At 32.0% G+C, this 67,350-nt stretch overlaps 3 protein-coding genes and 1 long non-coding RNA gene across 4 annotated transcripts; 1 reads left to right on the forward strand and 3 right to left on the reverse strand.

Moving 5' to 3' along the window:
* Positions 1–9,575: 9,575 nt before the first annotated feature.
* On the forward strand, positions 9,576–11,025 carry LOC127705567 (uncharacterized). The gene is made up of 4 exons (XM_052209896.1): positions 9,576–9,587; positions 9,904–10,120; positions 10,379–10,566; positions 10,999–11,025. The coding sequence occupies exons 1-4, from the start codon at positions 9,576–9,578 to the stop codon at positions 11,023–11,025; spliced, it is 444 nt and encodes a 147-aa protein (XP_052065856.1).
* Positions 11,026–24,672: 13,647 nt separating this feature from the next.
* LOC127706828 (uncharacterized) lies at positions 24,673–29,919 on the reverse strand. The gene is made up of 2 exons (XM_052211531.1): positions 29,902–29,919; positions 24,673–26,743 (listed from the first exon to the last, which is right to left on the reverse strand). The coding sequence occupies exon 2, from the start codon at positions 26,738–26,740 to the stop codon at positions 25,046–25,048; it is 1,695 nt and encodes a 564-aa protein (XP_052067491.1). The 5' UTR covers positions 26,741–26,743; positions 29,902–29,919; the 3' UTR covers positions 24,673–25,045.
* Positions 29,920–45,985: 16,066 nt separating this feature from the next.
* On the reverse strand, positions 45,986–49,961 carry LOC127706844 (uncharacterized). The gene is made up of 2 exons (XR_007984586.1): positions 49,909–49,961; positions 45,986–47,785 (listed from the first exon to the last, which is right to left on the reverse strand). It is a non-coding gene; the product is annotated as an uncharacterized LOC127706844 (long non-coding RNA).
* Positions 49,962–52,637: 2,676 nt separating this feature from the next.
* On the reverse strand, positions 52,638–65,941 carry LOC127706827 (uncharacterized). The gene is made up of 2 exons (XM_052211530.1): positions 65,837–65,941; positions 52,638–55,534 (listed from the first exon to the last, which is right to left on the reverse strand). Exon 2 carries the CDS (start codon positions 55,529–55,531, stop codon positions 53,837–53,839), a length of 1,695 nt encoding a protein of 564 aa, XP_052067490.1. The 5' UTR covers positions 55,532–55,534; positions 65,837–65,941; the 3' UTR covers positions 52,638–53,836.
* Positions 65,942–67,350: the final 1,409 nt, after the last annotated feature.

Raw genomic sequence — 67,350 nt, forward strand, 5'->3', positions numbered from 1 at the left:
GATAATTGCCCCAAACATGCAGGAATCAGGGGCAAAAAATGGGCCAAAAACAAGCATTTTTATAGTTTCAACAATAACTTGTGTTTAAGTGTATGGATCTCTCTAAAATTGTACTACAAGATTCCATACTACAAAGGGAAGGGTGGGATTGAATTTGGGGTCAAAGGGAGGGTCAATATTTTTTTTGGGGGGGGGGGATTTTTTTCCCACTTTTTTAAGGGGTTCATAATTTTTTTTTTCCAAATTTTTCAAATTTCAAATTTTTTATAAGTTTCAAGATGAAATCTTCAAATGCACAGTATTGCGCAATAGATTTTTAAGATCTTTGATCACATTTATTTTGTGTCAGAAACCTATATTATGTCAAAAATTTGATCACAATCCAAATTCAGACAGTATCAAGCTTGAATATTGTGTCCCAATTTGCCCCAACTGTTCAGGATTCGACCTCAGCGGTCGTATCAGGCTGCGCTCAGCGAAGTATTTTATTTTGATTAATTCCGGGAATGCATCGACTATACCAAATTTTTGAAGACATGAACACGAGAAAAACATGAAAAAAGTACAATACAGTATACATGGTATATAAAAAATATGCACAAATTATTTAGGACAAGTTTAAAACATCACAACTTTTTTTCTTTTAATAGTTATTACAGTTGTGATGATTGGGAGGTGAGTCTGATCGAAACAAACATGATAAAACAATTGTAAACATACAAAAAAAAGTCCGATCTTTTCGTAGTAATTGTATAGATGGTATAAGCTTATGACAATTTTGAAAAATTTTGTTGAAAATACTAGTATATGCAAGTTATTTACTGAAGTTTTTATGAAAATTAGGACACGGGTTGTTAAAAGAGACAACAATAAAACATTAAAAATATTGATAGTAAGTACGCCATGTATCAGAGAAAATTAGTTATCTGTTTAGTGCAGATGACTTAAGACAAAACCCCTACCCCCGAAAAGATCACGATGACCGAATATAATTGATATATTTCGACAACCCCTAATATGTGAAACGGTTATCTATAATTGGATTCTTCTTTCTACTTTTATTATGAGAAAAATATTATGATCTCTCGGAGTTCAGTATTTTTGCTTTTTTTTTTTTACACATAAAAAAAATACAATAAAATGGCACGACGAACATCTTTGTATAGGAAAATTCTTATAAAGATTACTAAAGTTGAAATTTACACAGTTCAAATTCAGTGAAATAAGTTGATTGTGCCAAAGAATATGATATAAAAATATACAACAGCAGTGAATTTATCTTATACGTAGTTAACACTGTATAAAAACGCCTGACCATCTGTTTCATTCGCAACAAGCAAATAATTTAATTTGCTGTTGTAATCTATTGCCCATGGAGAGTCGCATAGGTCTATTTTTGACAAGATTATTTTGTGATCTCTTCCATCAGAATCTATTACAACGATGTTATTTGATCCCCCCCCCCCTTGCGACAAATATATTTCCGTTTTCATCCACTGTGATACATCTGGGTTCTTTTACAACAGTATAGTTTGAAAATGTCCAAAGTATATCACCGTTTCTATTATCACACACGATCGTATCTGTATTTCTTTCTTTATGGTAAATTGTATTTTCTAATGAAGCAACATATTCTGAGTCCATAGTACTGCAAATGTTATTTGTATTGTTATTTTCTAACATGATCTCCTACAATTTTCCCTTTTAGGACAAACTATGAAAGTGGATTTATTATAAGTAATGCCGAAAGAACAGCTAGTAGTATGGATAGTTAAGATACATTTTTTTGTCTGTCCTCGAGAATAAGTCTTAGATTTTCTTTTATTTCTTGGACTGATGTTTTAGCATTAAGAATCACTTCGTCAACAGGGAATGTTGCTTTGCATTCTTTATGTTTCTCAGAAATAGCGCATTTTCAACATAAAACATCATTGTGCTCCTTGCAAAACAACTGGTATTTCTCGTCGTTTTCATTGCAGTGCAGTTTAATGTTTGTAATAAAAGATGGCAACTTATGATATTCGTCAATCAGAACAGTCTTGTGGTTTCTTGTTGCTTTTGACAAGCTATGATGTTCTTACAGTCCTGGCATAGTCCTTCATCGCAGTCTGGGCACCAAACCACTGAGAGCTTAGAAACGTGTCTTGAAGTACAAATACCACAGTGATCAAAAGAGGAAGCCATGACCTGTAAAATAATCTTTACATTATTATAATCTATCAGATATATCAAAATCTAGAATGAAGATAAAACACTAAGATCTCAACAATGAATTATGATTATATGAAATATAAGTACTACCTCATTATTTTTTCCATTGGTATATTTCCATTTTGTACTGTAATCAAATAAATCAAATCTTCGTGTGAATGTTATAATGGTATAAGTCCCAAGTGTTGGGAAATTGAACATGAAGTTTAAAAGTGCGATATTATAATTATTTGCCAGAGATATAGAAAGTTGTGTAGGAATTGAATTTTTCGGACATGAAGGCTAACTATTTGTTCAATTGTCTTTTAAAAATGTAAACCACAGAATAACAACGAACACCTAAAATTAATTACACAAATACAACATAATAGAATTTTTAACTGTGCGTCATACAAATGTACCAACGCCGAAAAAGTGACGTCACAGGTAAATTTCTAATCAAAGAGCTGATAGCTCTGAGGTGGAAGAAGACGCATAAAAGGTAACTTGAATTCCCATGAAAGCAGCCCACACCAACCCAGTCTGTTCTGTCCCATTATTGACTCTGATATATTTTCTCTTTCAAAAGTAATATTCTTTAATAATACTATAGTCTCAACCAAAACTGACAATACTAAACATAATAAAATGCTTCACTGGGCGCGGCCTGATACGACCGTAGAGGTTGGCTGCGTACACACGGACACTATTTAGCAAAAGAGCGAGAGCTTTACTCCCTGTCAGGAAAAGTCCTGGGGTGTCAATTTGTATACCCATTCAACCCTTGGGATCCAAATAAATAAATTATAAGAAATTATAGGACCATCACCAATACAACAAAATGTACATGTACTTTAAACAAAAATTTGTTTGACTGTTGTTTAATGAATGTACGATATAGAACAGAAATATACCGGTATCAGTAAATGGGACCAATACTTAAAATTTTAGTTCTATTTTCTACTGAATTTCTACAATCATTAAATTGGCAGAAAAATTTGACGAATTATCGGAAGGGACGTACACGTAAACAATTGCAATCCCTTTACGTCCATCGTACTTAATCTGTTTTACAAAAATCTTCTCCAACGAAAGCTTTTCTGCTGAATTTATAGTATGTCTAAGTATGAAGTGATTGTGCACTTTGATCAAACAAAATGTAGCTTAAATTAAACCGAATTATCAGACTGTAATTTTGGTTAAAAACAAGAAAATCATAGCAGTTAAAGAAAAGTAATAGCAGAAAAAAGGTAAGCATGACAAATATTGATGAAACATTTGGTGTTTCTTGCCAGTTATGTTGATATTTAGCTATCTTTGACTAAAAGGCCAGTGTTAGCTTTTGTCATCACTTTTCAAAAAGTTAACGAGATCAATTTTCTGGGATCCGTCGTCCGTTAAATATATATTTTTTTAATAAAATTTCACCAAGAAACTTCTGGGCAAAATCGAACCAAATTGGCAACTATCATCCTATGGGTATCTAGTTTTAAAAAAAAAGGAACGTGTTCTGTACTCACGCTTGTCATTAAACAAATCAACGAAGGCTAAAAAAATAAATAGAAGGTCAAATGCAAGCATTGTATATTATCTTGGAATGAAAGAGTTAAAGAAAAACAAATCTGGCAGGAACAGAAATGTTCAAAATATCAGTTTGTTATTGACTTTGAATATCACCCATCTTTCTTTTTTAACATTTGTTTGCAATTCAAGCTATTTCCATTGAACATTTCAAAAACTGGATATAGCAAAAAAAATTAGTAGTACAAGATCTAAAAGTTGGTCAACATGATCGAAATAGCCATTGATACTGACTGAAAATGATGATATTGGTTTACAGTATTGGCGTTACTACGATGGATAACTAATGATCAGGTAGAGACAATTAACGTATTAATGTCATAATATGATTTTCAATCCAAGATGAATGTGCAATCAAAACACCCAATGCTCATTAAATTTTAAAAAATCTGCTAAATTTTAGGACAGGATATTTCAGCTCTCCATAGTAAAACATATTTGTATTGGTGGTCTAAGAATCAAACAGCGTCAACTAATAACACAACATAAACATGGACGCGACTAAGTTGAATGCAAATGCGTCAAAAACGAAAAATCCACTCAATGTCTCTATCATATTACATTGATACTCAATTCCGAACCGGTTATTAATCCAAAAATTGTAGAATGACATAAGTATGATTTTGATCATTTGGATGGTATCATTCTAAACAATTCTTTAATACTTAAATGGAAAAAAATATATATATAATATTAGTTGTTAAACAGGATTGAATAAATTAATGCATGACCGTCAAATACCTTTGTTTAAAACAATAAAACGGTTGCCAATAAAGTTTACTTGTAACTAACAGAATACAAAAATGCTTGACCACCTTTTTCGTTTGCACCAAGCAACAATCTTAAATTACTGTTGTATATCTGTTGCATGTGTCTTTATGCTTTCTATATCTTCTATGCAATCATCGATTTCTTTTTGTTGTTTTGCCACAGACGGAAGGAAGCTCTATATTTGTTGGATTGAATTTTCGACAACTTTGTTTATTTCATATATACAATGGTCTTGTATCTTATCGAGGTGATTATTTATCTGCTCTCGAATCGCTGATATCTCGGACTCTATTTTGTTTTTCGAAGCAGATAATGATAATATATTCGTTTGTCTGTCTTCCAGAATAATTCTTAGGTTTTCCTTCAGTTCTTGGAGCGAGGAATCGATTTATGTTAACTTTACAGATGTTTTAGCATTTTGAATGACATCTTCAAGTGGTGAAAGTTCTTTACATTTCCTGTGCTTTTCAGAAATAACACATTTTCTACACAACACTTCGTTATGGTCCTTGCAAAACAATAAGTACTTCTCGTCATGCTCATCGCAGTACAGCTTAATATCTACAATGAAGGATGGCAAATTGTGGTATTCAGCGATAGGAACAGTCTTGTGGTTTCGTGTTCCCTTAGACAAGCTATGATGTTCTTTGCAGTCTTGGCATAGTCCTTCATCGCAGTCTGGGCACCAAACCACGGATATCTTAGAAACATGTCTTAAATTACAAATACCACAGTGATCAAAAAAGGAAGCCATGACCTGTAAAATAATCTATACATTAATATAAAGAATCACATATGTTTAAATTTAGAGTGTAGATAAAACATTAATTTACAACTTTACAATGATTTATGATAATATAAAAGATAAGTGCTGCTGCATTATATTTTCCATCGTTATATTTCCATAATGTATTGTTGTCAAATAAATCAAATATCATCTGATAACGAAATATATACAGTGTATGCTTTTTACTTCGTATTTGATTTGACTTATATACGGTTATGCTCCTAATATGAAAATAAGATTTGCTATAATTGACATTGAGACAACTCCCCACCACTCTCCACCAGACACCAAAAGACATAGAAGTTATAACTAGATGTAACTGTACCGCCTTAAACAATGAGCAAAACCCACCTAGCATAGTCAGCAACGCCACTGATGATACTTATGTAGTTGGGACTTGATACTTACAGAAACAGAAACACTTATCTTATTCACAGAAAATAGCGTATACATATTAATAAACCATGTAAATGTTGTCAATTCCACATGAACCATTTTAGATGGTCAAGAACGCTTTCCAATAATTCCTTGTATAAAAAAAATGTTGGATGTTACTAATGGTCACTGAAGATATAACAAGATCACGAATAATCAATGAACTATATTAAATTAAGGCCATTATCAGACAAAGAGTAACACCTTTTAATCTGTATGTGTTAGATCTAGGTAACCTATAATCCCTTATAGTATGATAAAACAGAATCATTTTGATTGAGTATTTCAAGATAGTTAAAACTCGAATTATTTCAAACTTGAACAATTGTATTCGTTGTTTAAAACTCATCATGTATCTGTTGAATTTATTGTTGATTGCAGACATGTTATTTTAGAAGTTTAAATTGTTGACGTTTTAATTTTAACTACTTCATATCTATTTGGTTTTGTTGTGATGTGGGGTTTCATCCGCGTATACTACTTGTTTTATTCATATTAATTCAAATTTCAGAGTGAATGCTAAAGACTATGTTGAAGTTGTTTTTAATTCTTGTATTATACTGATAAAAGGTCAAACATTAACACAGTTTAGTCTCTAGTTTCATTTATCTGCATATAAAGTCTTACAGAGGCATTTCAACGTTATATATTATTGCTTGAATCTAGCTTCCATACAATTTTTCTTGTAATTGTTATAAAATAAATCAAATAACATAATTAGAAACCTAATCTTGATTCATATCCAATGTTTAGAAATTTACCTGTGACGTTACTTTTTGTGGCGTTGATACATTCGTGTGACAGATTTTTTTGTGTACTGTCCTAAATTAATTTTTGTTATTCGTTGTTATTCTGTGGTAAACAAGTCGAAACGTACTATTATATTATTTGTTTATGTATTTCTCTGTCTTGGGTGTTCTTGCAACCATTTGTACTGTATTCCCGTCATGTAATGTTGTCATATTTGCGGTATATTTAACATTGCCAGAAAGCGCGAGGTTTGGCTAGCCACAAAACCATGTTCAACCCACCATTTTTGTTTAAAATGTCCTATGCCAAGTCAGAAATATGGCAGGTGCTATCTAATAGTTCGTTTCTCTGTATGTTGCATTGACGTTTGTTTTTTGTTGCACTTGAGTGTTCTGTTGTTTCGTTGTTTTCCTCTTATAGTTGATGTGTTTCCCTCTGTTTTAGTTTTGTAACCCGGATTTGTTTTCTTTCAATAGATTTATGACCTTTGAACAGCGGTATACTACTGTTGCATTTATTAACAAGGGAAACACTATGTAATTTTAGAGTAGACAACTGGAGTCTACTGGTAAACTTTTTGACACATATTTGAATGTTATTATGAGGAAAAGTTTTACCTTAACTTTTCCATTTTCCATTTTCATGAATTTGTTCAGTCAACTTCATGGGTGCACGCTTCACTGTGTCATCAATGTGCTGAATCAATCAGGACATGTTTGAGTTAGAATATTGTGTTGTTTATTTTTTAGTTTCCGCCTATATAACGATTAACTTTGATAGCTCTTGTACATACCTTAAATTCAATAAAACATCAGAACAATAACCCTGTTCCTCAAATTTTTACAAATTCAATTCTGTGTACTGTATAAGGAAGTAAACAATACGTCATAAGCAACAGGTAGGATAACTTTGAAATAAAATCAATAACGTATTTCAAAGTTCAACTTATAAATACCTTACGTTGTTTACATTTTCTATAATTTTGAAATGGTAACTCTTTACAGATAGTTTTATGATAAAATAGACAACAAAAATAGGACGGCCTGCTCCTTTACTTGTATGTTGAGGTGTAAGACTTACTTTGCAAAATTTTACATTGTATAAACTTTAGCAGGCGAGTGTCCGTAAAAGATTGTAAATGGCAGTTCGAGAAATGATATTTCCCTCATAATATTTGCAAATGTTTTTCTTATTAAGGATAAAAAAATTGAAATCAATAATTCTTTATTTGCGAAACAAACAAAAACCAATGTTGGTCATAGCAAATACATAGACAAAACAAACATAAGAATCAATTGAACTTGGTGACAATACTTTTTTAATTTTTTTTATGGAGAAAATGAAATTTTATTTTATTGTACTACATGGATAAAACCAGAGGATTCCGAATATCTGGCAAAAATTCTAAAATAAGTGGAGCGAACATTTTTATCTTAAGGAAGTTCGCTACTCAGTTTCAAAATAACAAGCTTTTCATAAAATTATTATATATTGATAGGAGATTAATAAAGGAGCCAAAAGAGCGAAAAAATATATAGGTCCGTGTGCTTGTTTTGGAGATATTAGCCATTGAAATTTTGGCGGGCAAATGTTCTCTCTTGATTTTTCATAGCTTTATCATTGACAAGTTTAAGTTCTCAAAAACTATTATAAAATAACAAAGATTTTATTAGACTTTTACAGATGGCATATAATGGTTTACAATCACGTAATTTTAAACGCCGGATCCGCCTAGACGTTAGCGGTGGTTTAGCGTGCGTTTTATTTTCAACGAGACGCTTGTAACGAATGTAAACTATGGCGGCGGCAAAATACAGCCTGTGTAACGTCCCAAAATTGAAGGCTGAACTGAGCATTAAGGGTACAGTAATCACAGGAAGAAAGGCAGATCTGATTGATATGTATATGGTGAACTAAATCATGTCAAATGCATACATTGCACAATTTTTTATAGGCTGATCACGACTTTAACGTCTGCTTATGTACAGTGAGTACGTGGAAAAAAACGTCAAAAGTAACTGTCAAATTCTTTATGTTGCATACATTTCATATAAAAAATATTTTGTTGGTATTCATTGTTAGATTTTGATGAACTTGGCACCAAAAGAAGCGGAAATGCTTAAAGTATAATTTTGTATATTTGGTAATGATATTTTGTCAATTGTTTTTCTTTTCTCTTGATCTAAACAATGTACTTTTTTAAACAATTTGATTTAGTTGAAATATAGAACAATCTTATCACAGGCCCTTGTTTCCATCAATGGGAAGGTCTACATTCCATGTCCTTTTATTATACAATAACATGGATAGAAGACCTTCCCAGTGATAGAAACAAGTGCATGTGAAGCTTATGAACAAAACAATAACATGCAAAAAATAATCATTGTCTTTATACTGTATCAATATAATAAAATATTAATTCTTCACAACAAAATTTTAACCAAATAAATAAATGCTTTTAAATGTCCTTATTATTACATAAGAAATAAATTGTTTTAATTTTGAATTCACACACAATAATTATGCTTATAGACTGGTTGCATATGACAAAAATTATAATTTCCAACCACCCATCATAGAAATTCCAGAAGCTAGATAGAACGGCCAAAACATAGATATAAGCAGCTTATAGCAGAACATAGATTGGTATTTTCCAAAGTGACCAGAGAGCAAATTGATGGCTATTTTTTATTTAGATTAGCAGGTTAGTATCTCCATGTTATAGGTGGGGAAGTATTTTAAAGTGAAAGTTACCAAGCAAGAAGTCATCAATCAGCAATTGCTATAATGCTTTGCATGAAGAACCAAAACATGTAGCGGCGCCCATATTAAAAAATTTTTGTAATTTTCACCGTTACGTGTCCTCTAAAAAACCCGAAAATCATTTTTATAATATTATTTATATATATATGTTGTTATTTTAACAGGCGATAAGCAGGTGAATGGCGACATTAAGGCATTTGAGAAAGGCAGAGATTTGCTACAAGCGAAAAAAATCCTTGCCTGTTCTGTACTTATTCTAGTTGATGGTATTTTTTTAAGTGGTATTGTTGGAGCAGCAATGAAAAAACAGGTTTGCATCAATAAACAGTTTGTCCCATCCTTATGATATTTATATAATGTGTATTAGATTGTTATATGTGAAATATTCCATTTGAGTGAATTACCTCGTCTAAGATCAAATAAGTGTTAATGATTTCTGCTTGATATTTTCCAATTTTCATGATTATTCTCTGTTACTTTTCTAATAACTATTATTGTATCTCTTTCAGTTTACTTATATTAGGTGAACGCTCTGCCAAACCAATTTATGCTTTACTTGACATTTTCAAATAAAACCATCTGATTTATTTTTAAAATTAAGCTTCACTTAATTTTTTTATTTGCAGGTATCTTACAACTATCATATCAAACTTGACAAATCTGGCAGCCCAGTGAATTCAAAGTGTGAATGTCTAGCAGGAAAGGGTTCCAATGCCACCTGCAAGCATGTTGCTGCAGTGCTGTTAATGGCTGATATTTTCTCTAATACTGGAGAAATTTCAATACAGAAATCATGTACAGAAGGTTTACAGACTTTTCAACAACCAAAGACATATTACAATGGTAACTTATTTTACCTGAGTGTCCTGTAAAAGCTATTAATTTCAACCAAAGAATTGAGAGAATAAACGAGTTTCATTTCTTTATATGTTTATGCCCCACCATAGACCAACAGTGCATGAGTTTTACGTCGTTATTGTTTTAAAGAGTTAAACATATATGGAAACATATGTCAAAGTTCAGAAACTATATCTCCGACAGGCCTTTAACTAGAGTTTTTGTTTTTTGTTTTCCTTCATTTTCCTTTATTTTATATTTTAGGTGCTCCAGTGAAAATTGAAAAACTTGCTAAAAGGAAACCAACAGAAATATTAGAGGACCCAAGACCACAGAAGTACAGAAATATGGAAGGGTTTACAGACCATGTCAGAAACACCATGATTAATTTTTGCTCTCAATCATCTCAAGACCTTACACTGAGATATATTTTTCCTGCAGCTGATATACAGGTACAATGGAAGTTGATGATTCATAAGAAAAACTTGAAAAAATATTTTTATTTTAAATAAAATTAACAAATTTTAGGTAATACAAAGAATAAAATTAACTTTAAACAACATTAACAATTTATACAGTCATATATTAGTAATAAACCTGTTTGAATCACACACATGATAAAGACAAAAATTTGCATGTTCTTGATTTTTGGAAAATTTACATTGCCTGTCGATTTTTAAACATACCACTTGTCTTGTAAAGTCAAATTTCTGGTGCTCACATAATACAATCTAAAAAACTATATATTAACAAAAGAAAGCAAGTAGCCTTCAGTTTTCATATTGCCAAATTCACTGTTATATGTAGTATATCTATATAAATTTTGTTAGTCAAAGGAAGATAACTCCATGTTTAAAAAATAATTCATATCATGTACATTGTAGTTAGATTTATGCACATGGCTTCTTTAATATTATTTTAAATTTGTATTGCAGACTGCCCATCTTGATCATGACTATCTGTCGTTATCATTTGCTGAATATTGGGTTGACAGAGCTTTAATGGTAAGATGAACAATTCATTTGCAGTATCAATTTATGTGTAAATCAATAAAAGGCAACTCCAAAATATCTTATGTACAATAAATATTAATGTATATAAACTCTTAAATAATTTTTATACTAAAATTTAACAATTCACAAACCCCGAATAAGGAATATTTAGCTAGCATTTAGCATAGAGGGTACCACTAACCAGACAATTTACCGATCTTTGTTGTACTCAAAATAGTTGAGTCTTTAATTATTTCGTTTCATTTTCAAAATGGGATAGTTTTCACACTTTTAAACATGTTTGAATTTATATTCAGTACCAAATAACTAATATTTCAATGTAACACATCTTATGATTGAATGCATGTTTTTGTTTCTTAATAAAGTTAAAAGGATTGAGTGAATTCATGAGATATCCTATAAACTACATAAAATATCTTATATAAAAAATAATCAAATATTTTATCTTATAAATTTTATCTTACATGTCTTATATATAGATTATAAGATATCTCATATAATTATCTTTATAAGATATCTTATAAATTATATGAGATATCTTACAAACTATATGAGATATCTTATATAGTTTATAAGATATATTGTATAGTTTATTAGATATCTAATATAGTTTTTAAGAAATCTTATATAGTTTATAAGATATCTCATAAAATTATATGAGATATCTTACAAACTATATGAGATATATCTAATAAACTATATGTGATATCTTTTAAACTATATAAAATAAAAAAAACTACTTGCTACATTTACATGCTGGAAATATTGATTTCACTGCTATTTTTGGTAACAGTACAACAGGCAAAATTTGCTGAAAAGGAGACAGAAGGGCAATCCAGCAACAAGAAATGGTTTTATTTAAGACAGTGGAGGATAACAGCATCTAGGTTTTGAGAAATTTCAAAGATGACCACAAGGAAAAATGTACAAAAACTATGTCAATCATTGTGCTCTCAAAAGTTCCTAAATGTAAAATCTGTATTGCATGGTAAAATGTACGAGCAGAAGGCAATATCACAGTTTGAACAAAAGTTTTAATTGAAATGTCAACCATGTAGACTGTTTATTTCTGCTGACAAACCATTTCTTGGAGCTTCCCCAGATGCTTTAATTGGAGATGATTGTGTTGTGGAGGTGAAGTGTCCATATACAGGACGAGATGAGAGTATTGTGCCAGGAGTTAATTTTTCTTTTTTGGAATATGGCAAAGATAACAATATATCATTAAGAAAATCATCAAAATATTACAACCAAATTCACGGTCAACTTTTTTTATCACAGATACAACATTGTTATATTATTGTTTATACATTTAAAGACCTCTTTGTTGAGAAAATTGAAATTAATCATGACTACTGTGTTGGTTGTCTGCTTCCAAAGTTGGAATTATTTAACTCCAAACACTTAAGGCCATATATTGCCTAAATGCTATAAAAAATTAATAAATTAATGAGACTTTATATTTTCTATATTGTTATTTTCTTAATTTTTTATCAGTGAGTTTGGGCCGGTCATTTTGAAAGTGACACCTACGTGCATTTTTGAACCACCCTTTGAAATTTATGCAAAATTTGTTATCCTCCTTACTTATTTAGAATCAATTCAGCCCCCCTCTTTTTGTGAATAATTCTCAATTTACGATATTTGACCCCCAGTAAAATAAGTAATTATAATATTTCCATCTGCAAAAATTGATACCCTATTTTGAGTTAATACAAAAGTTGAATCTCCTTTTACATTTACAGAAAAAAACTTGTAAAATCCTCATACATTTTGACCAGCCCTTAACCTAGATAAAAATTATATATAAGTTACATATTACAGATGATTTTTATTCGACTAGATACCAATAATGCTGCACTTGATAAAAAGCACCTTTTCGGATTATCACAATCTTTTCAATATTGATTGATATTGAAACATTGAAATACCAAATAAACATACTAAAGGCAATAAAGAGCATTAGGCACCGAAAATCTCATAAATATGACAAGCCAAAACTAGTTAAAAAGTATAATTAATTAGTGGAAACATCTCAGGAAGTATACTTTGAAACTATAAAAATAAGGTCAATTTTACTTTCTTCGGTTAAATTACAATATTAATATAAAAAAATGGGATCCTTTGAAAATCTCGACAAATTTATCAACAATTGCATTTTTGAAATTTGTCAATGCCTAACAAACAAATACAATTCTGTTACTCAGTGACAGTTTAATGTTTGGTAATTCAGACTTAAGAATTTTGAAACGTTTGGCTAATCCTATTACACATTCTATATTGATACGCTTAGATGCAACACGCCTATCCCTCACAATTTCTTCTGGCTCTAGTTGTGATTTTCCTTTCAGCATTGTAGGCGTATTAACATAAGCATCATTGTTTGCAAAGAGGTCTTGAACCATAATGCGTCGATCCGCCATAATATTATCCCCAGATTCAAACCTTGTTTTATCTAAAAGACTTGAGTCTTCAATAATCTGACTGTTACTGGTAGATCCCCCATAGCAGACTGAAATATACGATATAGTACCTCTTGGGGTACACCCAACCATAGTTTTCACAGTATTTTTGTGTTTGTAGGAAGACCAAGTCACACTCTGAATGTTTACGTCTTGAGATTTCTGGATTGGAATCTCAGTAGCATCAAGGATAACTCGAGTCCTTGGAAATTTTCTTTGACAATCTACTGGCATATGCTTATCCACAATGTCTTTTGATGAGCAAATATTTAATTCCTTCAGTTGAAAATAAAGGAAGTTAATCCAGGTATTAAAAATCCTAGCAATGGTAGAAACAGATAAATTAATTAGCAAGGATAATTCTACATCTTCTTTGGCACATCTGAGTTTAATCAATGTTATAAATAGCTGATCAGATGGATGAAGGCTTGAACATTTATATTTGAGCTCATATGCAGCAGGACCTAGTGCATGGAATAAGAACATGAAATTTTCATAAGATTTAAAACCTGTATAAAATGAAACTGCCTTTGAATTGTCCATGAAATTCTCAATCGAATACCGACCAAGTAACTCACACTGGATCTCCATGTCCTTGGGTACATGTACATGTACCAAGTAACTCACACTGGATCTCCATGTCCTTGGGTACATGTACATGTACCAAGTAACTCACACTGGATCTCCATGTCCTTGGGTACATGTACATGTACGTCAGGCTCTGAAGGTATGGAAATATTGGTACTATTCTGTGTAGACTCAACTTCAACCTCTTGTTGTATTCCTTGGTCAAGAGCTTTGTCCACACACATAGCTTTTCTCGATTGCATTCTCAAAGCTCTAGAGCTTACAATATTTATTTTGGGACGAAAGCTAAACACTGATGGTACTGAATCTATCTTTAGTCTACTTCGATCACCTGGAAACAAAGCATGAAACTGATCTTAAAAATATTACACACATGTGCTTGGAAACAATTTTTTTTATTTGGGCAATAAAACTACCTCATACATTCATTCTGCTTTATTTTTTGTTACCATTGCAGTGGGGATAGTACATGTATAACTTTACATACATTTTATAAATAATAATCAAGGCCAGGCTTATTAAGATTTTTTTTAATAGCGTTTAACAAGAAATCTTTGTTCAACATGCAATCACACTTATTGAGTAAGTTGGTCTATGACAAATAACCAAGTCTCCATGTTGCAGATGTGACCTATAATTGGTTGTATTTACAACTTAAGTAACTTTGTTGTGTGAGTCAAGGCTCCATGTTGAAGGCTGTACTGTAAACTTCATGCATAATTGCTTATGTTTATACTTTATGTATTCAATGGAGGGTACGTAGTCCCATTGGCAATCATAATACCACATCTTCTTAGGTTTAAATTATTTCAATTTGTACTTCATTAACCCTGGAGTGAATATATGCATGTAGTAAAACAACACATCGATAACAAACAGCTAATTTTAAATTATGAGCCACTTAAATTTTTTACATACATTTGTAACTCCCATTTACATCAAGTTAACTGAAAGTAGGAGATGACAGTTAATTTTTTTTTTATTTATCTTTTAAATTCTGAAATTATTTTGACCCCAATTTTCCATTGTTATGATCATATTATTATTAAGAAAAATGAGGAATTCTTTTGTCTATCTATTAACTTATGCCTTACTCAAATTCTCTTTACTTGTAGTCTTCCTGAAAATGTAAAACGAAACCACAAAGCAACACAAACTTTATAACACAAATTCATGCTAAAACAATAACAATCTTTTTCAGAAACAATGTCAGTCAGCTGTGATCATAATGATTGTGCCCAATACATGTGATCCTTGAACATTTACAGGTGTTTAGTAATACAATTTATAAAAAAATACAAACACATTGTTATATTAGAAACGGTAAAACACAAGCTTGAACAGTTGGTATAACTTGATATCAATACAAAGCTACTTACATGTATGCTGCTAGTTTTACAGAAAAAATGATATATTTTTTTTTATTTAATGTTTACCTACCACCCCCTAAAAACCCCCTTTCTGGTCACTAAAAATCCAACTTCTGACATTAATTCATGCCGTAATAGAATACGAATAAACTACACGTAGATCATACAAAATTTACCTAATAATGTCTCCTTGTAATCATTTGCTGTAAAATGTTGATGGCAAACAATGTCGTGTTTTCCCGGTTTTCATAGACCTTTGGTAGGGTCAGATCTATGTCAATCATTGTGCTCTCAAAAGTTCCTAAATGTAAAATCTGTATTGCATGGTAAAATGTACGAGCAGAAGGCAATATCACAGTTTGAACAAAAGTTTTAATTGAAATGTCAACCATGTAGACTGTTTATTTCTGCTGACAAACCATTTCTTGGAGCTTCCCCAGATGCTTTAATTGGAGATGATTGTGTTGTGGAGGTGAAGTGTCCATATACAGGACGAGATGAGAGTATTGTGCCAGGAGTTAATTTTTCTTTTTTGGAATATGGCAAAGATAACAATATATCATTAAGAAAATCATCAAAATATTACAACCAAATTCACGGTCAACTTTTTTTATCACAGATACAACATTGTTATATTATTGTTTATACATTTAAAGACCTCTTTGTTGAGAAAATTGAAATTAATCATGACTACTGTGTTGGTTGTCTGCTTCCAAAGTTGGAATTATTTAACTCCAAACACTTAAGGCCATATATTGCCTAAATGCTATAAAAAATTAATAAATTAATGAGACTTTATATTTTCTATATTGTTATTTTCTTAATTTTTTATCAGTGAGTTTGGGCCGGTCATTTTGAAAGTGACACCTACGTGCATTTTTGAACCACCCTTTGAAATTTATGCAAAATTTGTTATCCTCCTTACTTATTTAGAATCAATTCAGCCCCCCTCTTTTTGTGAATAATTCTCAATTTACGATATTTGACCCCCAGTAAAATAAGTAATTATAATATTTCCATCTGCAAAAATTGATACCCTATTTTGAGTTAATACAAAAGTTGAATCTCCTTTTACATTTACAGAAAAAAACTTGTAAAATCCTCATACATTTTGACCAGCCCTTAACCTAGATAAAAATTATATATAAGTTACATATTACAGATGATTTTTATTCGACTAGATACCAATAATGCTGCACTTGATAAAAAGCACCTTTTCGGATTATCACAATCTTTTCAATATTGATTGATATTGAAACATTGAAATACCAAATAAACATACTAAAGGCAATAAAGAGCATTAGGCACCGAAAATCTCATAAATATGACAAGCCAAAACTAGTTAAAAAGTATAATTAATTAGTGGAAACATCTCAGGAAGTATACTTTGAAACTATAAAAATAAGGTCAATTTTACTTTCTTCGGTTAAATTACAATATTAATATAAAAAAATGGGATCCTTTGAAAATCTCGACAAATTTATCAACAATTGCATTTTTGAAATTTGTCAATGCCTAACAAACAAATACAATTCTGTTACTCAGTGACAGTTTAATGTTTGGTAATTCAGACTTAAGAATTTTGAAACGTTTGGCTAATCCTATTACACATTCTATATTGATACGCTTAGATGCAACACGCCTATCCCTCACAATTTCTTCTGGCTCTAGTTGTGATTTTCCTTTCAGCATTGTAGGCGTATTAACATAAGCATCATTGTTTGCAAAGAGGTCTTGAACCATAATGCGTCGATCCGCCATAATATTATCCCCAGATTCAAACCTTGTTTTATCTAAAAGACTTGAGTCTTCAATAATCTGACTGTTACTGGTAGATCCCCCATAGCAGACTGAAATATACGATATAGTACCTCTTGGGGTACACCCAACCATAGTTTTCACAGTATTTTTGTGTTTGTAGGAAGACCAAGTCACACTCTGAATGTTTACGTCTTGAGATTTCTGGATTGGAATCTCAGTAGCATCAAGGATAACTCGAGTCCTTGGAAATTTTCTTTGACAATCTACTGGCATATGCTTATCCACAATGTCTTTTGATGAGCAAATATTTAATTCCTTCAGTTGAAAATAAAGGAAGTTAATCCAGGTATTAAAAATCCTAGCAATGGTAGAAACAGATAAATTAATTAGCAAGGATAATTCTACATCTTCTTTGGCACATCTGAGTTTAATCAATGTTATAAATAGCTGATCAGATGGATGAAGGCTTGAACATTTATATTTGAGCTCATATGCAGCAGGACCTAGTGCATGGAATAAGAACATGAAATTTTCATAAGATTTAAAACCTGTATAAAATGAAACTGCCTTTGAATTGTCCATGAAATTCTCAATCGAATACCGACCAAGTAACTCACACTGGATCTCCATGTCCTTGGGTACATGTACATGTACCAAGTAACTCACACTGGATCTCCATGTCCTTGGGTACATGTACATGTACCAAGTAACTCACACTGGATCTCCATGTCCTTGGGTACATGTACATGTACGTCAGGCTCTGAAGGTATGGAAATATTGGTACTATTCTGTGTAGACTCAACTTCAACCTCTTGTTGTATTCCTTGGTCAAGAGCTTTGTCCACACACATAGCTTTTCTCGATTGCATTCTCAAAGCTCTAGAGCTTACAATATTTATTTTGGGACGAAAGCTAAACACTGATGGTACTGAATCTATCTTTAGTCTACTTCGATCACCTGGAAACAAAGCATGAAACTGATCTTAAAAATATTACACACATGTGCTTGGAAACAATTTTTTTTATTTGGGCAATAAAACTACCTCATACATTCATTCTGCTTTATTTTTTGTTACCATTGCAGTGGGGATAGTACATGTATAACTTTACATACATTTTATAAATAATAATCAAGGCCAGGCTTATTAAGATTTTTTTTAATAGCGTTTAACAAGAAATCTTTGTTCAACATGCAATCACACTTATTGAGTAAGTTGGTCTATGACAAATAACCAAGTCTCCATGTTGCAGATGTGACCTATAATTGGTTGTATTTACAACTTAAGTAACTTTGTTGTGTGAGTCAAGGCTCCATGTTGAAGGCTGTACTGTAAACTTCATGCATAATTGCTTATGTTTATACTTTATGTATTCAATGGAGGGTACGTAGTCCCATTGGCAATCATAATACCACATCTTCTTAGGTTTAAATTATTTCAATTTGTACTTCATTAACCCTGGAGTGAATATATGCATGTAGTAAAACAACACATCGATAACAAACAGCTAATTTTAAATTATGAGCCACTTAAATTTTTTACATACATTTGTAACTCCCATTTACATCAAGTTAACTGAAAGTAGGAGATGACAGTTAATTTTTTTTTTATTTATCTTTTAAATTCTGAAATTATTTTGACCCCAATTTTCCATTGTTATGATCATATTATTATTAAGAAAAATGAGGAATTCTTTTGTCTATCTATTAACTTATGCCTTACTCAAATTCTCTTTACTTGTAGTCTTCCTGAAAATGTAAAACGAAACCACAAAGCAACACAAACTTTATAACACAAATTCATGCTAAAACAATAACAATCTTTTTCAGAAACAATGTCAGTCAGCTGTGATCATAATGATTGTGCCCAATACATGTGATCCTTGAACATTTACAGGTGTTTAGTAATACAATTTATAAAAAAATACAAACACATTGTTATATTAGAAACGGTAAAACACAAGCTTGAACAGTTGGTATAACTTGATATCAATACAAAGCTACTTACATGTATGCTGCTAGTTTTACAGAAAAAATGATATATTTTTTTTTATTTAATGTTTACCTACCACCCCCTAAAAACCCCCTTTCTGGTCACTAAAAATCCAACTTCTGACATTAATTCATGCCGTAATAGAATACGAATAAACTACACGTAGATCATACAAAATTTACCTAATAATGTCTCCTTGTAATCATTTGCTGTAAAATGTTGATGGCAAACAATGTCGTGTTTTCCCGGTTTTCATAGACCTTTGGTAGGGTCAGATCTTTTTAGGGGCAACCCTCCACTTCAGACACAGCTCAGGATTTGAAGGGAATTTGTGACCCCCACTCACAGAACATCCTGGGACACAACATCTTGTTGGCATCTTGTTATTACGTCAGGACGTTAGGGACCGCCATACATTTTCATAAGATACAAGCGCCTAACTGATAGAAAAAACGCTCAGGTAACCAACGCTAATTTTCCGGATGAAATTGGTGATTGTTAACCATTATATATGTAAAAGATTTATAAAAAGAAAAATGGTGGTTAATGGGCAAAATTTTTTAAGGCATTCAAATGGATAAAACCAGAGGATTCCGAAAATCTGACAGAAATTCCAAAACATGACAAGCGAACATCCTTAAGATAAACGTGCACGTCAGTACTCTTAGATATCTGTTTTGTCATTATGTCAATTGTTTTCTGTGCATCGTGCTGATCTGATGAGTCATGTCATTTTCAAATAAATTTAATACTTATTTTGTGCTGTCACATCACTGTCTCAGGGTACGGGGACGTAGTCTGCAATCACACATATGGCTAACACTGTGTCATCCTGTACGTGCCTTTTGTCAGTAGGGAGCATGTAAAACAAAGCTTGTCGTTAGTTGCTGTCTGTAATATTTGTTTTTCATTTATTGTATTGTTTTTTTTTCATTTTTTGAAGTTTTTGGTTTTGGAGACACAAATGATGACCCCTAAAATGCAAAGTTTTATTTATAAATACACAAAGTTGATCATGGGGGAACATATGCATATGGTTCACTGTAGGAGGAGTTATCTGTAAACGCTATGCACTGTATACTAAAATAATGGCAAAGTTCAACTCTTTCCAAAATCGCAAATTTTGATAAAAATCAAACATGACCCTGATCACTTGCACACCTTAAATATATGTACAAACAGCCAGCAAAGTGAAAACTGCATGCCTAATATTCAAACTGTAGGAGGAGTCATCCGGAAACGCTATGCACCTCTTATCCAAGAAAATACTCCAAAAAAATGACAAAGTTTAACTATCTCCCAATGTCCCAAAAGAGGAAATATTGATAAAAATCAAAACCCTGAGTGACCATAAACACAAACAGCCAGCAAAGTAAAAACTTCCTAGCATTCAAACTGTAAGAAAAGTAACATGGATTAGCTATATACCCATAATGACACGGACGGGCGGACGGAAGGACATACAGACGGGCAGGGGTAAAACAATATATGATGCGGGGGCATAAAAACACAAACTTTTTCTTAATGCCATTTATTGGTCATGATGAAAATTCTATCCCTGTTAATAAAATTCCATACAGTTATTGATATTTGAAAACTTTAACCCAAGACTAAATCTAAATATTAACTTAAAAAGTCATTTATCAGTAAAGTAAGGAAAAATGATACAAATATTTCAAATTTTACTTACTTGAAGAACTTTTTCAAAATATCATTCAATGATGCTTTGACAAAGTTATAGATATCAAAAGAAAACTAAAACCTCAGACTGTATCTAAATAAACTCATCATAGATACCAGGCATCAAATTTTGAACGTTTGACGCAGGGTGAGTCTTCAAAGAATCACCAGTGACGCTTGAATCAAAAAAGTTGTAAGACCTAAAAAAAGTACAAAGTTGAGTATTGGGGACCAAAAATTCTATTCACGAAATTAAAAATCCTTAGTAATTGGAAAAATTTTGTAAACAGTTAATTTACAATAACATTAGTGTAAAAGAAAACTGACAACAGTAAAATATTGAAAAAAATTAAAAAAATAATTCTCTGGATGCTGTCATTATTTAGAATTTTTTTTACGTCTGTCAGTTAAATAAATTCTGTGACGGTTAGAGAAAAATGTTGACGTTTTAAAAACGAAAATAACCAAGGGATGATTCTAAATGTCGATGACACGACTAGAGAAGGATAAGTTTAGTTTCAAAACAAAATTTTATTTTTCAAAAGTGCACACATTACAATCATGCAATAGAAATACAGGGATTGCGAAACAAGAACTTAAATAAATCCGTTCCCCATAGAAGGATTGTTATGTCTAGATTTGGCGATTTTAGTTGCAGGCTAGACAAATAGAAAATTGTAAAACTGGAAATATTAAAAATGTCAAGATTTTTTGGGTGTAAGACATCTTTTTGTAGTGAATTTTGAACTACTTTAATTTTCAAAACTTGTGTTGGATTTTTGACACCATTATTTATAGAAAACATTTTCAAAGTGTGCCTGTGCTACGATAACATTAAATTCAATAGCTTCTCGAGTTTATTTCCAGTATACAAAATTTATTTTACAAAATCAGTCATTTCTTATTCATATTTATATTGCAGATCATTAAATATAAGAATAAAAAACTGAACACAAATACTCTGTTTTCAAATACTTGCATTGCGAAAACTTGAAAAAAAAATAGGGGGGGGGGGGGGGGGGTGTCTTGTGTATATAAAATTCAAAAGTCAGAAGATTTTGCCACTAGCTGATTCTGATAACAATCTATTCGTGTGGAACAACACTTTTACAATAAATAGTACGTAGTAGAGAATTGATAAGAAGTAGTGGATTCGTAAACGATAATCAACGAGCGACTTTAGTCGCAAGTTGATTATCGTTTCCGAATCCACTACTTCTTATCAATTCTCTAGCTTAACTTATTTCTAGTAAAACGACTGTCTGTTTTATGTTTTGACAATGAATCAACGGAATTTCATAAAAATAATTTCGTATTTTGTCTTTTTTATTCTATAATAGCTGGAAATGATTATATCCACACGGTTCACGTCTATATTTAAGTTAACATAAGTTTAATATAACTTAAATGGGTTGCTAGCTCCCCTTTTTATTACCAGATTTCATACTTGTATATTTATATTTCATTTAATGCTTTATCATTACAAAGTATTTAAATTATATAGATTTTGGTATTTATGATTTATTCAAAAAGACATATATAAATATACAGAATTTATTGACCTTTTTTTGAATAGTTAAAAAATTGTAATTACCAAAATTTAGAAACCTTTGAAATTTACATATATAGCTTTTAGCAATCTGTTAATGTTTACAGCTGATTAAATATTGTCTACAATTTAACCGTACTAAGTCAAATACATATATTTAGCGTAGTTGCCATAATACTACAATTTCATGATGTAGTAGAGAATTGATAAGAAGTAGTGGATTCGTAAACGATAATCAACGAGCGACTTTAGTCGCAAGTTGATTATCGTTTCCGAATCCACTACTTCTTATCAATTCTCTAGCTTAACCCATTTCTAGTAAAACGACTGTCTGTTTTATGTTTTGACAATGAATCAACGGAATTTCATAAAAATAATTTCGTATTTTGTCTTTTTTATTTTATAATAGCTGGAAATGATTATATCCACACGGTTCACGTCTATATTTAAGTTAACATACGTTTAATATAACTTAGATGGGTTGTTAGCTCCCCTTTTTATTACCAGATTTCATACTTGTATATTTATATTTCATTTAATGCTTTATCATTACAAAGTATTTAAATTATATAGATTTTGGTATTTATGATTTATTCAAAAAGACATATATAAATATACAGAATTTATTTATCTTTTTTTGAATAGTTAAAAAATTGTAATTACCAAAATTTAGAAACCTTTGAAATTTACATATATAGTATTTAGCAATCTGCTATTGTTGACAGCTGATTAAGGATTGTCTACAATTTAACCGTACTAAGTCAAATACATATATTTAGCGTAGTTGCCATAATACTACAATTTCATGATGCTCCAGTTAATGATGCTTTCCGAAATAAATAAAATAATTGCTTAAGGTCTTTTTTGAACAATTATACATGAATTTTGTTTAAACTGTTTCCCTTTCATTAAGTTTAGATTATTTTTAACGTTATTACATTTGGCATCCATCGTAAACCAGTCAATAAACTAGTATTATCTGTGGTACGCATTCTGAATCTCCAGCAGAATTGCTCTTGCTACAGATGTACAATGTATAATTATGTAAATTTTTTACTTTTACATTCAAGCTGTTCGTAGCCGTGATCGTCTAGTCGTGGTACCGAAAAACATAACTGTGACATTAACAGTGCCAAGTTCAAACCTTGTACCCGAATTGAAATGTTTTCATTGTAATTTTTTTCTCAACAAAACTATTGTTTTAATATTAGAGGTATTATATACTTCATTTTCATTTAAAGGCGATGATTTTGTTTCTGGTTTTACAATCAAAGAAGTAGTTTTACGGTCGTAGCTTATATATCACACTTTATTCAAATTAGAGTCCGTTCAATGTTGACGTGATGTATATTTGGACCATTTATAATCAAACAAAGAAAAAAATATTGATAGTACGATATCATTATAAGACTAAAATCATAAGTAAGTATTTGCTATGTTAAAAAGAAAAAGTCCTTGTACGTTAAAAGTGACAAGTGTAATGGGCATATGAATGTTTATTTTATCAAGGAATTGCACTAATATATACAATTCCTTGATTCTCTAGTGTTTAGAACTAGTGTGTAATAGCCACAATCGTATAAAGACCCATCGGTTCATTATAACGATGTTGAAAATCGACCAATGTTCAAACCTGACATCGTGAATAAACTCTGTTTTAAGATATTTCCATACTGCTATATAACTATAATCAAGAACGTTCAAATGTAGAACATAATACTCCTTAAAAAATAACGCCCAAAATAAAACAATTTAAATAAATTTGAAAAGAACATGAACAAATCCAGACATAGTATATATATTTTATTAGATAACAAAAGCGAATTATCTCTGAGACAGACATACAGTTTATTGACATGTATTGACAGTTGTGCGCTTTATGAGTGTTATTTAAATATTGATTTATGTCAGCACTCGTGGTATAGTGGTATCATGCATAGACTGAAGACTCTACTGATTATGAAGAAAATACGCGCGAGTTCGAACCCTTCATATGCCACTCGTTTTTGAGAGGATACAAATCGTAAGATAAAAGTTTAAAGTTATAAAACAAGTTATCTTAAGTTAACGAAGTGGTCAGTGGATTCTTAAAAAATAATCTACTGTAATAACAATAGACTGACGTCAGAGAAATGGGTTAAATATGTGGTAATTTCTGGTCAGTCAATTACATATTGTGGTAATCAGAAGATTTTCTGCTGTGATGACAAATACATAAGTGTATGAATAAATGAGTTATCAATAATTTGTTATTGGGATAATGTTCTTGCTATTATGCTGAAGAAACTCAAAAGCTTGCGTTTCTCCTATAGCTGTGCTCTGAACTTTTATGAAAAAGAATTGCAGGCATTTCGTATGAAGCACAAATAACAAAGTCTTAAAGCTCTGAAGAAATGAAAGGAAACTTTATTTAAACGGAATGTCACATAATTCCTATAAACTAGAATAGAAAATGAAAAATACAGGTTTGTTTTTCAAAACAACTTTCAATAAAACAAAAAAAGGATGAGGTTAATTTTATGAATAATTAACGCTGTACAGAAATGCTCGACCATCTTTGTCGTTAGAAACAAGCAAATATTTGAATTTGTTGTTGAAGGAAACAGCCCAAGGAGAACCACATAAGTCTGTTTGGGACAGGAGTATTTTGTGCTTTGTGCCATCAGCGGATATCACAATAACGTTGTTTGATTCGACCCCGGCTACGATGGCATTTCCGTGTTCATCTACTGCGATACCTCTTGGTTTTTTTAGAACCTTTTCGTTCGTAAATGTCCATACAATATCCCCGTTTCTTTTATGACAAACAATCGTATTCGTATCTTTCTTTACAGAGTAAAGAGTGTTGTTTAATTCGGTAATACTTCTTGACACCACCGTACTGACAATATCATCTGTCTTGTTATCTTCCAACCGGAATTCTTTCATTTGTCCGTTCTCGAGGCATACTATAAAGGTGCCTTCAGTGTAAATTAAGCAAAGAGCAGGGTCAGACGTACTGATATTTTTGATTGTTTTCCCAGATTTCAGACTAATTAGTTCAATATTTTTCTGTGTATATGATATTACGGCAACAGTTTCATTGTCAACACATGTAACATCAATGATTGTTTGCATGATGCTGCTAATTTTATTCTCTGTTTTTCCGTCAGCTGCAATCAATATCAAATACGAAGGATCATAATTTGACACTATGAAGTTTCCATTTGGCAAAATACAACAGCCTGACACATTGAAAGCATTTGTGTTCATTTTTGTTTTTAATTCCAGTGTCATATGCTCTAAAGAACTTGTAGATTTTGCATTCTCTTTTATCATTTGAGCCTGACCAAGCATCCGTCTTTTTAATGATAATTTACTAGGCATGACATGCACGTCAATTTTTCCAAACTTAGTTCTTTCGTTGATTATATTATGCAATAAAGTGTTCAAATGGTAAGAAACTACAGTTTGAGACAAATGGTTACCGTCAATCCAAGACTGCAAGTCGTTACTTGTTTTATTTAGTTTGGTTTCTAAATTCGTTATCCCTAAAAATGTTTGCATATCTGTTGCATGTTTCTTGATGCTTTCTACATCTTGTATCCATTCCTCGATATCCCTTTGGTTTTTAGTCAAGGCCATAATAAAGCTCTGTATTTCTTTAGTTGAATTTTCTACAGCTTTGGCCAGTTCAGCAATAAAATGGTCTTGTAATTTATCAAGATGGTGATTAATCTGCTGTCGAGTCACAGAAATCTCGGATTCGATTCTCTCTATTGAAGCTGATATTGAATACATATTCATTCGTCTGTCTTCCAGAATAAGAGCAACGTTCCCTTTCATTTCCTGAAGTGAGGACACGATTTCTGTAAAAGCTACAGATGTTTTAACATTTTTAACGACATCTGCAAGGGGGGATATTTCTTTGCATTTTCTGTGCTTTTCTGATATAACACATTTTCTACAAGCACATTCGTTATGTTCTTTGCAAAACAATAAATATTTTTCATCGTGCTCATCGCAGTGCAGTTTTATGTTTTCAATAAAAGCTGGCAGCGTTTCATATTTACCAATAGGAAAAACAGTGTGGTTTCGTGAGGCCTTAGAAAAGCTATGATGTTCTTTGCATTCTTGGCACAATCCTTCGTTACAATCAGAGCACCAAACAACAGAAAGCTTCGAAATATGTCGCAAATCACAAATACAACAATTTTCAAACGAGGTAGCCATAGCCTGTAAACAAACAAACACTTTTATTTTTAAAATATTAACAATCCCATATGGTCTTATATAAATTTATATTTCATAACAAACATCGATTATTGATTGTGTATGTGTCCAATACTTTTGTCCTATGCCTTTTTTATGCAGCTGAATGCAAATTTTGCCATCACCGTGGAATATGCACATCTATATCTTACTAACCCTCTGTGTCTAAGTTGTATTTTGTATTCTATATTTGTCTGTGTTATTATTCATAGGAATATCTGACACACTGCAGGCTTTATTAAATATGGCATTTCATTGTTTATACCTTTATAACGAAGAATAATGCATTACTATGTTTCAGAGTATTAAGTGTTCAGAACAAACAGAGAATCTTAAATTTTTACCGAATCTGTTTGAGGCCATCTTTAAAATTGAGAATGGAAATGGGGAATGTGTCAAAAAGACAACTACCCGACCAAAGAGCAGAAAACAGCCGAAAGCCGCCAATTGCATCTCTACATTGATGTAGAAAAAAATTTCACGAGCAGAACATTGTCAGAAAATGACAGCATCGATGATATTTATTATAAGCACTAAAAGGATTTACTACCAAACTGGTGATAACTCTAGTAATATCTGTTGTAAGTTTAATATTAAAATAAGAAGATGTTGTATGATTGCCAATGAGACAACTCTTCACAAAAGACGAAATAAAATCGTACCTTTCTAAATTTTACAGACGCCATCACGGTTGACAGTTATGGAAGATTCGTTTCACAGATGATAGCGGATATGTTTCAAATATAAAAAAGAAGATGTGGTTTGATTGCCAATGAGAAAACTCTCCACAAGAGAAAAAATGACACAGAAATTAACAACTATAGGTCACCGTACAGCCTTCAACAATGAAAAAAGCCCATACCACATAGTCAGCTATAAAAGGCCCCGAAATGACAAATGTTAAACAATTCAAACGAGAAAACTAACGGCCTAATTTATGTACTAAAAATTGAACGAAAAACAAATATGTAACACATCAACAAACGACAACCACTGAATTACAGGCTCCTGACTTGGGACAGGCACACACATACAGAATGTGGCGGGGTTAAACATGTTAGCGGGATCCCAACCCTCCCCTAACCTAGGACAGTGGTGTAACAGTACAACATAAGAACGAACTATAAAAATCAGTTGAAAAAGTCTTAACTCATCAGATGAATAGATACAATCCTGTTCCCTTTTCCCCGAATGTGACCTTCCGAATTTTAACTATAATCGGGTTTGTAATAACATGAGCAACACGACGGGAGCCACATGTGGTGCAGGATCTGCTAACTCTTCCGGAAATGGCCCTTAATGTTTTTATGGTGTTCGTGTTATTCAGTCTTTAGTTTTCTATGTTGTGTTTTGTGTATTATTGTTTGTCTCTTTATCATTTTCTTTTTTAGACATGGCGTTTTGTTAGTTTATTTTCGACCTTTGTTATCCGTACTATTAGTACTTTGTCATTTTCTGATATATAAATAGAAATAAAAGAACCCCTTGTCTTTGATTAGACATGCCCCGGTCAGATAAACAAGACTATATGCTACAACAATTTCACTGTGAAATACTAATCATGACACTATTTTACAACGGAATACTGCAAATGACATTATTTTTTCTGTAATACTGTCCGTGAAAATATTTCCTTTTAAAATAATTTCCTCCCCGAGACTCATCCGCCATAATACTATGAGAGTGTTCTACATATTTTGAAATATTGTCCTTGAAATGTATTTCATAACCATGCAAGATGCATCTAAATGTTTGCAATACGGAAATATTTATTATGTATATCTAAAAATACTGTTAGGCAAATACATATTTCAACAAATACATATTCCAACATTAAAACCTTTTAAATGGGAATTTATAGTTGATGAATATAACTGTTTCAAATATACTTGTTTTGTTTTAATCAATAACATTAAACACGTTTATTAAATGATATCTATGTCTATAATTTCCCTTTAGTGAGACGACATTTATGAAATATTTTTCGAGATATAGACAAACTCTAATTATGTTTAACTTTCCTATAACGACGCGTATTTCATTCTAATCAAACTATGAAATATTGGCAGTATGCATAGACAAATTTTAGTAGGAAATTGTCCTTCTCTGGACATTATTTCATAGACGGAGACAAAATATGAAGATCAATAATTATGAAATTTTGTCCGGAGGGATATTTTAAAGACCAATATTTTACTTTATACATACTTACATAAAGTTTTTGTAGGACATTATGAGAAATTTAGGCAACTAAGAATAAGATTCATTCGATAAAATAGGAATACAATCTAAACCAATCTGTTTTTTTTTTAAATTATCGGCCTGATGCGGAAGAGGATATAATAAATTCTAAATTTCGGTAACATGAATAAATAGTCTAGTGCATGGTAGGTTTGGCAAGTATACTAGTTCAAAATGAAAAGTGATTTAAGTTGATTGATAAACTCGTTGAATTTAAAAAAGGCAATTTTTTCTGTTTATCTTAAAAAATAAAACATTACATACATCTCAAAATAAACTTGAACCACATATTTGGGTGACAGTTGAAAATCTTCTGGACTTCACTCGACCTAATGTACAATGTAACCCATCCGGATATATATTCTGGAGTGAAAGATTTGCTTTAAATAAAATTGAGAATGGAAATGGGTAATGTGTCAAAGAGACAACAACCCGACCAAAGAGCAGATAACAGCCGAAGGCCACCAATGGGTCTTCAATGCAGCGAGAAATTCCCGCACACGGAGGCGTGCTTCAGCTGGCCCCGAAACAAAAAATGTATACTTGTTCAGTGATAATGGACGTCATACTAAACTCCGATATATAAATAAAAGAAACTAAAATTAAAAATATACAAGACTTACAAAGGCCAAAGGCTTTGACTTGGGACAGGCGCAAATATTTTGAGATCTCAACCCTGCCCCTATACCTCTAGCCAATGTAGAACACACACTCCATTATCTAGTATATTATAAGAGTATAAACCTGAAGCACGGGGAGGCACTCTACTGTCTCCATACAGCACTAAAGACAAACTCTGTAAAAAATTTTAAAACCTGTTTTTCGTATCCACTTCACACGTATTTGTAATAAAATAGCATTTATTAAGCTTGTGTACATACCTTGAATGAAATCAAACATATCAAACATACAACCATTAACTGTTAAAAAATAAGGAAATAAATTATACGTCATTTCCCTGTAATCACGTGAACATAGAATAGGTTAGATAATTTTTAAAACATGAAAAATAACAATAGGAAGTTCAAAGTAACATAGTTATCTGGCATATTTGGTTTCAAATAGAAATGGCAACTGGTTACAAATAATTTCAAACTAAAATTTAAATTAAAAAGATTAACCGAAGGCACCAATGCATTAAACTTTAATGCTCATCTGGATTAATATTCTGTATTGTATCCAAGTTTTCAAGTAATGACAGTTTGTAGCTTTTAGTGTTTAATAATTAATTTTGTAAAATAAGAAAAGGGTTATTTATTTGTACTCTCCCAAAGAAGTCCTTTTATATATGTGATGTCGTTTTGTCGAATTGCAATTAAAGATATGTAAAATGGAATTAAAGTAGATGTTTTTAAAACACAACATTATTTTCGGAAAATATTGCTAATTTTCATTTTCTGAAAAAAGGAAGGAACACGCAAACCCGAGACAGCTGAAAGGCCAGCAAAAATTGGTGCTAATTTTTGTTGATGCTTTTTGATAAGAAATTTATAAACTGGAAATAAGGTACTTATTATACATTATATGATACGCTACTGTCAAACTGTTTATCTTGCACACGTCAATGAAAAGCACTGTTGGATCTTAGTTCTTAATAAAACAAAAATGTAAACATCTTCCAATGAATTTTCTCTTTTAAGGATTTACTTTTTTTATTCTTTATTACTCGGAGTATTCATCGATTTTCCTTTGTCTAGTATACAAAGTCCTGATATTCTATTATAATTTCCAGTTTCAGCAGGGGATGACAAAAAAAAAAAGATACATAAAAATTTGTGATTAAAGTACTCAATTTGCCTTATAACCTAGATGCATTTCTGTAATTTTTTATTTCTTATAACTTTGTTTCTTATTTGTACTTATATGTTGCTCCTTCAGTGTTGGAACTCATTATGTAAAGGTAAGTCTACGGGAATATGGGCTATGAAGACAGTGAAAGTGTTAAAGTATGTACAAGTCACATTGGACTGTTAAAAGGGAATTTTCGCATTACTGATTTCAATTCTTGACACGCTAGAGCTCGATATTTGACTTAGAAACATGATCAGCATTAATGTATGTGGGCCTCTAGTTGTTTCTTGTTTGTGTTGAGTTACTGTCCTATTGACTTATTCTCAACATATCCTTTTATATGAATCGGTTGATTCAGAGAACGATCAAGTATTCATAAAACTCCAAGATATTCTTTACAATTAAGTTTATTTCTGTAGAATTGTTGCTTTGATTAAATGAAATTAATGACGTATTTAATTATTCTATTGTCATACATTAGAAATAATATAGTACAAGACACTTATTGAATTATGATAGGGATAAAACACCATAATGGACAGAACATGATACAAAATAACAAGTAAAGCACTCACTGGCCCCCAAACATGAATAACAAAGAAATATACTCAAATATAAAAATAAAATGAGGCATGATTTCCATGCAATGAAGAAAAAGAATTCAAAAAAGAAAACGATGAAGTATGTATCTATTTGACGTTGCCATTTTATGTCAATATTTCAGTTTAAAATACAATAGTCAGGACAAGAAATGGGTTAAGGCAAAATTGATTTGTATGATGGTCGATTCAATCCAACCAAGACCGTTGGGTTGAATATGACAGGGAATATTTGATAGTCAATGCCAGTAGTGGTAAATCATTTTGAAATACCCCTATATTCCAGAGAGAAAGAGAGAGAGAGTTAAGCATTCTCACAATTGATCACCATTAATTTCCGATTCCAAGAACGAGTAGATTGAGGGTTCCTGATGAAGGTAAATCCAGAAAAGCGCTTCAGACGCCTGCAATTCATAAAGTGTTGTTTTCATTTTTCACAGGGTAGAACTAAATTGGCTTCTTCGATTTATTTGTACAAAAACTAGTTGTCAAAAAAAACCCTTGATTACAAAAACTATACAATAAAAAAAAAAAATTGGAACACAATTTTACAATACTGGACACGCTAAAAGGTCTTTAAAAATTCCTAAACTTTCTGAACAATATACATTTCAAAACTTACGGCATTATATATAGTTGTGTAGTGTTTACATTGTGTCACGTTTAAAGACGGGATTACTCTGGACATTATGGTAATTAAGTCCAGGATAATCTCAGCATGAATCTTGAAAAGGGGCACAATATAAACCCTACACAACAATATATTATGCCATAAGTTTTGAAATTTTGATATTCTTCCTAAGGGAAGATTCATTGCAGAAGACGACGGGCGACGAACAGCAAAGCATTTTTGATTATCTCTGCCAATTCATTGAAAACTGGGTTATAATATAATAATGTAATCATTTTTCTATGAACAAAACAGACGATGATTTTAGCAGTCTGTAGGACTATTTGTGAATTTGTTTGTTCAAATATTTTGTGTCCAGGATGTCAGCATATTTGATGTACTAAAAGTCTTCCAATTCAATGTTGATGGAAATGGGAGATTTTGATCTCAAATCATAGTTTTGTAATAAAAAAATCAAAGAAAAGTAGGACATTTTAATACAAATGTTATTAATGTAGCAACATCCTTTATTACAATATAACCCTATTTGAAACATTACAAATATGATTGTAAAGGAAAACATACTAAATGTGTCATGACCGGAAACTAGTATTTTGAGGCAATGACTAATCATAAAACTCTCAATGGGATTCTCATAAAATCTCGATAAACAGGAAACCGGAAAGTTTGTCAAATGTAACTGTTCATGAAACATATAAAACATAATAATGTAACTGATAATATTTCATGACCAGAAATTACTATTTTAAGTCAAAAACTTAAGATTTTAATTATGAATATGGAACGCTTCACGAATTTGTTTGTCATTGAAATTATGAAATATTGGAATCTCGGAAAATTTGTTAAATGAAATGTAATTTTTTATGTCAATACTTTCCAAAATATATACGGTTAAGTTGATACATTTCAAATCTCTCACGACAAACAAAATCTATGATACATATCTTAGTCAAAAGCTTCATTTTTGTAAAAAGAACCCAATCGATAACTGGAAAATTGGATAAAATGAATATGAATCTGTCGAAAACTCTGATGTAAACAATTTTTTAAGTTAATTTGTATATCTATGTATAAATTGTCCCAGAGGCTGAAAGGACAACAGTTGTTTAAGTTGCGGTTGTTTAATTGTTAATTTGTTTTGCTATTATGCAGATTATAGCTGATAAATTTAGATACAGGGGTTGTATTTTATCTGTAAGATAATCGAGCCAGTGATTATAAATGTGTGTATGTATATAGAATATTGAGATGTGGAATAATTGTTAATAAAACAACTGTCCATCAGAGTTCAAAATGTGGATGTAAGCATCAATAGATCATCGTATGTGGGCCTTCAACTATGAGCAAGCAAACCCCTATAAAAGATCTTGACATGACAAAACGGGAAACAATTCAAATGAGAAAAACGAACGGCCTGATTTATGACAAAACAATAAACGAAAAACAAGTATGACAAACAGCCTTCAACGACAATAACAGAATTACAGGTTCCTTACTAGGGACTTACATTGAAAGAAACAGACGGATTTAAACGTGTTTGGTATTGCTCAACCCTCCTCCACTAACCAAGGACACAGATTTAATATCTCAACATAAGAACAAACTGTAACAACAGTTTGAAATGACTTGATTCGTCAGGTTGGCACAAAGCACGTCCTTTTTAGGACAGAGATATCTTTTGGCACCATTTTAGGGTGTTCATATATCACAACTCGTTTGTTATTCCTGTGTCTGTAGTGACGTTTTAGATTTCAATGAATGTATTACGTTTTCTATGTATTACTGGTAAATTATTTAGTCAGTGATTTCGTTACCACAAATTACTTAATACCTTTACTAAATTCTACCATAGATATATAAAGATTTGGGTTGGAAGTTTGGACGTGGAAAAAACGAGATAGCACATCCTAATTTTTACGGAGATGATTAGATACGATACGGGTAAACTTATCGATCCTTTAAACAAACTTATTCTAAAAGGTTATCAATTCAATACGACTTACCAGAAAATTATCTAAGTTAGTGATTTAATACTTAATAGTTTGGAAGTGGTTTTTTTTTAAATCGTTTTAAAGAATGTTATTCCATAAACAGTTTTGTGTCTGAAAATTGGAATTGCTATTTCATTTATTCATATTTAGTTACGATATAATTAATCTATTTACGCCATATTGTATGGAATTGGAAACCGGTGAAACGTTTAACTGTTCCAATAAACAGTAATTTGTACTTTCATAATTTCTTATTTAACATTTTCTTGGTGCTAGTTTTTTATTTGGCTGAATAAAGCATTATGCGTGAGGTTCGAATAAATTGAAAAAGAAAAATATTTGTACATACCTTAAACACAATTCATCATACCCAATTTACTATAGTCAAATACGACAAATTAGTAGTAGGAAGTACATTTTATTTTCTAATCACGTGAACATGTTGAAATAGCAGTAGATCATATAGTTTGAAAAAAAAACCAATAACTTATTAAAACTATGCACTTAAAGCCCATATAATCATAGGAATGCCCATAAAAGTACACAATTAAAGTTTTTGTACTTTTTATTATAAAATCAATAACTTTGTAAAATTAAACTGAGAATGTCACACGGAAGTTCGATACAAACAATTTAACCATGTACAAGAGACGGTGTTGCGTTCCCTCGAGTGCTTTCCCTAACGTTATTATCCTTTTTTGACGGTGATTGTTCATTCGTACGTTGTGTATATTTCACAAATCGTTTGCTTTGCCCGTGTCTGTAGATAAAACTTTATTCTGGATAAGTTTAACACCGCAAAGGAAGTGCGTCTTAACAGATTATTGCTTGAAATGTCCTCGTTGACACAGCTGTTCTGAAGAGGTACATTTATGTGGAATTTTTGTGAGTCGACTGATCTGCAGTAAATAAAAGTAGGGGGTTTTCCTTAAAGCATCGTCCCTAGGTGCATACTGAAGATTAGTCGTTATATCAATTATGCAATGTAATTATTTTTTTCATATTCATTTTGTGTTCCGCCAATTATAAGTTGTACTGATCTTTCATTTTTTGTAAAAACTTCATGTGATATCTGTTTAAACTTCATCTTTAAGGAATATTTAATTGTATTGTATGGTTTATCATAATTTTCAAAATCTTCAGCATTTAATCCGGTCTCTTTAAATATATTTAAAGCAAATGTGTGCCAACTATGAAAACAATCATTATGCAGTGACTAATTCTATTCATAGGCTTCGTTTACCAGAGGATTAATATCATGGGTATGAAATCAACAAAAATATAGCATAACTTGTGGTTTAATAAATGAAGCCATTAAAAATCTGCCCAGTTCTGTTTTCGCTGAAATATTAAGAGCTGGGAATGGTGAATTATCGCAAAACAATTTACGGTCACCTTGACGCATATTACATATAGCGGTAAATTTATCTGCATGACTCATAGATTGTTATAGGGGTGTTAATAATTAATAAATATATAATTTAATCTATCATATACTTCTGTCATCCCTAAAATAATTTTGAAAAACTTGTGAATACGAGGAAGTGCGGTGTATAAATGTAAATATTTTAAACAAATTAACATTCTGCTGCTCATATTTAATGATGCACAGTATGCATTGTAAGGAGAATATACATTTAAAGAGTACACAAAAATCTATAAGTCAAGCTATCTCTAACAGTGTGCTACGGACAAATAGTTACGTCTGCTAAGAATTTATAAACGAATGTAAGATACAAAGTCACATTCCGTGTTGGGATAATTTTGTCATTGATTACCTTTTTAACGATACTAATAAACAAATTCCTTACATTTATCTTTTAAAAAGAATTCATATTTCAAGAATTTTTGAATCTTTGTAACTATATACACTGCATGTTCTTTTCACCAGTGTATATCATATGTTTGTTGACAGCAAAAATATTTTTTACAAAAGATAAATTTTATTGAACAGAAATAAATAATCAAGTTATGATACAAAAAAGATTAGCGTTCTGAAAATGTTAATCCCCGCTAAATTATAGTTGTTGTTGATTGCTATCTGCCAGAATTGTTTTTCGTTTATTGGTTTTAGCATAAATGAGGCCGTTGGTTTTTTGTTTGTTACCTCACCTGGCCCAAGATGCCAGTGTCGTACGTAAACTTTTACAAAATTTTTTTTCTGAAACTACCAAGCCAATAGGAACCAACTTGACCAAACCTTCATTTGGATATCTAATTTAAAAAAAAATGTCTGATGGTCCAATAACATTGCTGACTCAAATATCACCTTAATGAATAGATTATTAACAATTTGATTAGTCCTTCATAAAACTAAATAATCTTAAAAGAAAATACATGCTCGTCTGCAGAAAACGTTCTCAGTTTTATCCCACACTGTCTACTGCTGGCAAAAAAATGACACTAAAGTGTTTTCTACTTCTTCAATCTACATGTAATATTTTGTAGTATGCAACTCAGTTCAGCAACGTCAGCATAATATCCTAACCTGTGTGCATCTTATTTAAAGACGCTTTCTAAATTCAGTAAGCGGTAATCCCTCCCATCCCGAATCAAAAGCGCGTGCATTAAATGTTAATGCAATAGCGTTGAATTTACATGAAAGTTTTTGTAAATGCTGTCGTCACTAATATTTTTCCTACATATCATTGACACTTGTTAAACCTGCGTACGTAAAAGGTGAATAAGGTGATATTCATGTTTGTGGATATTTTCTTAGTCTGTTGATTATGTGGTAATCACTTGTATTTGCTTAAACCAACTATTATAGATATACTGTTAGGTAAATCTAGATCTTCTCTTACATTATTGCATAAAAAAAGTTAGAGAGATACGAAAATAGATAGCCACGAAATCAGTTCTGAAGGGTAGAAGGTGGAGAAATAGTATCCGCGATGATAGTTTTTTTTTCATTTTCGGATTTCATAATAACTCAGTATATTCCATATAAGTAAGTAATCACTGATGCGCATAAAATTTTCCCAACGGAACAAGGAGGAATATTGTACTAAATCACTTTGTATGTAACAAAAAAGGACGTAAAATTATTAGAATATTTAAAAAAAAAAATAGTTTCGAGGTAAAACCACAAAATGTTTAGATGAGAATACTAGCAACTAAGAAACATCATTATAATAGCTAATCGCAGAAAGTAGCGACTCAAGCAATCAAATATACATATCGTAATGAAACGTACAAAAGATTTCAACATCAGTTACCTAAACTGTTATTCCCCAACACTAAACTCCCTCGATTGATTGACTGGTTGGTGTTTACGCCACTCTCGGCTATTTCTCGGAGGTCAGTTTTTATCGTCGGAGAAAACCGGAGTGCCCAGAGAGAACCAACGACTTTCGGCAGGAAAGCTGACAATCCTATTCAATTATGATTGGAGTCGAATGCACATGCCACATGCGAGATTCGAACTCATAACTTCAGTGTTGACAGGTTAGTTATACAGTAGTTGGAATACTTAGACCGATCGGCAACCAATTCCTTCGACAGATAGTTCCTATGTCTCAAAAGTAATACAACATACAGTACAACTGTAGTCCATTTTCAAACAGGATAACCACGTGCACTAAATTGAAAAAGAAATAGTAGATCGGACAACATTTTTATACTTTTACACATATATAAGCATTATCTTGTGTTCTACGTTCTTGATGTTTTCATCTTTTAAATATGGTGGTTGTATCTAAAACCGGCTGTTTATTCTTGGTATTTTGTGTGTGCTATAAAAGTATGACTACCACGATAGTGAGATTAGTTTTGAACTAACTCTATCGAGTGGTTCAGTCGAAAATTTTATAAATTGATCTATATCATTACATTTGATATAAATAAATCTTAATTATAAAGGTTAATACAAATAAAATAATTACACACAATAGATAGCAATCAACTATAGTATAATATTAGATAAAAAAAGAGTCAACACTAAACATTCGAAAATCCGAAATTGTCAATTGATATAAACTAAATCGAGTAACAATTAAAAAAGAAACGACTGAAGTTCTCAATCGCATCGCTTAAATGCTCTAAGAGATAAACAAGACGTCAACAATCATTAAAAAAGGTCCTAAGTTTGTAAAAGACACATGTGCAATTTCATGACAAGCAAATCTACAATTGAAAAAAGATGAACACATTTTCTTTAGTTCATTGACAAATGTTTGAAGCTACAACATATAAACAAATTTCAAAACATATTTCATTCCATTGATACATATTTTTTCTTCAAAGTAGAGAATGAATTCATATAAATTTATAACCACAAAAATATAATATTAATTGTTCCATTTTAATCATTTTTGCCTTACATAGTATATAAATAATCAAATATAGTTTATTCGTAATTAACACTATACAAAAATGCTTGGCCGTCATTTTCGTTTGCAACAAGCAAATATTTTAGTTTACTGTTATAGCAGACTGCTCAAGGCGAATCATACAAGTCTGATTCCGACTGGAGTATTTTGTGCATTGAACCATCAGAAGCTATCGCAACTACGTTGTTTGATTTGCCTCCGACGACAAAAATATTCCCATGTTATTCTGCAGTTATGCCACTAAGTCCCGTCAGAACGGTTTCGTTTGTAAAAGTCCATAAAATATCGCCGATTTTATTATGACAGACTATCGTATTTGTAGCTTATTTTTAGAGAATATATTATTGCCTGATGAAGCTACATAAGTTGAGACCAGATTATTGCCAATTACATTTGTCCTATCATCTGCTAAACTGACTTCATGTAACTATCTTTTATCAGTACAAACTATTAAATTGCCTTCAGAAAAAGTTAGGCTGCGCAACGAGAAACTGGTTTCAATGCTTCTGAATGCTTTAACAGATTTTACACTTGGTATTTTGATGTTCCTCTCAGTATATGATATTATGGCAACAGTTTCATTGTCGATGCATGCAACATCATATATATTGGGCATGCTGTTAGTGATTTTTTTTTTATCAATGTGTCCTTGGGGTGTAAAAAAAAAGAAGGGTAAAAGTTTGATACTACAAAATTTCCACTAGGAAATATGCCACAGCCTGGCACATTGAAAGCTGTTGTACTCATTTTCGATTTTAATTCCAATGATATATGCTCAACAGACATTTTAGGCTCGACATTTACTTTCATTGATTGCGCTTGTCCCTCTTTCTGTTTTTGTAGTGACAGTTCACATTGTTGAATGTCTACAATAGTTTTTCCGAACGTATTTATTTCTTTACTGATATTTTTTAATGAAGTGTTAAACTGGCAAGAAACAACGGTGTGAACAAAACTATCACCTTTAATCCAAGTCTGCAGGTCGTTTTCTGTTTTATTCATTATTCTTTCTAAATGCAAAATTCCCAAAAATATTTGCATATATGTTGCATGTTTCTTTATGGATTCTACATCTTTCATGCACTGATCAATTTCACGTCAATTTTTATTCAGAGACGCAATGAAGGTATGTAATTGTTTGGTTGAATTGTCCACAGTTTTGTTCAGTTCAGCTAGAATATGGTCTTGTATTTTATCAAGGTGATAATCTATTTGAATTTGAATTGCTGATATCTCGGGTTCGATTTTTTCTTTCGAAGTCGATATTGAATATACGTTCTTCTGTCTGTCTTCAAGAAAAAGGATTACGTTCTCCCGCAATTCTTGGAGTGAGGATTTGATCTCTGTAAAGGCAACCGATGTCTTAGCATTTAGAAACCACATCTTCAACGGATAATATTTCTTTACATTCCTTGTAAATTACAGAAATGACGCATTTTCTACACAAAATTTTGTAATGTTTCTTGCAAAACAACAAATATTTCTCATCATGTTCACTGCAGTGCAATTAAATGTTTGCAATAAAGGATGGTAAATTTTGGTATTCAGCAATTGTAATAATGTTGTGGTCTCGTATTTCCTTAAGGAAACTGTTGTTTTTTCTGCAGTCTTGACATAAACCTTCATCACAATCTGAGCACCAAACCACGGACAGCTTAGATATGTGTCGTAAAGTACATATATCACAATTATCAAAAAACGTAGTCCTGATCAGAAAAAATGCATTATATTAAAATATGTTTTTTTTTCTATTATAGTTACTTTAAGTATTCAAAAGTCAAATGTGAAAGGCAAAATAAATAAATAGATAGGGCAGCTTTTCCTCGACTAAAGTCCACCTTTTATTTACAATGTTGAGATCATAACTGCTCTAACTCAAATTACAAAAGCGTGTAATGTTGGTTCTTTTTTAACAAAAAAAAATATCATTTTACAGTCCTTGGATGGTGTAAACTTCCCACTATCACCATACACCATTACACCATTCACCATACACCATTACACCATACACCCTGTGCCATTACACCATACACCTTACACATTACACCATAATGCAATATAATTTCAAAGAAAGCGTGCGACTACAAAATCATTTATTTATTTTAAAAAACGAATTTTGATCACAATATTGTAAATTAATGTATAAAATTAAAAATCAGTTCTTATCAATATTTTGCATAGTTTTAAATATCGTACACCATTCATTCACACCATTCCCGATCGCACGTTACACCATTACACCATACACCATAGCACCAAACACCTTCTACCATTGCACCACATGCCATACACCATTACACCATACACGTTTTTTTTGGAAGTTTACACCATCCAAGGGCTGTACCTCAAACATTTTTATACGACATTAGACACAATATATATTTTTGAAAATGATTCATTGTAAATAAAAGAATATATTCCTCTTATAGATAGCTCTGATTTCTTGTCAGAATTTTGCTATTCTCTTAGATTTGATCAGCTCTGTAACGTTTGTATTTGTATTAGGTTTTTATAGTATCAAATATTTCGACCTCGGGCATCAATTGTCGGGATACGGATCTGGTGCAGTAAAACTGGTACCGTTAATTTTATTTATTATGAATAAAAAAAGTCTGAAAAAGGGATAATTATCAACCATAAGACAAAGAAAAAGCAACACCATATAGAATTTTTTTTGGAAACTTGAGGTTACATTGTTACTAAAGCTTGTACATAGGAAAAAAAGGGGTGAACATTTGATTGGTTAACTTCCAGTGATGGTTATATTTCTTATATGCAATGAAATGTTATGTGAAATTTTGTCTATAGTACTGGACAGGGTTATACTTTACTCATGCCAAGTAATTCTTTATTTGAGACAAAGATAAATTCTGCACAATTTTTTGAAAAGTGCAAAATTAAACAAAGACTAAGATGGGAAAATCAATGGTGGTATTACACCTATAATCAATACATTTTTTCACCTTAAGCTTTACACACCTATGCAAGTATCTTGAAAAATATTGGATGATTCAAAAGATATTATCCGAAAACCAAACATTTACAAAAAGTACACACACAAAAAGTATAATAGCTTTGCTATGATCTTGATCTTTGATACAATAACATCAGAACCAATTAATCTGTTCGCCGGATGTTACCCGTGTTCATTGAAGAAATGAAACTATGACTAAAACAAAAACACTCGGTGTTTATCTTATTTACGGTTGATGTGACATTGACTTGTAATATTGGTAGCCAATCTATGGAACATGATACCACAAGGAAATCGTAATTACAACTTAAGTGGGAAATACAGATATACGCTATTCATCATGTAATGAGATAAATTCTTAAATCGACTATAACATGTATAATAGATGTGAATATGTATTTAGAATTGAAGTCCATTGAGAGTGTGTTGGATACAATGTAAAATTATGTTCACAAAAATAAACGACAGAGTGACATAAAATTACTTCCAAGTAAACGTTATTCTTTTACCAACTTATGAATATCATTAATTGGTCAAAACATAAGGTTAAAAAGGCAATGTTGTCAAAGTATGATTCATACCACTTACAGAAGATCATTGAAAAATGGAAAAAACAAATATATGTTGTTTAAAACCGTATAAGTAAATGTGTTGGGTTTCGTATTATTGTCGTATAAAATATATATCCTAACATTCCCATTAACATACATTTCTGGAACATGTAATTCAAAAACTTTGACCATTTTGTTTTTGTATACCACTGTCATGATGTTGTTAACTCCTAAAATATCCATACAGCATAACGTTTAAAAGTTCACTTCATTCACCTGCAAGGGGGTGGGGTGGAGTCTTCAGATGATTTTGTCGTGTATAGAAATCATAAAACAGTTAATGTTTTCCCCAAATTGCACCAATTGTAAAATGTTGGAGGGACATTTATCATCGACATGATTTACGAAGTTCAGACACATCTGCATCTACTGATAAACTTTTTGCCGCAATTTGCAAAGATACATGATCCTCGATTCCCCCTGGTTTAGGGTTCGTCATAATTATGACATTGGTTGTGTTTACACCACAATGTTTACACTATGAGTACAGACAAACCTGTGCAATAAAAACAAATATTCAAGGTCTGACCGGACTTAGATATTTTAAAGTAAATTGCATTTTGTGTTTCAGAAAATCAAACATTCCCTGGATTTAAATTGGCATTTATTGTCATATTTGTTTTCGTTTATTGTTTTTTCAGGAATCAGGTCGTTGGTTTTTCTCTTTGGATTTGTTGTACTTTTTGTCATGTCTGAATCTTTTATAAGTTACTTTATTTGATGTTTTAATAATTGTTGAAGCTACTGGTGACAAATAGATGCTTACATCTAAGTCATTTGGTCTCTGCATATATATACCGGTAATAATAGTCATTTAGGGGCAATAACTCCTATTTGAAAGAGATCGACAATTTCGGCCCTGTAGACTTGTTTGTAGATTTTGTCTTTCTGATAATGTTTTGCTATTAAAAAATTCGATTATACTTTTCTAGATAATAGGCAGACTGACAAAATTTGTAAAATTCATCATTTACGAGCAATAACTTCTATAGTGAGTCGACCTTTTTAAAACTAGATATCCTAATACTGATTGTGGCCAACTTTGATTTCATTTAACTCTTCGGCTCAGTAGTTTCAGAGGAGACGATTTTTATAAAGGTTAACGGACGACGACGACGGACGCCAAATGTTGTCAATAGCTCGCCGAGCCTTTGGAGCAGGTGAGCTAAAAATGAATCTTAAAATAGTAGAAAGATTATATTTTATAAGAAAACATGTATTTTAGATTTACTAAGTGCGGCCAGGTCTACACACTTTTCAGTTGCACACGTGCATCAAGTACATTCTGACCTGTAAACCAACCATTTGGTCATATAGTTATGATGAATTTTAACCAACTATGTATGTATTTTGATATGTTGTATACCCTGTTCGTTCCATTTAATACTTTACTCAGTGATTCTTTTTTTACATACCTTAAATGCAGTCGGACATAAGAACAGTTAATAAATGCCAAATTCAACACTTCGTCATTGGAAGTAAATAAGTAATACGCCCTATTTCTGTTATAACGAGGAATAACAACTGGCTAGATAGTTTAAAGAACTGATTATAAACACCAACCCGAGGCTCTTTATATCTTACCTGTATTGCTCATTGGGATTACAAATTCTTTTATCGTATCATGATTAAAGGAAGGCTCTACCGATATATGTTGTCCCTATTAGTGTTTCGCAGTGGCTTCTTTGACATGTAGCTATCTTATTCGTACAGTGTTCGTAATATTTATATTTTTAAATTGTTTAGTGTTTTCATAGTTTTTAAGATTATAACACAATGTTGACTGCTGTACCCCTATTTTTGACATTTGTAACTATTATGTCTATTCGTTATGTTCACACATCGTTGTCAATATAATGGAATTTTATGCAACTGTCATACAAGTGAGAGGTTTAGCTAGCTATAAAACCAAGTTTAATCCACCATTTTTTACATAAGAAAATGCCTTTACCAAGTCAGGAATATGACAGTTGTTATCCATTCGTTTGATGTGTTTGAGCTTTTGATTTTGCATTTGATTAGGGACTTTCCGTTTTGAATTTTCCTCGGAGTTCTGTGTTTTGGTTATTTTACTTTTTTTAGCATGTTTGTATCACCTTTTATGAATTGAATGTAAATATTTTGTTATGAATGAAATAGTGCTGTAAATAGTTCGGAGGAAATAGCTTTATGTATTATTCAATCTTCTAATCGCACAGTATAGCACAAAGAAGCCAAAAACTATTAATATTCAAGTATCAAAATCAAGATTTATCACTCTAGAACAGATTGATATTGACAAAAGTAATCTGATAGATGGTATATTTTGCTTTTTATCAATGTTTCACCAAGAGAATAACTGCCCACATTTTGGCATCAGTATATTTCATGCTGATTGTATATATTTTCCTTAAGCACAATATGTTTTTTTTCTACAAATTTTATTAAAAAAATAATTCAGGAGTTTAGACTCTCCATTGGGCATAAGTGTTTTGTGAAAGTATTCAGTAAAAAAACCTTAAGGTCATTATGTTGAAGATATACTCTTCTACTTCCTGTCTTAAACATATATACATAGTTAGGCGATACGTCTTGTAAACTTGATCTAGCTAGAACACTGTAAATGAGAGGCCAAAGAAACCAGAGGGATAATCAAACTCATTAGTCGAAGACGAACTTTTGCGAAAATGCCATGGCAAAAAAACGAAAAATGCTCAAACTAAAAAAAACAGCACTCAACAAAACACAACATAGAAAACTAAAGACTAAGCAAAAAGAACAGACCGTGTATATTTAAAGAAACCCACGAAAAACACATAATAATCTCAAGTGCTCGGGTAAGGTGATGCTGCTCCATATGTGGCACTCGTCGTGTTGTTGCTCATGCAAGTAAAATTCGTTTATAAGTAAGTAATGTCACACTTAAAGAAAAGTAGACGGGAGTATTGTTAATGACTTAATTGACGCCTGGTACGCAGGGAAGCAGCAAACACTATTTTTCTAAGTCTTCGGTCTAACCTGTCCGGTGAGCAAACCCACTACCTCCCTAACGCGTGCCGAGCACACTAATTAGTGACTGCCGATGTGATTGAAAATCCTGTTTGGATGATATGAATAATACACATTGATATATAATTCTATATATTTGCTAACCGTAAGTACTATTTGAGGGCAACGATTATCATAGCGCTATTATTGGGTTGATGCCTGCCATAAGTGTTTGACGGTCATTGGTGTAAAAAATTAGGCCGTTGATTTTCACTTATATTGTTTTATGTTTGTCAAACTGTGTGCTTTTTACAGATGTGTTATACCTGTAAGGTATGGATTTTATTCATATAGGAAGCCGTATGGTGACCTGTAATTGATCCTTTTTTTTTGGTGTATTGATAGTCAACAAACTGATAATTATACAACATCTCCTATTTTTTTGTATGACCTTGTGTGCAACATTACGTAACCTTTTGTAATTATACAGATAGAGGTTAATGGCATTTAAATACGATTCCAAGTTCGGTATCTAGTGAAAATTCGATATTTCTAGAATATTCTTTTCGACCGTCCCTCTACTTTTTTATTCCAATTACGTCATCATTTGGTAGTAAATTTTTGTTTTGCTGCGCTATAATTTGAATATGGTCCCCTTGAAATCAAAGTCTTCAGAACCGTGATTCGCTTACAATTAAGAACAATAAAAACCTGTTGACATTCACCATGAAAACATGTAGTGTGAAATATAGTAACGCTTTCAGATCTGTTTTCAGGTGAAGAACCTTATACGCCAATTGCTAATTCCGTGTAAATCTGGTAGAGGTAACAACCTTACAAAACAAAATACATAGCTTATTCTAATAAACACATATAAGTCAGAATATAGTCTTCAAGTCAATATCCAGTTACAAGGAGCATTTAATTGAAACAGTTTATAAGAGTTAACCGAGGAATGCACTATATAATTTAGTACCGCCTACATTACCGTCTCTGATTACAACAAAAAGGAAGCAATTCAGATCATTTCGAAGGTGTCAAATCGCAAGGTATATGAATTATAACTGATAAACGGATTACATACTAATATAACACTGTATGTTGTAAACAAATATGAAAAAAATGATTAAGTTTATCTGCATTTGATGAAAAGGTTGTCACTGTCAATTTATTTAGTTTTAAAATAATGCTACGGTTGCAAATATATTTAGGCGGAGTTTACATTGTACACAAACGCTTGACCATCTTTTTCGTTTACTACAAGCAAAGATTTCAATTCGCTGTTGTAGTCAATTGCCCATGGAGAACGACACAAGTCTATCATTGACAGGAGAACTTTGTGTTTTTTGCCATCATAGGCTATTGCAATCACGTTGTTCGATTCGGCCCCGGCGGCAAATACATTTCCATATTCATCTGCTGTGATTCCTCTGGCTTCTTTCAATATCGTTTCGTTCGCAAATGTCCATAGCGTATCCCCTTTTTCATTATGACAGACAACCGAATTTGTACCTCTCTGTACGGAGTATAATGTATTGCCTAATGAAGCAACGTATGTTGAGACTACAGTACGTCCAATTTCCCTTGCTGTGGTATCTTCTATCTTGATCTCCTGCAGTTGTCCTTCATCGGGAGAAATGATCAAATTACCATTAGTGCGAGTTACATCACAGGAAGGGAAATGGGTATTAATACTTTTGCATGTTTTTCCTGATTTAAGACTCACCAGTTTAATATTCTTCTCAGTGTCTGTAACATCATAAATACGGGATATTATGTTGGTAATTTGTTTTTCAATTTTCCCATCAGGTAAAAGTAATATCAAATACGAAGGATCAAAGTTTGCAATTACAAGTTTGCCACAAGGTAAAATACAACAGCCCGAGACATTGAAAGCTGATGTTTTTATTTTCGTTTTTAAGGTCAATGTGATATGCTCAATAGTTTTAGGTTCCGCGTTTACTTTCATCAACTAAGCCTGGCCCTCTTTCCTTCTTAGTAATGACAGTTGACATGATTGTACATCTACAACAGGTTTTCCGAACGTAGTTATTTCGTCATTTATATTATTCAATACAGTGTTTAATTCGTAAGAAACTACAGTGTGAGCTAAACTACCACCATTAATCCAAGCCTGCATGTCATTTTCTGTTCTATTCAGTTTAGTTTCTAAAAGCCTGGTTCCTATATATGTTTGCATATCTGTTGCATGATTCTTTATGTTTTCTACATCTTCTATACACTCATCAATTTCCCTTTGGTTAATCTTCAGAGATGCAATGAAGCTTTGTATTTGTTGTGTTGAATGTTCTACAGCTTTGTTCAGTTCAACAATGAAATGGTCTTGTATTATATCAAGGTCTTGATTAATCTTGTGCCGAATCGCTGATATCTCGGACTCCAGTTTTTGTTTTGAATCTGATAGTGAAGATAGATTCTTTTGTCTGTCCATAAGGATAAGTTGGAGATTTTCTTTCATTTCCTGGAATGAGGACGCCATTTCTGTAAAGGCTATAGATGTTTTAGCATTTTGAATGACATCTTCAATAGGGAATATAACTTTACATTCTACGTGGTTTTCAGAAATGACGCATTTTCTACACAACATGACATTGTGTTCCTTGCAAAACAATTGGTACTTCTCATCGTGTTCATCGCAGTGCAGTGTGATGTTTGCAATAAAAGATGGCAACTTATGATATTCGTCAATAGGAACAGTTTTATGGTTTCGTGTTGCCTTTGACAAGCTATGATTTTCTATACAGTCTTGGCATAATCCTTCATCGCAATCTGAGCACCAAACCACGGATAACTTAGAAACGTGTCTTGATTTGACAAATACCACAATGATCAAAAGAGGTAGCCATGACCTGTAAACACAATCTATACATTTTTATAAAGAATCGCATATGTTTAAATTAAGAATGATGATAAAACACAATGAACTGTATGAAATATAAGTACTGTGGCACTATATTTTTGATCGGTTTATTCCCATTATGTCTTGTAATCAAATAAATCAAATATTTTCTTGATAACGATACACATACCATAAACTATTTTATGTTCTTCACTTCGTATTTGATCTGACCTATACACTGTTATGATCCTAACGGCACTGATGAGTCTTGCGTAGTTGGGACGTAATACTTACAGTAACAGAGAAATTTATCTAATTATCAAAACATAACGTTGGTTAATCAATCATGAAAATGATGTCAATTTCATATGAATCCTGATAGATTGCAAAGAACGCTTTACGATACTACTTTATAAAAACAAATTGTTGGGGTTTTACTTATGGTAACTGAAGAAATAACAAAATCACGAAAACGTTAATGAATGAACTATTAAAAAAATATGGTCAGTGTCACGCGAATGGGTACACCTTTTAATCATTATGTGTTAAATATAGTATAGTTAACCTATAACTACTTATAGTGTATGTGAAAAGATCATATCATGAAAACTTTCGATCCAATTTTTATTTGGCGTCTTCTGTGTACCTTTTGTTTAGAACTGATCAAGATAAAACAGAATAATTTAGAATGAATACTTAAAAAAATAGAAAGTTAAATTTGTTTTATGTTAATACTAGAAAACACCCGCTACATCGTGGGTCTGTAGCTGATTTAAAGTATCTACGCCTTATTTTCAGCCTGGATTTTTAGTATACATATTGCCTTTTGATAAAGTCATGCTGATTATAAGGTGAACAGTTTTCTCTGCTTTCAAAATCTTTCTTTTTGAATCCGTCCTGTTTTTCTTACTACAATCGGAAACTAATTGTAGAAATATTTTGTTTGTCAATGATTAAATTGAGTAGTGTTAATCCCTGTATAATGACGAAATTTAGGTGTGATTATGACCCGTGAATATAGCAAATCCCAAATACACCGTTTGATGGTTCGCCTGACAGAGGCGGAACGTACAGATTAGATAACAGGTAACAGGTACTATTGGTATCGATATCGGATTCGACCCGGAACTTGTTAATTATTGGTAATATCAATTATGTGGAACAACAAAAGGGCCTGGAATGGTATAATTTTTAATCAGCACCATTGTCCTATATAAGTTATGAATAAAGTTGAATTCTTTGATTCGTCGTTTTACGTCATGCCGGCTAACAAATTGGACCTCGTTATTATAGTAGTATAGATATTCTTTATAGGGAAAAGAGATCTTGACAAATAGAATATACCCATGTCTATTGTTGACGACAGTATTTTGACCACTGCATATCTTTTTGGTTTTATTGTGGTGTTTGGGGTTTCTTCGACGTATACTACGGATATTTTTATTCATATTTATTCCACATCATTCCAAGAAGTGAATACTTAAGACTTTATGTTGTAGTGGTTTTTGATATTTGTTCAAAACTGATAAAAGGTGGGCAATTTCTTTCAAAATCAACACAATAAAGTGTCCAGTTTCTTTCGAGAACGTGTAAAAAATTACATGGGCATGTCACTGTTAAAAAAAAATTATATAACAAAAATACCTAACTCCGAGGAAAATTCTAAAAGGAAAGTCCCTAAGCAAATGGCAAAATTAAAAGCTCAAACACATCAAACGAAGTTTGAATAGCAGCTGCAAGCTCTTGCATACCGAAGTTGGGAAATGTATATTCCATATGCAGGTGAAGTTGGGATATTGCTACTAAGGTAGATGTTAAAACTTTTGAATATTTTTGCTCAAAATTAAGCTTGGTGCAATTGGCAAAGGGAAGTAATCTGTATCTTCAAGCTTCTATTTGTGCTGTACTGGTTACCCTTTTATCACATAATCGAATGGTTTCTTAGGAAAGGGTTTACAGTATGTTTTCCCATTTTCTTTAATTTGTTTAGCCAACTTGATGGGTGCCCGTCCGCCGTGCCCTCAGTGTGCTAAACCAAACAGTCTAATGTATAAGTTAGAATAGTTTGTTGTTTAAATTTAAGAATTGAATTATGGAAGGTATTATTTTGATAACAAAAGCTCTTGTACATACCTTATTTTCGATGAAGCATAAAAACAGGCACTCAGTGTCACCAAATCTAACTAATTCAAAGGGAAGTAAATAATACGTCATTGTATCTGATCACGTGATAAAAAAACAACAGGTAATATAACTTTAGAATGAAATCAATAACTATATAGCTCACGTTTCAATTTTCTATTAATAAGAAAAGACAACTCTTAGCAAATAATTTAAACAAATAAAATACACAACAATTAAAAGGAAAGCCTTGGATTCAAATGAGGTGGACTTTACTTTTTTTTATTGTGCCTATGTTGACAGGCAAGGTCCCGTCAAAATTTTAAAAGGCCGTTTGCAAAAAATATCTTATCTGTTGTAACATGTGTAATGTTTACCAATGTTTTATATTTAGGGATCAATTGAACTGGCCGATCTCTTTCATTTTTAAAATTTAAAATTTGATTTTTTTTATGGTCTGGAAAAGCATGATTTATTTATTAGTTTTTATTGGCTTTGAACTAGCTTTTATTAATTACGAGTACATTGTGTCATTTGTCTTTATGTTAGTTGTTTTTTGTCCTTCCTGTGGTTCTGATGAGTCAAACCATTTCCAACTGATTCTTCATTGTTCTTATTTGTTGTGCTGTTACTCCACTGTCTCAGAGCAGTAGGGGAGGGTTGAGTGCGCTCACAAAAATGTTTAACCCATCGTCATACTGTGTATGTCTGTATCAAATAGATTTAAGGGGCCTGTAATTTAGTGTTTATCGTTCGTTGATGTCAGTCATATATTATGTTTTTCGTTTATTGTTTGAATCGTTTTACATTTTGTCATGTCAAGACGTTGTGTATCTTACTATATGGTATGGGTTTTACTCATTGTTCAAGGCCTTGCGGAGACATCTATAGTTGCTTGAATATCCTTCATTTTGACCATATTGGATAGTTACCTCATTGACAATTACACCACATCTCTTATTATACATAATTTATAGACGAGCATTATTGACAATACTTATAGTTGTTAATGTCTGTGTCATTTGTTCTTTTGTGGAGAGTTGTCTCATTGGCAATCATACCACGTCTTCTTATTTTTATATATACATTCGAGTATTGTGGTTGCCAAGTTTCAAATCATTTATCCTTATAAATCGTAATTTTACGTAAAATTACAAGATACAGCGGACACATATTGTTTATAAGATGCGTTTTGGTGCACTTTTTAAGTATTGAATAGAGAGCGTTACATAGGTTGGCAATGCACGTATTTTTTAGCGTATTTGTTTTTGATTTCGCTTATTTAGAGATAAAGATAAATTCTCGTGATTATCCCGTCTCACAAAATAGATTTTTTAAGATCTAGATTTATATCAAGTTTTAAGAAAAATGTAATAAATTAATCTTTAAAATAAACTTCTGTTATAAATTAACTCAATATAACATCTTAAGCATTGTATGTTTAATTATTATGTTTCCTTCTCTGTACCTTTGTTAACTGGTTTTAGGTGTAATACCACCATTGATTTTCCCCTATTAGTCTCTGTTAAATTTGCACTTTTCAAAAAATTGTGCAGAATTTATCTTTGTTTCAAATAAAGAAATACTTGGCATGAGTTAACTTTTATCCTGTCCAGTACTATAGAAAAAAATTTCACATAACATTTCATTGCATATAAGAAAATAACCATCACTGGAAGTAAACCAATCAAATTTTCCCCCTTTTTTAACCTGTGTACAAGCTTTAGTAACCATGTAACCTCAAGTTTCCAAAATATTCTATAGAAACCCCAAATAAAAATATAATGGTGCTTTGAAATACCAAAGATATATGTTTATGACCCAGAAATGTAGCAATGAAATGTAGGATCAATTACCTACAACTGTCAAATTCAAGGGAATATTTTTTTTCGACCTATTTTCGTATACAACCGGATGTGACGTACTATGATTTGGTGGTATTACACCTTTAGAGAATAAAGTATCTATATATCTATCTTTTTGTACAGTTTCTCCTTGATGCGACGTTATCGTGTTATAAGTCAATTATTTAAAAGGTTTCAGGACACATCATTTCTAAACCGTTTAAAGCTTCAGCTTGTCTGCATATATCTTGCAAAATAAATGACACTCACAGAACAATTACATTCCACATGTATCTGTCCAGGCAAACTATTAAAGACCCTTTATGAAAGTAAGATCCACCAAACAGCCCCGGAAATATAGAATATCGCTAAAAGAAGCACGTATGTGAATAAATTATTTTGAAGGCCTAATTAAGAAAACATATTCGTTTCGGTGCAAAAATGCTTGTCAGATGCATCAGACACCTTTATAAGTGGAACATGCACTAGACAATCAAAATTTACTATTGCCAGGGATAAAACACTTCCTTGCAAATTAAACACTACACATAAAAAACGAGTTATAACTTTTTTCGTGAATTGAAATACAACTGCATTGACAGCATGTTGAAATGAAACAGGAATAATATAGCAAGGAGCAAGGAACTTACCGGTACATTAACAGTAAAAGCTATACTAGGTTAGAGAAGACACTAAATCGGACTTCATATTGTGACATAACTCGTACTGTTCAACCTTATTGAATGTGCAACATCCATCAACACCAAATACGGAACTGATCAAATCACAGCAGCAAATTAAACGGCGTGTATGTATATTAAAAATGATCAACGCATATACACTATAAAATTGAAAAAAGTAGAATCTTGTGTTGAGAAAAACTAGATAACAAAAGTATCCCGATTTTTTTTATTATAAAAAAGAATTACCAGGACAATATGAAAAGATATATGTTTACAACAACTGTTCACAATATGTATTATGAATATCATGCAAATGTAACATTCAAAATAGTTTGCTATGTAAACCTGTGTTCTAGTCACAATAATAACCTTAATGATTGGTTGAAATGGTTGTGATCAAGGTCAATTTAAAGATAAGTACCAATTTGTGATTGATTGATTTATTTTTTTGGTGTTGAACGCCACTTTCAACACTATTGGCTATATTGTGGCGGTAAGATTTTATTGATTGACAAAGCTGGAATACCCGGAGAGAATAACGACCTTTGCATGGAAAACTGACAATCTCAGTCAATTAAGATTAGCGACGAATGCACACGCTACGTGCGAGTTCGAACTCACAACTTTAGTGTTGACAGACTTGGGATACAGTAGACCAGTCGGCCATCGAGGCCCAACTTTTTAAACAGAAAAGGAAATTTAAAGACGCTTTCTGTTTTGACTCGGATGCAAACAACGAAGAAAGTACAGCCGATAGCTGAGCATTTATTATATTGGTTTCATTTAAGCATACTTCTACTTGTCATCAAACCGCTATATTGCATTGTCATGACAATATTACAGTGTGAAATCCAATAGAAATAACTAACTCTAAAGGTTACCGAATGGGTTGCGTGAGAACATTTAAGTTGAAAAAAATTGGTGATATTAATTAGTCAATGCATGTAGTTCTTGGTGAATCACTCCAATAAGTTTACATTTTTAAAGTGTATTATTTTAGAGAGTGCAAGTATAATTGCGTTCGATCGCAAGCAATCACTGCTTAACAGAAATTCCTCTTGCGCTGAATCGGGGGACGTACCACCTACATTCGGAAAATTTATCTTTTGTCATTCAACACCTTTTCAAATTATTTTAAGTTTGCCATCCAGCCCTAATCTCGAATCCTTGAATCGTGCTGTCAATTATCTTGTTTTAGGACCAATGTTACAAAGACAATATACATAAGTGTGAACAGACAATTTCTATTTGGAATAGGGTTGGAACAAATTTCTATAAATATGACATCATCATACACTAAACAGTAATAAAAGATATTGGTTAGTTCCATATAATAGGAATAAAATATGACAAGTTATTCATGTCAAATATTTTCTTTAAGGTTACAAACAGTTTATCAGGTGAGAATATTGTTTACCCGTGGTTAACAATGTACAAATATGCGTGGCCATCTGTTTCGTTTGCTACAAGCAAATATTTTAATTCATTATTGTAGTCAATTGCCCAGGGAACACCACATAAGTCTGTTTCTGACAGGAGTATTTTGTGCTTTTCGCCATCAGAGGCTATTGCAATAATATTATTTGATTCTTTTCCGACGACGAAAACATTTCCATGATCATCCACTGTGATACATCTTGGCTCCAAAAGAGCCTTATCGTCTGAAAATGTCCACAGTAAATCCCCGTCTTTATGGTGAATGACAATGGCACCTGTTTCTTTATTTTTAGAATAAAGTGTATTGCCTAATGCAGCGATATATTCTGAAACCATATCACTGCCAATATCAGTTGTCTTGTTATCCTCCAGTCTGATTTCCTGTAACTGTCCACTTTTGGGACAAACTATAAAGTTGCCTTCAGAGTAAGTGATTCCATAGCAAGGATAATTCATTTGAATAGTTCTGAATGTTTTCTCTGATTTCAAATTGACAAGTTTAATATTTTTAGCAGTAGCCGATATTACAGCAACAACGTCATTGTCGATACATGCAACATCATAAATTTTGGGCATGATGTTAGTAATTTTTTTTTCAATTTCCCCATCAGGTGAAAACAATTTCAAATACGAAGGATAAAAGTTTGACACGACAAATTTACCACAAGGTAAAATACAGCAGCCTGACACATTTGATGCTGTTGTATTTATTTTTGTTTTTAATTTCAGTGTTATATGCTCAATAGAACATTTAGGTCCGATATTTCCTTTCATCAACTGAGCCTGACCATCTTTCCTTCTTTGTAATGAAAGTTCACATGTTCGGATATCAACGACAGTTTTTCCAAACGTATTTATTTCGTCATTGATATTTTGTAATACGCTGTTTAACTGGTAAGAAACTACGGTTTGAGCCAAACGTTCACCATTACGCCCTGACAGCAATTTGATTTCTGTGTCATTCAGTTTGTTTTCTAATTCCTTGATTCCTAAAAACGTTTGCAGATCGGTCGCGTGTTTCTTTATGATTATCATGTCTTCTATGCATTCCTCAATTTCTCTTTGGTTTTCCTGCAGACACGCAAGGACATTCTGAATTTGTTGGGTTGAATTTTCCACTGCTGAGTTTAGTTCAACGATAAAATGGTCTTGTATTTTGTCAAGGTGGTGATTTATCTGTTGTCGAATTGCCAAAATCTCGGATTCTATTTTATTTTTCGCAGCTGACAATGAAGATATATTTTTTTGTCTGTCTCCTAAAATAAGAGTGATGTTCTCCTTCATTTCTTTGAGCGAATACTCAATTTCTGTAAATGCTACAGATGTCTTAGAATTCTGAATCACATCTTCAACGGGGAACATTTCCTTACACTCCCTGTGCTTTTCTGAAATGACACATTTTCTACAAACACATTCGTTATGCTCTTTGCAAAACAATGAATACTTCTCATCGTGCTGATCGCAGTGCAATTTTATGTTTGTAATAAAGGATGGCAATGTTTGGTATTCAGCAATAGGAACAACGTTGTGATTTTGTGATGCTTTAGATAAGCTGTGATATTCCCTACAGTCTTGACACAGTCCTTCATTGCAATCAGAGCACCAGACAACAGATGGCTTCGATATATGTCGTACATTACAAATACCACAATTATCAAAAGAAGTAGCCATGGCCTGTAAAAAAAACATTTATTTACTATTAAAAATTTCATATGGTTAAATTTCAAATTTAGAAAAAAATGATAAAACAATGAAAACGTCAAAATAAAATACATGAAAATATTCACATGCAAAAAAGTACAATTATTCAAGACTCACAAATTTATGCTCGCGTTATTGACAAATGAACTGGTTGATAAACTCAGGACACTTCAATGCCTAAAGGTCATATGTGATGTTACTATGACGTAATAAAGATTTTGAAATTGAAATGCTTTACCAACAATTGCCATTTTGCATAGCTTTAGAACAATATATATATATGAACAAATGCTTTACCTCTTATGCTATTGTACACACATAATATCTTTTCGTGTAAAGCCTTGGTCCATATATGACTATTAATTTCTTTCCATTCGTTCTGTTGATTGATAATGTCTAACGTATGATTTTGTCAGTTTTTATTGACGTCCCTTTTTTGTAGTTTTCCACTAAATCTAGAAGTTTTAAGCCTTATGGACATACGATACAATTTTGATGTTTTACGATAATTTGCATACAGGCTATTTTTCACTTTGTTAATTCAAATATGCGATAACAAAAATACCTTCAATTGCTATATTAAGAGATATATGGGTTCGAGATTTTAGCCATTTACCAAAATTTTCGGTTTCTTGGACATTTCTATTCTTTGGACAGACATATTTAACTTTTTTGTTTCAAAAGATAAACACATGTGGATTTTTGTAAAATGATTTGGAATATCTTCTTTACAAAAGTATGCTCTTAATTTGTGTTACAATTCTTTGAAAATAATTAATCTATTTCAAAATTACATGATTTTAGTGAAAAACGGCCTTTTATCTGCATGTTTATCTAATTTAAAAAAAAATTCATCGGTATTTTTTTCATGAAAATTGGAACAAAAAATCTTCATATAGAATCAAGTCATTTGTCATTTTAAAAAAGAGGGGTCCACGTACTCATTTTTAAGCTAATGATTAAAATCCATCGCAAAATGCATCTTTTCATTATTTCAAATACTTATCAAAATGACAACAACTTCAAGTGAACTCCGTCAGACAGACATTTACTCCTTGACAAATCTTTAGACAATTGATATATAGAATAAACCGTCAACTGTTAAAATACAGTAATAACAACGCTACCAATGTTACTGAACCAGATGCGCATTTCGACTATAAATGTCTCATCAGTGATGTTAGAAGCCAAAATACTTGAAAATCTATAACTTATCAAAAAGTTAAAAAGCTGATATAACCAAAAAGGACAAAAAGTATATAGCCAAAGCCAGGATTTGAATCAGAGCTTTACATGAGGGAGATGTATTCCTTAATTGAGAAATGAGAACCTAATTTTATTTTGAAAAAATTACGTTGATCAACTAACCATGTAAATGAATAGGGTTTTATTTCTAATGAACCCTAGTATTGAACGGGGAATGTAGGACAGAAAGTCACAGGACAAAACGTCACAGACAAAAAGTCACGTACAAAATGACATAGGACAAAAAGTCACAATTCAGTTTTTGTAAAAAAAGAAAACACTTATTTGAAAAAAAGAAAAACATGTTTGTATTTTTCTTGAACCATAATCTATAAAAAGCTACTTTGTAATTAAATATGTTTAATAAATATCAATAATGATCAAATAATTGTTAAGAATACAAAATGTCAATTTTGAAAGTAGCTTGGTCACGGGTAGTAACGTCGTCGTACCGAGGAGTGTTTAGTACAGTGATTTTGTCATAGTTTGGATAAGTCGGTCATGGATTAGTTAGATTACTTCCCAGAAAGATTGCCTCAGTTCTCTTCAAATGAGCAAATAAAAAGCAAGTTACATGTTTGAATCGATAATGTTACTCAAACAATCTAAATTGAAATTGTTGTTTTTAAGAAATTAACGCAGGATAACCGAAATATCGAAATTGGTATGGTTTGGTTAAGCGATTGACATGGTTCAGTTAAGTGTCTAGAAATTCGTCATGGTTTTGGTCAAATTTGTCATGGTTTAAATTCAAATTAATACATATTTGTTTCACCTTAATATTGATAGTTTGTTTGAAGGCGCTTGTGAAAAAAACAAAGTTACACAATTTACCAATTGACTAAGAAGAAAAAAAGTCTTGTTAACCGAATTTGGTGGGTGTAATGGGCAAACCGAACATTTATACATTTTAAGCTCACATGGCCCACAGGGCCAAGTGAGCTTTCCTCATCACTTGGCGTCCGTCGGCCGTCGTCGTCGTCCCTCGTCGTTAACTTTTACAAACATCTTCTCCTCTGAAACTACTAGGTCAAGTTTAACAAAACTTGGCCACAATCATCATTGGGGTATCTAGTTTTAAAAATGTGTCCGATGACCCGGCCCGCCAACCAAGATGACCACCATGGCTAAAATAGAACATAGGGGTAAAATGTAGATTTTGGTTTATCTACACTATTAAATTTCGAGTCGACGATTACATAATAATAAATAGCAAGTGTATGTAATGTAGCGTAGCTTAATTAATTAAACCCCAAATAAAGTTCCGTAGCTGGTTCCTTACCGACTACGTTTTGTAAGCAGGCGGAAATGGTTTTGTATTCAATTTGTCTTGAATTTATGACAACTCGGCCCACGGCCAACTCGCACCACTCAAACACTCTCACTAATTATTACAACTTGCATCACTTTATCAAACTCGCACCACTAAAAAAAAAGAGATATAACAAACTCGAAGAAATGTGTTTAATCATTACATTGTTTTCTTCTTCTCTTAGTAAATGTCTCCTTTCTCGGAGCACCAGTGTCACACAGAGACAGAACTTTGTCTCCGAGCCAACGATCGTCTAGAGTATTATATATATAATAAATAGTTAGTGTATGTAATGTACTTTAAAACTTCATATAGTAATTGCTTTAATTAGCGTAGTGTAATTAATTAAACCCCAAATAAAGTTCCGTAGCTGGTTCCTTACCGTCTACGTTTTGTAAGCAGGCGGAAATGGTTTTGTATTCAATTTGTCTTGAATTTATGACAACTCGGCCGACGGCCAACTCGAACCACTCAAACACTCTCACTAATTATTACAACTTGCATCACTTTATCAAACTCGCACCACTCAAAAAAAAAAGAAGAAATATAACAAACTCGAAGAAATGAGTTTAATCATTAGATTGTTTTCTTCTTCTCTTAGTAAATTCCTCCTATCTCGGAGCACTAGTGTCACATAGAGACAGAATTTTGTCTCCGAGCCGACGATCGTCTGAAGTATTATATAATGATAAATAGTTAGTGTATGTAATGTACTTTATAATTTCATATAGTAATTGCTTTAATTCGCGTAGCTTAGGGTGGTACATAACACTACATGGAGATAACTCTGTAAAAATCAGCTCAACGTTTTAATCACGTTCTATTGTTAAGGAAATATTAAGCTTCTCAATGATCATAATTAGTGTTTGTCAAACTGCTATATATCCAATGAAATTTTTCCGATAAAGTGTGTGGTTCAAGTTTTTTGAAATTTTTATATTTTTGTCAAAGGGTCAAAGTAAATATTTTGTCAAATTTTATGAAAATTAAACGAGCCAAATTAATTCTAGTCAAGCTGTTTGGTACCACCTTAATTAATTAAACCCAAAATAAAGTTCCGTAGCTGGTTCCTTACCGGCTACGTTTTGTAAGCAGGCGGAAATGGTTTTGTATTCAATTTGACTTGAATTTATGACACCTCGGCCCACGGCCAACTCGCACCATTCAAACACTCTCACTAATTTTTACAACTTGCATCACTTTATCAAACTCGCACCACTCAAAAAAAAAAAGGATATGACAAACTCGAAGAAATGTGTTTAATCATTAGATTGTTTTCTTCTTCTCTTAGTTAATTCCTCCTTTCTCGGAGCACCCGTGTCACACAGAGACAGAACTCGCACCACTCGAAAAAAAATACTACAAACTCGCTCCACTGAAGAAATGTTTTAAATCATCAGAGAGTTCTAGATTGTCTTCTCTTAGTTATTTCCTCCATTCTTGGAGCACCCGTATCACACAGAGACAGAACTTGACTCGCACCTTTCGAAAAGAAAAGAAATACAACAAATTAGCACCACTGAGAAATGTTTTAATCATCAGTGTTCTAGGTTGTCTTCTTCTCTGAGTTATTTCCTCCGTTGTAGGAGCACCTGTGTAACACCGAGACAGAAGCTACTAATTGGACATTCAAACTCCTATGAAAGAAGAACTGACAAACTAATCAAAATTATCAACATAATGCATCAGTGCATAAAAACAGTTTGAGAAACACGAACCCAAGCTGTGTATCACCATAAATATTTCAAGTAGTCTCAAAGCCGCGCTCGCGCGGGTTTTTTCTAGTATCTCTGAAACCAAAGCATTTAGAGCAAATCATCATTAGGGTATCTAGTTTAAAAAACGTGTCCGATGACCCCGCTTACCAACCAACATGGCCGACATGGCTAAAAAAAGAACATAGATTTAAAATGCAAGTTTTGTCTATTATTTTTTGAACCTTTATAAATAGAGAAAATCTGAAAGGAGCAAAAATGTTCAGAATAATGAGCTCTACCAATTTTCCATATACGTCAAAACTGTTAGACAAATTCTTATAGGAGTTCTTGCCCATAAATGACAAATTTTACCATTTTTTTTTCATTTTTGCCTATTTTCATGAAAACTATGATGTTTAGAGAGAAATTTTTTTTTTTACGAAATGCCTCATATGATTTAAATTATAATAGATAAATAAACACTTTAAATCTCAAAAATGATCAGCAAGGCAAGATCTATTAAAAAGTCAAATTTTGACGATAAAGTTAGTAGACTGTCACTCTTCATAGGAGTGATCGCCCTTAAATGGGGATTATTTTCTACACTCTTTTGTGTTTTGAGCAAAATTGAAGAAGATAGAAGATCAGTAATAGAAGATCAACAAAATAGAGATTTTTGTCATGAAGTCTATTCTCGTCTACAATGTTGAAGAGTGTCCTTTGTTTGAAAGGCACATAGACCAAGGTGAGCGACACAGGCTCTTTAGAGTCTCTAGTTATTTTTGGTGTTTTTCTAAGATATAATTTATATAGCCACTGCTCTTTTTAACTGGCATTCAATATAATAAATTACAAAAACAAAAAGCGTTGCTTCTGTTTCACCTAGACTCTTTTCTCCATATGTCCCTGAAAAAAGTAAAATAAAAAAAATACCGAACTCCGAGGAAAATTAAAAACGGAAAGTCCGTAATCAATTGGCAAAATCAAAAGCTCAAACACATCAAACGAATGGATAACAACTGTCATATTCCTGACTTGGTACAGGTATTTTCGTATGTAGAAAATGGTGGATTAAACCTGGTTTTATAGCTAGCTAAACCACTCACTTGTATGACAGTTGCATTTAATTCCATTATATTGACACCCATGTGTGAACAAAACAAACAGACATAATAGGTAAAAATGTCAAAAATAGGGGTACAGCAGTCAACATTGTGTTATAATCGTAATCACTATAAAAACAAACAAATATGTAACAAAGAAACACAAAAAGGCATATAGACAAAGCACATTGGCAAAATGAAAGACAAGAATACAAAAATTTACCATAGCACAATAACACAATGACGGGATGTATAAGTACAGAGCCACGTCATATGTAACAAAGAAACACAAAAAGGCATATAGACAAAGCACATTAGCAAAAATGAAAGACAAGAATACAAATATTAACCATAGCAAAATAACACGACGGGATGTATAAGTACAGAGCCACGTCATATGTAACAAAGAAAATCAAAAAGGCATATAGACAAAGCACATTAGCAAAATGAAAGACAAGAATACAAAAATTTACCATAGCACAATAACACAATGACGGGATGTATAAGTACAGAGCCACGTCATATGTAACAAAGAAACACAAAAAGGCATATAGACAAAGCACATTAGCAAAAATGAAAGACAAGAATACAAATATTAACCATAGCAAAATAACACGACGGGATGTATAAGTACAGAGCCACGTCATATGTAACAAAGAAAATCAAAAAGGCATATAGACAAAGCACATTTAATTTAGCAAAAATGAAAGACAAGAATACACAAATATTACCATAACGAATAACACAATGACGGGATGTAGAGTATAGAGCCACGTCAAATGGATATTCCAAAAAAAAACCAGACTAAACAGTAAAAATAATATTCATAAAGACAAATAAAAGAACACTATAACGTGTTATTAAGATGACTCTGCCAGGGATAATTATCGTGAGAGGCGTCAATAGTTAAATGATTAAAGACGTCTACTTAGAGATGCAAAACGTAGCAGCTAGTAAAATAATAATCTTTGTTTTACAATTTTTTTCTAGCAAACTATACATCGGTTGTTTTTATTTGAACCAGATTATGTCTATGATGAATAAAAGGAGATGGAAAAGGGGGGGGGGGGGGGGTTATACGCATGACACAGTTACCCAACTACAAACATGATACAGTAACCCAACTACAAACATGATACAGTAACCCAACTACAAACATGATACAGTAACCCAAATACAAAAATAACCAAACGATATTGGGAGGGGACCACACAGTCTTCAAACCTCCACGGAATAAAATGTTAACATGGACAACAGATAAAGGAATTAATTTGAAATTTGCTATCAAAGTTCCGAATTTAAATATATGAAACATCACAATTTTAAATTAGAAATAGGTCCATTTTTACGAATGAATAAAAATGAATATGTTTTGTCATATTGTATAAGTGTATTGTGTAGTATCACTTAACCAGTTTAAGCATTTTTCTTCTATTATACAATAAAGTTCAGATAATATCAGAAAAAGCTCTGTCCGTCTGGTATTTAGTATGAGAAAATATACATCTATAATATGTGATCGAAAAATTATAATTTTAGAATTCCAAGATACTTTTGTTTAGAACAAGTACATTTAAACTATGTACGGCATTATTTTTTACCCAACTAGACGAGAAATCACAGAGAATAAAATGGATGAAGATGATTATTGGCAGCAGAATTCCATTCTGAAATTGAATCTTGATTGTTTTATTAGTTGTTATTGGCTTGTAACTTCCAGTAAATACAAATAAAATGTACTAACAGATCGGTTCTTAGTGTCTTTGGTGTTAATGTAATTTGATTATTTTGCTTGGTATCGATCTGATGATGCAAGTCCTTTTCAACTGATTTTTACAGTTTGTTGTGCTGTTACACTACTGCTCAGGTTAGGGCAAGGGAAGGGTTGAGAGCCTGCAGTAGACATTTAACCCTAGCCATATTCTGTATGTATCTGTCTATAGTCCAGAGTCTGTAATGCAGTGGCTGTCGTTTGTTACTGTATATTATATTTGTTTTTTGTTTACTATTTTCATTATAAATCAGACCGTTTGTTTTCTCGATTGAATTGCTTAACCTTTAGTTTTGTCGGAGCTTTCAATTTGCAATTGCTTGCTAAAAGGTATGGTTTTGCTAATTGTTGAAGGCCGTACGGCGACCTAACATTTACGTCATTTTGTCTCGGGTGGATAGTTGTCTCATTAAAAATCGTACCGCATCTACTTATTATATATTACTTCAAAAGTAAATTGCTTTTAATGAATTTATATATAACCCTCGTGATCTCTTTATATATGCGTGTTCTATAATTATGATAACTATAATGAAAATATCATGATTTTACTGTAGAAGACTTATTTTCTCGAGCGATGTATTTTCGCGAGTAGAATATCAACGTTAATATGTGAAACTCAGATCTACTCGTATGGAAAACAACAAGAACATAAGGAACTGGCGACAATATATTGCCTTAAAATAGGATAGAATGGGTTAAACGTGAAAAAAAAGTATCAGCGAAAATATTTGTTTAACAGTATTTCAATAGTTGTAAATAATGCCTGTTTATTTTGATCGTTACTCTTCCATCATACACAACAGGAATCACAGAACTGAACCATGTCGAACATGAACTAAACCATGACTTTACTGAACCAAACCATGACACCAAATTTTCAGAAATCTTAAATTGTGTGCAAATGTAGCTTTTTTCCAGAATACTTGACGGCAGGTTTATATCATAACGAAACATGTGATGTAACAGACAGTAAAACAATCACTTTTCTTTATGCATAACAAACGAATAACAACTTTTAAATTTTGACATACGCAAGTATTATTCTGTGTCAAATTATAACTATATGATACAAATTTTAATGTACTAAAATATTAGCCATAAACAAAGATACTTACCAGCTTGAATTCATGTTCAGAAGTTCCTTTAGCCAAAAAATCCGAATGTTTATATTGTGTCATTGTTTGTCATTAAAAACACAATCATGTCCAAGTTAACCAAACTATGACAAAATCACTGAACTAAACGCTCATCGATATGACGACCTTACTACCCGTGAAGGTACTTAAACAGCTTCATGGTGCCAAGAAATATATTCTTTTCATGATTAAAATTTAATAAATTTTCATTTATCAAGGCTAATGACAATTTCCTTAACTTTAAAATGAATATAAGTAATAAAAAGACAAAAATCAAGATCTTTCTCTTATATATCCAAACAATTGTCAACAAATTATTTGTGAATTTTCGTCCTGTGACTTTCTTTCCGTTTACCTTGAACGGACATACATGTACTCTTCACACTCAATGCCTTACAAAAAATTACACAAAACTGACCTAATACTACTCTTATAGTACAGCTGGCACACTTCGTCTAGTAATGGACTTCTGGTAAAACCCATATCGTGCAGGCGGCTGCCTGTATGAGAGGTCCTGACATGACTAAATGTGAACATATTCAAAAGAAAAATCAACGGCCTATAAACGAAGAAAAAATATAAATACGAATAAAATGAATCCACAGTTAATAAATACAGCATGTTCTCCCAGACTAAATAGCTTGCTGTTCTGTGTGAGCCAAGGCTCCGTGTTGAAGACCGTACTTTGACCCATATTGGTTTACTTTTATCAAATTTTGACTTGGATGGAGAGTTGTCTCAATGGCACTCATACCACATCTTCTTATATCTGTATACAAAAATTATCTCCCTTTGACATTTAAAAAAAAAACAATTCCACCAATCAAGGATTTGTATAGTAAGTCTTACTATACAAATCCTTGCACCAATCAATTAAAAGATTATAAGGTTTAAACGTCCAGCTAGTGATGTTGATCTGATCATGTCCTCATGGTGCAATGATCGTCTTTGAGTAGTATTAGGTCGGTTTTGGAAGTAAACAAACAGCAGATAGTTGGACGATTTCCTAACTTTGTAGAAAAGGACTGATGTGGATAGTTTAAACAAAATAACATTTTTGTACATGCATGTATATATGATTGATATATGTTTTATTTAAAGTAGAAATGATTTATATTAAACAATTTAAATTAAAGCGAACAACAAACATTTTTTTTTCTATTCAGAAAGGTATACCTGTAATTAATAAAATTATAATTTGTAAAAATGCTGATATAAGTATCATAAAATGTAACAGATACCTACAATATATATCCTACTGATTTCACCTTCAATCATCAGGGATTAAAAATATGAAACGTTAACTGTAAGAATAATAGATGTTGTAATTACAATTGATGAAATTTGATTATTTATGTAAAGTTCTCATTTAATAGAAAATACCTGCATTTTTTCAATTTTGATTTATTTATTTTGTATTTAAGCTGGAGAAAATATAAGTTTATGAACATATATAAATAACATATTGTGCCTTTCTGATACTGGAGATGTCAAAATTTGTTCAAAGTTGAATATATTTAAATATATTAACTACATTCACAAGTGATTTAAATGCTATGTAATACAAAATATGTCAAACAACTAGAAATTTTCTGAGTCCAGATTGCTGAAAATTTTCTAAGTCCAACATGCAAAGAAATTTCTAAGTCCAATGCATAGAAAATATTCTAAGTCAATTCCAAGTGACTCGGAATGATTTTACAAAATTTCCGAATGATTCCAAATCCTTCTGAATAGGTTCCAAGTGGTGAATTTTCCAAGTCACTCGGATTCCAAGTTCTTCCGTGTATTTCCAAATACTTCCAAGTAGTTCCAAATCAGTTCCAAATTAAAATTACTTCTCACTTGGAACTCCTGTGTACGGGCAGTAAGGCGATCACGATGTCCCATGATTACCTCAAATAGTTCATTTGAGGTAATCATGGTAATATCGAATTGTAGATTTCATAACGCGATTTATTATCCCTACATATGTATTTATTATGATAGCATTAGCATGTGTACATACCTTAAATACAATTAAACATAACAGTTGTTACTAGCTGTTATCAAATTCGTCAAATGTGTACTAGGAAGTAAGTAACACGTCATTTTCTCTAATCACGTGAACATGGTGAAATAGCAACAGGTTAGATAATTTTAAAATACAATCAATAACCTAACAAAATATCAACCTGAGGGGGTAACACGAATGACCGAATAACCCCGTTATTAGCCAAATAACTCTTGTAATCACCGAATAACACTTGAAATTTTAATATTAGCACATATTGGTGACATTTAAACATTGATAATTAAATAATGTTGTATTATAAGTGTATTTTTTAACTTAAAAATGATTTATAGAAAGCAGGTAAGTTCATAAAGATCGCATTAAATATTAGTGTGTACATCCAACATGGCGACCAAGGAAAACACAATGGGAAGAATAAAAGAATGATTGCATACAATCCCTCAACGTGTTCATTTTAGACCACCAAAGTGGAGCCCTCACGCCACGTCAAGGCAATGAACAATGTGAGGGTGGGTGCCTCCCCTTTTAAAGAAAATATGGATATTTAACTGTTTACAATAATAATTTTTTTTGATAGTTATTAAAATCAAAGCACTGTAAGCGCTGTAGGCAGTTAACCAAAAACCAAGGCAAACGTAATTATGAAAACTGTGGCAGTGTTGCTTCAATTTTTTTTTAAGATTTGAAAGAACAAACATTAAACATTCGTATATTGTACATTTATGCTCATTAAATGAATTGATTATTAAGGCAAATTAATTAATATTTCATCAAGGTTTTCAAAAGCAACTCATATATCAATGTAAATGACCCCCATCTTCACCACCAAGTGCATGATGTTACTCCATACCAAGTTTGGAATAAAATGACAGGGGATTATAAAACAGTTGGTCAAACATTCTCGGGCTTTACACTGCTTGAAAGATTTATATGTTTTCTTTAAAATGAGCCATAAATGAAAATTATTATAGGCCCAGAAATAATTTAATAAATAATTAAAGTAAATTCAATTAACCTAGACTCATTTTTTGCATCAATAAAATTTTATAATAAACAAGAAATATTTGTAACAGGATGCCGTTACGAAGTCTCCCAAACAAAGCCCCCATAATTCGTCATTCCCATGGTCTCCTGACATTGGGCAAAGTCCTGTTCATATTGGTTTGGTCTAGTAAAGTGATATGCATATGTGACACCTAGGAGATTGACCCTGTATGTCATTCAAATCTTTTTGAAATGATGAACAGGAATAAATATGGTTTAGTTGTGGGTATCTCGACCGTTTACAAGTTCTCAAATAGGAGGGGGTGGAGTGACCCCAGGGACCCCCTATATTTCATTTGATTTGTTATATTGTCCCATACATGATTACATATGGTTTAGGGGTGGGGATCTCGACCGTTTCCAAGTTCTCAAACAGGAGGGGGTGGGGTGACCCCAGGGACTCCCCAAATGTTTCATTTGATTTGTTATATTGTCTCATACATGAATATATATGGTTTAGGTGT

This window comes from Mytilus californianus, unplaced genomic scaffold (assembly GCF_021869535.1).
Source record: "Mytilus californianus isolate M0D057914Y unplaced genomic scaffold, xbMytCali1.0.p SCAF_6, whole genome shotgun sequence".
NCBI classification, from domain to species: Eukaryota; Metazoa; Mollusca; class Bivalvia; order Mytilida; family Mytilidae; genus Mytilus; species Mytilus californianus.

What these genes read in the sequence shown, in the direction of transcription:
- LOC127705567 (XM_052209896.1), top strand. An exon ending in ACCAAAGACATATTACAATG is followed by an intron (nt 10,121 to 10,378) that starts GTAACTTATTTT and finishes TTTATATTTTAG; the next exon opens with GTGCTCCAGTGAAAATTGAA. An exon ending in TTCCTGCAGCTGATATACAG is followed by an intron (nt 10,567 to 10,998) that starts GTACAATGGAAG and finishes TGTACATTGTAG; the next exon opens with TTAGATTTATGCACATGGCT.
- LOC127706828 (XM_052211531.1), bottom strand. Translation starts at nt 26,740, where the DNA reads ATGGCTACCTCGTTTGAAAATTGTTGTATTTGTGATTTGCGACATATT.
- LOC127706827 (XM_052211530.1), bottom strand. Translation starts at nt 55,531, where the DNA reads ATGGCTACTTCTTTTGATAATTGTGGTATTTGTAATGTACGACATATA.